At 37.9% G+C, this 70990-nt stretch overlaps 6 protein-coding genes across 9 annotated transcripts in view; 1 reads left to right on the top strand and 5 right to left on the bottom strand.

Moving 5' to 3' along the window:
• The first annotated feature begins 9529 nt into the window (after positions 1 to 9529).
• On the top strand, positions 9530 to 22331 carry LOC146678410 (proline-serine-threonine phosphatase-interacting protein 1-like). Of its 2 annotated transcripts, none has more exons than XM_085387531.1 (15): positions 9530 to 9810; positions 12012 to 12112; positions 12747 to 12821; positions 13595 to 13629; positions 13718 to 13824; positions 14292 to 14354; positions 14590 to 14682; positions 15057 to 15102; positions 15296 to 15375; positions 16067 to 16165; positions 16878 to 16974; positions 17189 to 17285; positions 18809 to 18897; positions 19554 to 19669; positions 19827 to 22331. In XM_085387531.1, the coding sequence occupies exons 2-15, from the start codon at positions 12078 to 12080 to the stop codon at positions 19956 to 19958; spliced, it is 1164 nt and encodes a 387-aa protein (XP_085243657.1). In that variant the 5' UTR covers positions 9530 to 9810; positions 12012 to 12077; the 3' UTR covers positions 19959 to 22331. The 2 variants fall into 2 exon arrangements, with proteins under 2 accessions (XP_085243657.1, XP_085243596.1); XM_085387470.1 differs by lacking the exon at positions 9530 to 9810 and adding an exon at positions 11311 to 11437.
• Positions 22332 to 22477: 146 nt separating this feature from the next.
• On the bottom strand, positions 22478 to 29583 carry LOC146678409 (tetraspanin-3-like). Of its 2 annotated transcripts, XM_085387604.1 has the most exons (7): positions 29393 to 29582; positions 27976 to 28167; positions 26918 to 26992; positions 26441 to 26542; positions 24342 to 24494; positions 24142 to 24225; positions 22478 to 23614 (listed from the first exon to the last, which is right to left on the bottom strand). In XM_085387604.1, the coding sequence occupies exons 1-7, from the start codon at positions 29453 to 29455 to the stop codon at positions 23522 to 23524; spliced, it is 762 nt and encodes a 253-aa protein (XP_085243730.1). In that variant the 5' UTR covers positions 29456 to 29582; the 3' UTR covers positions 22478 to 23521. The 2 variants fall into 2 exon arrangements, with proteins under 2 accessions (XP_085243730.1, XP_085243804.1); XM_085387678.1 differs by lacking the exon at positions 24142 to 24225 and having other exon boundaries at positions 29393 to 29583.
• A 6385-nt stretch (positions 29584 to 35968) lies between these two features.
• nmbb (neuromedin Bb) lies at positions 35969 to 36789 on the bottom strand. Its single transcript, XM_085410949.1, has 3 exons — positions 36533 to 36789; positions 36118 to 36305; positions 35969 to 36022 (listed from the first exon to the last, which is right to left on the bottom strand). Exons 1-3 carry the CDS (start codon positions 36687 to 36689, stop codon positions 35969 to 35971), a joined length of 399 nt encoding a protein of 132 aa, XP_085267075.1. The 5' UTR covers positions 36690 to 36789.
• Positions 36790 to 38740: 1951 nt separating this feature from the next.
• Positions 38741 to 43532, bottom strand: sec11a (SEC11 homolog A, signal peptidase complex subunit). Its single transcript, XM_085387347.1, has 6 exons — positions 43354 to 43532; positions 42810 to 42919; positions 41704 to 41853; positions 41255 to 41374; positions 39261 to 39318; positions 38741 to 39172 (listed from the first exon to the last, which is right to left on the bottom strand). Exons 1-6 carry the CDS (start codon positions 43402 to 43404, stop codon positions 39122 to 39124), a joined length of 540 nt encoding a protein of 179 aa, XP_085243473.1. The 5' UTR covers positions 43405 to 43532; the 3' UTR covers positions 38741 to 39121.
• Positions 43533 to 48162: 4630 nt separating this feature from the next.
• On the bottom strand, positions 48163 to 64552 carry alpk3b (alpha-kinase 3b). The gene is made up of 14 exons (XM_085387069.1): positions 64493 to 64552; positions 64154 to 64323; positions 62845 to 62966; positions 61418 to 61535; positions 60028 to 61282; positions 56485 to 58528; positions 52665 to 52812; positions 52425 to 52552; positions 52280 to 52315; positions 51917 to 52191; positions 51623 to 51711; positions 51296 to 51513; positions 50726 to 50774; positions 48163 to 50598 (listed from the first exon to the last, which is right to left on the bottom strand). The coding sequence occupies exons 1-14, from the start codon at positions 64493 to 64495 to the stop codon at positions 50283 to 50285; spliced, it is 4971 nt and encodes a 1656-aa protein (XP_085243195.1). The 5' UTR covers positions 64496 to 64552; the 3' UTR covers positions 48163 to 50282.
• A 4065-nt stretch (positions 64553 to 68617) lies between these two features.
• Positions 68618 to 70990, bottom strand: part of cry5 (cryptochrome circadian regulator 5) — a 4534-nt gene continuing 2161 nt past the window's right edge. The window contains exons 6-10 of one of the 2 annotated variants that reach the window (XM_085387171.1): positions 70911 to 70990; positions 70608 to 70748; positions 70286 to 70437; positions 69982 to 70193; positions 68618 to 69878 (exon numbers count right to left, since the gene is read on the bottom strand). The exon at positions 70911 to 70990 is cut by the window's right edge and continues 88 nt beyond it. In XM_085387171.1, the coding sequence (XP_085243297.1) occupies positions 69817 to 69878; positions 69982 to 70193; positions 70286 to 70437; positions 70608 to 70748; positions 70911 to 70990 (647 nt within the window). In that variant the 3' untranslated portion in view covers positions 68618 to 69816. The remainder of the gene's footprint in view (positions 69879 to 69981; positions 70194 to 70285; positions 70438 to 70607; positions 70749 to 70910) is intronic. The other variant, XM_085387242.1, reaches the window with a different exon arrangement.

The raw sequence follows: 70990 nt of genomic DNA, 5'->3' as shown, positions 1-70990 counted from the left end.
ACAAGGAATAGAGACCTTGGCAGCTACAGTCCCAAACAAAATGTGACAAATCCGGCTTTGCTTCTTAATGTCATGCCCAGCATAGTACACTAATGGCCAGCTGGTATTCTTGCTTTGGCTTTTAAAATATGAAAAAATATTGCAAATTTTAGTCTGCTTTCTTCTGGTGCTCTACATAATTGCTGTAAGTCCCAAACTTTTCAATTTTGAAAAATAACCCACAGAATTAAACACAGGAAGCCCTGAATGACTAATAGCTCTCAAGACATCTGTGTAAAGAAATGACCACTTCATCCTAGAAAATGAATGAGCAACACATCTGATCTCACCGCACTCCTCATCATTAGTATGAGCCGCAGAGACAGATGAGTAAAATCACCAAAGAGAGTTAAAATCAATATTGTTACTATCTTTCAGCATGAGACGACTGCTGGCATGACAGTATTTATTAGTACTATAACTAAAACCTATGTTGTTTATTAGCTCATCTGTACAATCAAAGGAAACAAAATTGTTCTAAATTTGAATTTTAATGAGTTTGCTGCATGAGGTGCTGATGATGAGATGATGGAGAGCTTTCATTTGCAAGACAGTGCGAAGTGCCTCTTGTCCTGTAATGTATGAAGTGACATAAATCAAGACAAGGCAGGAGAGAGCATTTGATAAAAACTAATTAGGCATTCAAGCTCTGGGTTAAAGGGGTCCTGGTGTTATTCAAACAAATTCATTAATCACAATGTGCATGTCAGTAGACAATATACAGACAGAGGCATAACAGCTTTAGCTAATTCGTTTGCTGATGTTAATAAAATATAGATGAATTAAAACTACAGGCTCATGATATATTAGTTTATATCTTGATAACAATACTAAGCACAGCTTTACATGCAGGCGTAAACAAGGTTTTGTCTACAGACATATAGACTACTATACATTTACAATTTACAACCACAATTCCAAAAAAGTTGGGATGCTGTGTAAAAAGACAGAAAGCAATGATTTCCAAATCTCATAAACCCGTATTATATTCACAATAGAAATTAAAAAGCATATCCAGTGAATTTTTTTTTATAATTTTAAAGAAAAATATTGACTAACTTTGGGTAACAGGGACATGTTTACCACATCTTCTTTAAGTCCATAAATATCTGGGAACTGACGAGACCAGTGACTGAAATTTTGGGAGACCTGGAGTTTTGTGGTGTGAGGTTTGTGATAGAGGATTTCAACTGCTAAGCAGTACTCGGTCTTCTTTGTCATTTTTCTTTTTATGATATTCAATTCAATTCAATTTTATTTATATAGCGCCAAATCACAACAAAAGTCGCCTCAAGGCGCTTCATAGATAGAGAGAAAAACCCAACAATCTTATGACCCCCTATGAGCAAGCACTTTGGCGACAGTGGGAAGGAAAGACTCCCTTTTAACAGGAAGAAACCTCCGGCAGAACCAGGCTCAGGGAGGGGCGGCCATCTGCTGCGACCGGTTGGGGTAAAAGAAGGAAGACAGGATAAAAGACATGCTGTGGAAGAGAGACAGAGATTAATAACAGACATGATTCAATGCAGAGAGGTCTATTAACACATAGTGAGTGAGAAAGGTGACTGGAAAGGAAAAACTCAATGCATCATGGGAATCCCCGGCAGCCTACGTCTATTGCAGCATAACTAAGGGAGGATTCAGGGTCACCTGGTCCAGCCCTAACTATATGCTTTAGCAAAAAGGAACGTTTTAAGCCTAATCTTAAAAGTAGAGATAGTATCTGTCTCCAGAATCCAAACTGGAAGCTGGTTCCACAGAAGAGGGGCCTGAAAACTGAAGGCTCTCCCTCCCATTCTACTTTTAAATACTCTAGGAACAACAAGTAGTTCTGCAGAGCGAGAGCGAAGTGCTCTAATAGGGTGATATGGTACTACAAGGTCATTAAGATAAGATGGGACCTGATTGTTTAAGACCTTGTATGTGAGGAGCAGGATTTTGAATTCAATTCTGGATTTAACAGGAAGCCAATGAAGGGAAGCCAAAACAGGAGAAATATGCCAAATGTTTTCAGTTGGTCAAAGATCTGGACTCAAGGTAGGTCAGTTCAGCAACCATGCTGCTATAATAGATGTAGTATGTTATTTAGCATTGCCTTGCTGAAATATGCAAAGGCTTCCCTGTAAAAAGTTGTCATGTGGATTGGATCTTATGTTGATCTAAAATATAACCATAAGCAGTGATGGTGCCCATCCAGATTTGCAAGCTGTCCATTCCATAGGCACTATTGCAGCCTCCTACCATCAGAATTGCAATCTTTTGACCTGAGTGCTGAAAGCAAGCTGGAGGATGCTGCATTCAGGAATTTATATTTCAGTTCGTCTGACCACAGAACAGTTTTCCACTTTCTCTAAGTTCTTTTTAAGTGTGCTTTGCATGATAGACCTTTAACCTGCATTTGTGGATGGCACAGCAAACAATGACTTCTGGAAAGTTACAGAGCCCATGCAATGATTTCTATGACAGAATCATCCCAAATTTTTATTCAATTCAATTCAATTCAATTTTATTTATATAGCGCCAAATCACAACAAAAGTCGCCTCAAGGCGCTTGTGTGACATATTACAGTGCCACCTGATGGGATGAAGATCATAGTTATAATCTTTAGGAATCTTCTGATGTTACACACTGTATGATGAGAAACTGAAATGTTTTACAGTTTTATACCTAATCATTTCACTGCTATGTTGCCAATTATCCTAAATGGTTTCAAACTGTGGCAGCACGGTGGCACGGTGGTTAGCACTGTTGCCGCACAGCAAGAAGGTCCTGAGTTCAATTCCAACACCAGGCCGGGGTCTTTCTGTGTGGAGTTTGCATGTTCTCCCCGTGTTTGCGTGGGTTCCCTCCGGGTACTCCGGCTTCCTCCCACCGTCCAAAGACATGCAGCTTGTGGGGATAGGTTAATTGGATAATCCAAATTGCCACTATGTGTGAATGTTCGAATGAATGTGAGTGCAAATGGTTGTCTGTCCCTGTGTGTTGGCCCTACAACAGACTGGCAACCTGTCCAGGGTGTACCCCGCCTCTCGCCCTATGACAGCTGGGATAGGCTCCAGCACCCCCCGCGACCCTGAAAAGGATAAGCGGAAGCGAATGGATGGATGGTTTCAAACTGTTCCTGTAGCTGTTTCTTTTCACTTCCTTTTCCACTGAATTCAAAATGGTCCAATATAAAAGTACATTTTCTCAGTCTAAACATTCAGATTGTTTACTGTTTCCTATTGTTGATAAAATATGGGTTTATGAGATTTGCTAATCTTTGCATTCTGTCTTTATTGACATTTTACACAGCTTCACAACTTTTTTGGAATTGGGTTTGTAGAAACCAGGTCACCAGATTGTTCTTAGGTCATGCGTTCGGAAGTGCGTGATGATTAACTAATGTTTGGCCAATAAAATGCTTGAACAGAAATGTTTTGTGTAAATGTATTTATACAGTCAATTTCCATGGTTACCAAAAACAGATGACTGTAGCCTCCATCCATTCAGGCCAGAATAAAGCCTTCTAGTTTCAATTGTGTTGTGAAAATTTGTGCAAAAGTGCATTAACTACACTATAATCAATAGCACAATGTGTCATGACAAGAATCAGGCAAAGTAAACATTAAATACATCACATCGGACAATTGACTTGATGTTGAATAAGATGTCCCCATTCCACCACGGATGTATCGAAGCCACTCAAGCTTGCGAAACATACTGAGGGAGGACAGAAAAAGGATGTTTAGGGTGCTCGGATCATGCCTGTGGCAAACCTCCGTCAGATATTGTTTGTGTTTAGTGCTTGGCCCCATGAAGAATTTATGAAGCTCTCTGGAACAGTGGTATCATCGGGACAGGGGAGAATCAGAGCATAGCAAAAACTCCATCTCTGCCTTTCCTGTGCAAAGCTCTTGGCATTTATGAGAGCCATCCATTAGCGTCAGCCAGAGGGCCCAAATCTTGCACATGTATGTGGTCAGTGTGGAACGTATATGTTGTGTATGTGCAGAGAGGAGGGACAAAAAAAGAGAATGGGGTTAACAAATATTACTATAAGTAAGACAAACAAAGGAAAGAGGAGGAGGTAGAAGAAGAACATGCTCAATTGACATATTTTATAGTTTTTTTCTATGACAACTCAGTTAGTCAAGCTGTAAGATGATTGGATAGAATGTTTATTGCATATTAAATTATACGCTCTGGTACGGGCATAGACTCTCGGGCAGCAAGGCCATTAGTACTGGTGGCTTGTTTGAAGCCTTAGGCAATTCCCAAATGCTCAACAGTGAAAGTGCATGTGTATTTTAAGAATCTGTGCAAATGATGTGGCAGGAAATTGAACAATTGCACAAAGATTTAAAAAAATTAAAAACAAAGAGACAAAACTAAGTCAAGCAGTAGAAAAATTAGCTTGGAGTGGAAGGAACAAAGCATGAAGACAATAGACGAAGAGTCTAGCACAGTAGAAGAAAAACACACACTCATTCGCTCACACAGATGATCTTCTTACACAGCCTTGGCTGTCTGTAGACTAACCACAATCCTGCTCCCTGCAGTGCTGACCGCAAAGCAGTCAACAGAGGCACACTGGGCCTTATCCTGCATGACACGCTGGTCGATAATCATGCACACCACCGCATAGCACAACACCACTGTAACTGCGATACCTGGGCCTGCCTGCCTGCTTGCATAAACAAACACGCCTGGATGGAGCCACACTCCATCACTATTTTGTTGTGAGAAAATAAAGATATATGTATTGAATATTTGATATTTTCCACCCACATGGCTATGTACAGTACATCTTTTGTAGGTTATTTTATTTGAAAAGGGACCATTTACAATATTAACATAAGTGTTGCCATTCAAGGCATTGTACCAGAGCTAGCTTAAGCTAAATTGCATCAGTAGTCCTATGCAGAAGATCATAAAAGAACACGCGAGAGAATGGTTTACAGAAAAACAACAACAACTCTGAGCCTCTTGAATTTGAGTGTATGGAAAATTAAACAGGACCCAATTTAAACTCCTACCTATCACATTAAAAATAACAAAACATTTATATCTGTCGTACAAAATCTACAGTTTAGAGGTACTTTTAAGATAAAAGTAGTGGTTTCACTGGTACCTCTGCTGAGGCCTTCCACCACCAGTGGTTTCTGTGTGGGTTTGTTTCAGTTCTAGTTTGTATGAATGTTTACATCTCAGCAAGATTACACACAAACCACCTGAAGGAATATCATGAATGGAGTAGGCAAAAGATGGAAAAATATGTGGCTCCATACCAGATTAAAACCTAAAACACGGACAAATCTCTCACCACCGCACCTAGAAAAACTGAATGAAAAGCACAAGAAATTTTCCTCAACTCAAGTCGGGGTATCTTTTACTTTGATAAGAATGAAATAAAAGATACTACAATAACTATAAAAAATGCTACAATCCCAAACAGTAAATGTAAAATGTCTCAATCTTAAAAAAGCAAAGAGAGAAACAGCAATAATTTGCTGATACGCCACCATTTAGATAAAGACCACAGAAGGATGAAGTTAGGGTTTAAGCATTTAATAATTAATTTTGAAATCTCTTTTCTGTGAGCAGCACAGGCTTCCCTATCTTCTCCATTTATGGTGGATGAGTAGAAGAGGAAACCTTGCTTTCACTGCTAAAACTGAATGGAAAACAAAAGGAATATGGATGGGCAGATGGCAAGAAATCCTTTATACTACAAACCTAAAATAAACCTCAACAGCCCCACCTGCTGTTCCATATGTGCACTGCCCATAATAATATAACAACATAACTTGTTGTCATTTTCATGTAACACTGGAGTACAAACAACAATTGAGGACTAAAATAATTTAATTTAATTAAAAATCAGGCTACTATTCAAAAATATTTTTGGAATAATTTTTGGATTCCATAATCACCGAGAGCAGAAATCTAACAAAAAAACTTCAGGTAGTCGAAAATGTATTGGCAGAAGAACCATAGCCATGAAACAAGTGTACGTAAAATGTTAGTGTTTTATTCTTCACAAGATGAAACTGATAGAGCACCCACAACTGAAATAAAAATGCCACAATTTTCATCCACTCTAAACTTAACACATAAATCACACAACCATTTCTTATGGCTTCCATCACCTCACAACATCAAGTCATTTTGCATTTATAAATGTTTGTGCTGCTAGCATATAGTTCTCTCATTTAAGTCCTCTGAGATCAGTTTGTTATGTTTGTGTGTGTGTTTGTGCGTATGTGTGTTTTAAAACACTTTTTGAACTGTAAATCACTTAGTGCCTTACAATTTTTTCAACAGGTTCTTCTTCTTTTTTTCTTTAATAAAATTAATACTGCTATAGGCTGCGTTGGTAAAGATCATTTCATTTCATATATTGAAGCTACAACTTTGAAAACCCTAACCACTAGAAGAGAATGAATGAATGAATGAGTGAGTGAATGAACGTTGGGAGTGAAACCCTAACACAATGCTGGCTATAAATGTCGACCTTCTGTTTTTTAAAGGGTTTTTTAAGGACCGTGTGTATTGTAAGATTAGACAAATTAGTAAAGCTGTGTTAGTTATGTGGCAAAAAGCAGCTGTACTGTAGATGAGACAAACAATAACATTATGCACAACTCTCTGAGTTACCCACATACCACATAACACACTGTCAAAATGCTATAGCTCAACTTAAGAAGATATAATAGCCTAAAAATGTAACTTGGATATTAGACTTGGGTGACAAAACACTTGCTAATTTCCATTCTTTCTGCTGATAATATCTCAGCTCTTATTGTCTAATCCACTTTTAGTAACCTGAAGATATTCATTAAAACATAGTTCTGGGATTTGCAGTCTTCTAGCAGTACATCCAACTACACTGCAGCTTTTCAGACATTTGTCATCATTTTACTAACAGACTGAATAAACAAAGACACACCTTCGCATAGAAATACTCAGTGTGAGACAGTAAAATAAATATTTAAGACGCCTTACTTAACAACAACCTGAAATTTTAAGAGATAACACAATATTTTGAGTTAGAATTGGCTGAAATAAATATATAGTTTATAAAAAATAAACTATAAGAAATAAAGTTCTTGCAATGAATTCCCCCTTCCCCCAGTGAAGCTAATTTAATTTATTTGAAATGTCCTGAATTAAAGAAGTAGGACAGCAACTGACAGCATCAGGATGAATGTACTCAGTCCATGTCAAAGAAAACAAACTTGATACCTTTAATCAGTTTGTCAAATAACAGGGTGCTTTTCACTTTATGGCCCTTTAAACCTTTCGAACAAATGCAAACAAAGGATAAGTGCAGGTATGCACACGTGCACACATGCAGCCCATTTTCTTCCACTAAAACGACACAGTCCTACATGCATGCAAACACACATAGCTACACTCTAAAAAACATTTTTTAGTCTCTTTGAACAGCAACAACAAAGCAAAGGTGGGACCTGGTCAAAACAGAGTGGCCACCTGTCTTCACCTCCATCAGACTTTGACTTGCCTTAATTAGGGCAGTGAAGCCAAGCATAATCTCTGTCCTATGTCAGTAGATGAAACCACTTAGCAAATTAGCAGCCTTCTCTTTCTAGATTCACAACACACACGTGGACAGATGTGGATGCATAGTATAAACACATACTGTAAAAGCAAAAGTACAGGAATGTGCGAGTACATACACCTGCATGCACAAACAAGCACCATGGGTTATTAAAAGGTCTGGAGAAACTATAGCACCAGGAACATGTAGAGGCTGGATGAAGAAAAAAAGTAAGAGGAATGGAGTGAGAAAGAAGAGGAGAGCATGAGGGAGGTGAGAGAAGAAGGGAGGACGATGACATCGGGAGTGGAGGTGGAAGAACTGAGGCGAGAGGAATGGAGAGGAAACAAAGGCAAACAAAAAGTAATAAAAAAACTGGGACTGGGAGGCAGGTGAGAGGGACATGATGTGTTGTAGCGGAAAAAATGGCCACTGGTAACACCACAGTCCAGTCTGCTGAAGGGACCATGTGGGGGGAAGAAAGGAGAGGAATAAGATGGAGGGGGAATTGCTTATGGCACGCAACCCTCATGCAAGGGTCAACACCAGTACACATCAGCTTAAATGGACAGCTACATCCAAACAAGTCCTCATGCACCTTTTCTTTTTTACTAATATGGTATCCATGTATAGAAATTCACTCAATCCACTGAAAAACAGATGTCAATGCTAATCAAATATTTATGCAAACAAACAAAAAAATGTATGTGCATTTATACATGTGTGCACTTGCTGCGTTCATCTCAGTGTCCAGGGAAGCACACCGGGGAATAAAGAACACATGAGGATCAAATTGATTAAAGCTGGAGTTCTTAGCAGTAATACTGAGGATTAGGACAGCTAATAAATGTTTCATTCAAAGCCAGACATAGATCAAACGTGAGAAAGGTCTCAGCTCACTCTCAGGGTTTGGTGTGACTCTGCTCCTTTCGCTCCTCTTCCTCCCACTTCTCATTCTCCTCTGCCTCCTTCAGCTGTTAGTTTTCAGCTGTATTATGACAGCCACTACAGATCATCTCACTAGCAACTACAGGCCCTGCCCTTGCGCCTACACATCATTAACCCTCCATCTGTCAGCTTCCTAACAGGTTCCCACTAATGTGGCCAAGGACTCATTTCATTCCATTCTTAGCCAACAGGCAGAAGAAATTAACTTTCAACTTTACTTTGTCCTGTTCAATCCAAACCTGCCTTTTTTCTCTGACTTTTACTCCTCTCTCATTTACCTTCTGATTCTGCTTCCTCTTTCATCTTTACATCATCCCCTTCCTCACATTACCTTTGCTTATCCTTTTCCATCTTTCTCTGCACTCCTCATCCACTTTTAACCTTTCTACTGAACAACTCTCACACCCTCCCCCGTTTTCGTTCACTATACCTGTTCTGTATCTGGTGAGATTTAGGGCTGGGGCCAATGGTCAGCCGGGGATTAACAAGATGGAGGATAGAGAATGTGTGAAAACCAGTTAAGTCACACACCACTCTGCCTGTGAGAGGCTAAAATGCACAGAGAGAAGCGCAGATGACTTACATATATGTCCAAATCCAAGCAACCAGGCAGAAGCAGTTTCTGACATCACTCTCAGCCTGTGCACACTGTTTGGACCACTATTAAGTGCGAAGACACACAAAATCAATATAAAATTATTGCAAGTCTTGTTGCAGAATTGATCTAGAAAATCAAAAAATCAAAATGTACTGAAATTTGATACAAAAAATTAATTTTGTGTAGAATGCGCGGTAGGATGTAATGGTTCATGGTAGCGCTGGTGACACTGGTCTTGGCAAATGGGCTGTGTGGCTATGTGTGTAACTCTATCTGTGGAGGGGGAATACAGCAGTGGTTGGGTAATGGAAAGGTCATTTAGCCAATCCCCCAGGTAGGGGGGCTGGTCTGACACGGCTCGTTTGTCACAGTTCAATAACTACCACTCCGGAGAGTGTGAGGGAGACAGAGAAAACATGTGAGAGAAGGGTAGGAAGTGTGTGTGTGTGTGTGTGTGTGTGTGTGTGTGTGTGTGTGTGTGTGTGTGTGTGTGTGTGTGTGTGTGTGTGTGTGTGTGTGGGCTTGTGTTCAGCCCCTGGAAGCACAGCTGATTCCCAGGGCTTGTCCCTCCATTTGAGGCTTCAAACGGGGTCACAACGAAGGCCAAGCATGATGGACTCAGACATCATGATGTGAAAACTTGTGAGCCTTGGCCTGGAAGAATTATTTTCGCTCTAACTGGTAAGTGTTTTGGCTTTCCAAGTGGGAAAACTGAATTATTATTCTCCTCTTGAACCCAGCAATGGCCACTCTACTGATAGCTAGCTTTAATCTAAAGCATTTGGTAAATAATCAGAATGAAAACCAAAACAGCATTTCCTGAATACAAATTTTCTGTGGTTGGGAACTGATGAAAAAAAAAGTTATTGTAAATACTGATGTAATTTCCTACTATTTTATGTCAATTTATTGGATGCTTTTTCGTTCGTTATCTATGTCAGCATTGGTATCTGATATTCCACCATTTCAAATCTGAAGGAGTACCAGAAATTACTTTGAGAAATGACAAACACTGATTAACTGTTACTCAGTGAGTTGATGGGATTTTAATGCAACCTATTTAAAAAAGAACACTAATTGGATAAATAAAAAAGAGTAATTATAGAACAAAATGCATATGCAATGCAAATAAAAAAACAATAAAATAAATAAAGCCCCATTATTCTGAGTTAGATGTACTGATTTGTACAGTCCCTTTAGCATGTTGTTCAGTGTGTGACAAAATGATTTTCCAGCTTTGTGAGAGAGTCAAAGATTTTCACACATCTCACTGAGCGACTGGTGAGAGACGCCACAGCCTGTCCTTCTTCTCACTTTGAAAATCAATATTAACCTTCTATGTGTTCATTCACGTGTCTCTGTGGCTTCCCTTAGAGATGCCCGAGGCACAGATTTGTATTCATCTCAACTGGGTCGAGAGATTTGGGATTTTATGTCAGACATCCCATACAGATTTAGGAACTGTTGATTCAGGTGGGTTTGATTCCCATAAAGTAGACTTCTTATATTTAGCCAGTATAATATTACAAGCCTTGATGTTTTACAAAGATTTTTGGCTCCCTCTTGTGGTAATCTCTGGAATGTACATGGCAACAATAGTTTCTGGAGCTCTAATGACAGAAGGTTAATATGCTGATGATGACATATTATTAAAAATAATATTATCTAATTTTGCAGCACTTCATAATGTCATCTTGCAAAACAACATGGTAAATGATTTAAGGAAGAAAAGAGAGAATCAAAGTAGTCTAACATCACCTTAAAGCACATTTAATTGTATAATATTAATGTCTTAAAATACTGATAAAAAATGTCACTGCAACATAATTAAAATAAGACAATTATGATTTACCACTAACGCTACTTGCAGCAAGTAAACCATCAACTTTTGGTTACAGTATGTGACACTTAAACATATTGCTTGTCTCTGTGTAAGTGTTGATTACATCAGCAATGCAACACATCACACATAACACATAACAATGCATAACAATACAAAGACATACTGACACCTTTACCTAGCAAGGCACATGTAACTGCTGTGCTCTGACACAACTGTTAGACCAAACATAAAGTGAAAGAGTTGCCGTTTCACAAATGGGCTGAGCTGTCTGTGGTCAGTGACATCACGGGACAAAAGCTCTTCCTCATTCAAAGTGACTCACTGACGTTTCAGCCATACAAGGTTGTTGGTAAGCTTTTAAATTTGGAGAAATGTCCTGTAAGTGAGGTCGGCACTAAGAGTTGTGCTTAGTTCAAGGAAGTAAAAAATACAATGGCTCCTTTGATGTTTAAGGATGCTTTCTGGGTAAGTATATTTTTGTGGTATTGTTGTCTACTTGCTTTGTTATAGTTTCTAAACTATAGTATGTATTAATTATGTTGAACAGACTGTTTTAGGAACCCGAGAAACACCACGAGAAACACCACGTTACAGTCAGCTATCGCTTGTTAAAACATTATATATTTTACACCCTAACTGTCATCTGTAAGTTACAATTTGCCAAATCAGGTAAACCACAAGTGATTATAGTTTATACTAGTATAGACACACAGCAGTATGGGGTGGGAGTGGGGGTGGGGGGGTTAAGGTAAGCTTTACAACTTAAAAAAAATACTTAATATGCACAATTATCAACATCATACATGTAAAGACACTGTAACGTGTTGAATCACCACTGCGTGCACTTGAAGCGATCTAGAGGGTTGGTTTACCAAGTGTATTAACTCTAAGGCTGCCATGCCACATACAGATATCTTTGCAGTACACAAGTGCTAGTTCTGCATTTTACCACAAAATGAGCCTAGAACATGTTGCAACACCTTTTTCAGAAATGCTGTTTATTGCAGCAGTTTTCGTTTTTTGTGTTTCGTCAATGCAGGGGTCTGACATCACTTGCCACGCTGGGTATGAAGCCGTGACCCAAAGGTTACGAGATGGAAGGCAAATGTGCAAAGATGTGGAAGAGCTATTGAAGATGAGGTTGGATCAGCTTGTATTTGTGCAATCAAAATAAACTTAAAATCATGGGTTCTGTGATTTTAATCATAGCTGCGCTTCTCTTTCCATGATCTTTACTTTACATGACTTCATACATGGAATCAACTTCCAGCTTGATCATAACATTAAGAAAAAAATAGCTATCTAGTTGTCATTTCACTCATTAAACACCACATGTGGCTAGTCATGTATGAAAGATAGCAGGCCCATGACTCATTTAGGTCACAAGATATGAGAATTTAGCTATTTCTTCTTTTAATTCTGTGTCTTGAAATATGAAAATATTCTGCATTAACACTCATTTGTGATTGTTGAAATATATTAATTGATAATGACAAGTAATTCAAGATAAACCTTAAGATGTCACCAAAATCATCTTTGTGATGTTATGGCCTGAATAGAATGACGTAACATAAAGTCAGTGATCCTTTAGGTAAAAGAGCAACAAGAGTTTAAGTAGCAACAAAATTTCAGGTAAAAATGTTGGTATATGCATGTCAAGGAAAATGTTGGACTGTTATAACAGACTTTATATAAGCTAATTCAGTTTTACAAATAAATACTAAAATATACATTCTGGGTTCTAATGATTTGTCTGCTTATTTATACTCCACAGGGCACTGGCAGAGGAAAAGTATGGAAAGGAACTGGTGACTATTGCTCGCAAAGCTGGAGGACACATAGAGATAAGGTGAAAAACTTGTTTTGAGGTCAGCATTATGTATTGTATAGACTGCCCAACTAGTACATAAATATAGCAATTTGGACAAAAACTTTTATTTGGAAGGGTTTTGGTAAGGGATGGACATGTTAAGGGTGACTGGCACTGACCAGGAAGACTACATATAAAACTACAGTCAGGCACATCATCGCCACATTCTTTAAGAGGAAACACATTTGTGCGTGATACAGAAAGTGAGACACAGAAAAAAAGAGACTGAAGTGTAAGTATGTGTGTGTGCGTGTGTGTGTGTGTGTGTGTGTGTGTGTGTGTGTGTGTGTGTGTGTGTGTGTGTGTGTGTGTGTGTGTGGTAAGCCCCTCGCTCAGTGTACAGTAGGTCATAACTTGTCAGTTTCCTGTTCCCTGCTATCTCAGACATCTGTACTGAACTCAATATATTCTAAGAGCCGCAAAAAGGAAACAATGAGCCTCCAATAAAAGAATCATCTAAGTGCAGTAAAACCAAATAAATCTTTTTCTTTTTTCTTTTCTTTTCTTCTTTAAACAAAAAACAAAACAAAACTAGGGCACAAAGTCTGCCTGTTAAGGTTTGGGTGTCCTCACGGTCTTGGCAGCTGGTTAAACAATAAAACACAGTGCAGAGTTCTAGCAATAAAATTGTACTCAGCTGCTATTTTGCTTAAAATTTTGCTTTAAAAATGTTAATCTGCCTCTTTGTGAAAGAAACACAAAGTGCAAGCATGGTGAATAATTTTGATTATGAATGTGTGTTGTTTTTCCAGCACTTTGAGGGCATCATTCGAACAACTAAAAACTCGTAAGTCCATGTGCTGTGTAAAGTTACACCCATATATGTGTCAAATGTCAAATGGTTCACAGTGCCATTTCGATGTTTTTTGTTGCAGAAATTGAGAACATTGGAAACTTTCACATCCAACTATCTGATATATTGAAAGAGGAGGTGAAAAAGATTGAGAGTTTCAGAGAACGTCAGAAAGAGCAGAGGAAGAAGGTATTTGGGAAATGTGTGTTGCTTAACAACTGACTTATTAAATAACCCCCCCCCCCCCCCCAAAAAAAAAATGGTTAAGGTGTGAATACTCTGAGGATAATATAATTCTTTATTACTTTTAGTATTGCACAAGTCATTAGAATAATATTGTAACTAATGGCTGTTTCCTGTTTGGAAAACACTGTGTTACGTAAGTGTTGACTTAATCCTGCAACCATTTAAATCACTTTACAGACACTGAGTGCAATGCTGTGATAGCAGCTGATAAGGGGAAACCTATAGTTTCAAAAATCAAACGATTCAAGACTTGAGTAAAGACTAATTCAGTCTTTATCAAAGTGACATCAAGACTTTTATCACATTAACAGTAAAAATCCAGGTCTTTTATTCATTAATGAACAATAACTGCAAGTATCAGGTTTGCATTGAAGCAACATATGCAAGTAATTTCAACCTTTTATCTTTAGTTTGAAAGCATCATGGAGAAGGTTCAAAAGAAAAAAGTTTCATTCTTCAAGAAGACCATGGAGGTAGGAGACACTTCCACTCCTATCATTTATCACTAACACATGGAACCAGCGTGATTTAGAAATAAACATGAAAACTTAACCACATAAAGGTTGTTTAATTTATGTTCAAGCAAGCACAAAAAATAGAAGTCAGATTTTTAAAAAAATAAAAAAATTTTGCATCACTTACAAAAAGTGTTCTTCCTGTTGCTTTGTCGGAAATAGAACTAATAACTTTTGTTTCTCTTTTTCTTAGTCTAAGAAGAACTATGAGGTGAAGTGCAAGGAGGCCGATGAGGCAGAGCAGGGGGCTGAGAAAACAAATGCTACGTCCAAAAACCCTGAAAAGGTCAAATAAGTGCATGAGCTACCTCGCTAAAAGACAAATGTTTTTATAAGCAACAAAATACAAACTTTTAGATTATTTGAGAAATTCACCACAAAATATGCAAATGCCCACTGTCAGTTCTATTTATGAACTACAAGTTTCCAGCTGTCAGCGGTGCAGTCTTTATGATGGGACTTTTCTGCAGTTGTGCAACAGTTTGCAAGGCGGAACTAAAGTGTGTTTGTGTGCTGGTGTGAGATGTTTTCTTTTCTTCTTCTATCTCTTTCAAGACCATTCCCTATACAACGTATTTATATATCAGTCTCTCTGACTGGTGTTAAAATGGTTACATAACTCACTGAACGTGGCTTCCTGTGCACCGATTTCATTCACAGGTACGTCACAAGATAAAGCAATGCAGGCAGGCGGCCAATGATGCTGGTATGCCTTCACATTTTATTTTTAACTTGCATGCATTTTTAGTATATTGCATTCATTGTCCACTACTTTTTTTGAGAATATTTCATGGAAAAATAAATTAGGAGAGTGGAAAACAGTGCGGCGGTCATTGTTGTGTTCTTTACCAGTGTTTCATTTGTTAACTGTAACTATTAACTATGCTCTATTCTCACAGAGAAGGTGTATTTTAACAACATTGTTCAACTAGAAGCTGTTCGCCAGGACTGGGAGGGGACACACAAAAGTACATGCGAGGTACTGCAGAATATTTTCTCGTTAACTGCTTTCTAATCATGTCTCTATTCAAAATAATGGCTTTTAACCACAGAAATAGCTTCACACCACAACCCCTATAACTGTGAAAACCTTCCTGGCAGCGACCATTTGCAGAAGTACATTTCATCTTGCGCTGAGAGAGCCACAAATGGAAAAACATACAACCATGCAGAAACACACTTAATCACACAAAAGTTCTGCTTTATTTTTTTCGAACGACAGCCTCTTTGTGTTGACTTTGCTGTCACTAGTGGACACACACACACACACACACACACACACACACACACACACACACACACACACACACACACACACACACACACACACACACACACGCACGGCACCTCTTGGTGGTGCCCCTGTAAGTAAGAAGAGAAAAAAGAAACTATAATGAGCTTTGTATATGTTAAGGCAATTCAACCCTATGTCACGGCAAATATCACGTTTTGCTGTGATACTGAGTTGCTCATTACCCAACAGGGTATCATTTCAAAATGCGTAACAAACACACAGGTTCACTGTGCCCATTTTGCCTCTCTGAAACGTGAAATGGGCACGCATGCAGAAGTTGCATTACTGCAACCCAGTATCATGGCAAATCTTGAAATAGTACATAGTACAATAATACATTGTTGGTAATAACACAGAATTCATTTGATAATTATAGGTGTTCCAACAGTTGGAGGGAAATCGCATCAGCATGCTCAGGTGTGCTCTCTGGGACCACTGCAATCATTTCTCCATGCAATGTGTCAAAGATGATGAGGTGAAGTAGTTTTCCCTTTATTTAATATTTAAACAGAATAAAAATGTCAAGAAGAATAAAAATGCAAATTTCTATTCTTAAATCAAGTATAAGTACATTGTCTTGCTGGATAAACCTAAAAAAAGTTTTCTTAAAAAACAAAATGAAACATGCAAGTTCGTAACAGTTACAAAAAACTGATTTTAAAATTTTATTCCCAAATGTTCTTTTAATGAGAATTTATCAACCAGAATTGTAATAATAGTGCAGTTTTCACTCTTTGTCGTTCTTCTGATCACATTTTAGTTCAATGAGGCTTTAATTTTCAAATCTTAAGTGTGCTTAAGTTGAATGTCAGACCACAGCTATGGCCTGCTACTGGATAAACTAATGGATTGTGACTTGAAGCATGTTAGTAGGCTCATGTAGCCTTGACTTCTTCTTGAAAGTTATTACAATCACTTGGCCGATAGTTTTATGGGCTCCGTACTTGCCACTTTCTTAACCATTCTAAATATAAATAACTGGCAGACAGAAAAAGTGTGTTTTCCAGGATTTAGGAATCTAAGATTTTGTAAGAGCTGGTGAGCAGCATTGGTTGATTGTATATAAACCCAAACCGGGATCTTTTCATAAACCTAATTAACTATCACTTATGCATAAACCTAAATGAAAAGTGAAAGTAATATAATAGTAATATAAAATGTACTGAATTCCTCCTTTTTAAAACCAGTCTTACGAGGAGGTGAGGAAATTTCTGGAACAGTGTGACATTACCAAAGACAACAACTCTTTCATAGAAATGAAAGGCACTGGATTGAAGCCACCAGGTGAGCTTTCACAATTTGTATTTACTGGAAAGATGGTTGTTTTGTTTCCTTTACTTATAAGTACAAAGTTGAAGTGAGAAAAGTTCCACTACAAAATAACAGGATATAAAGAGTGCAGCTCAGCTTCTTGACTTTTTCTTTCAATTGACAGACAGGCAAAAAGTATCACTTGGCCTCATTTCTCAAATGAGCAGGTTCACTTTTCTTCTTGCAGAGCCCATAGTGTTTGAAAGCTATTACAAGACGGGGACAGTCAGGGACAACAATGGCCAAGCTCATTCTGTAGGAGGAGAAGAAGATCCCTCAAAGAGGTGAGACAGAATTAAAATCTTCTTCTTCCAAGCAGTTCATATCCTGCGATGCAGGGTCCGATGTTTTGCATGTCTTCCTCCAATTCTCCCTATCCAGGGCGTCTTCTGGTGTAACATTCGCAGCCTTCATATCATTTTTGATTCGGTCCATCCATCACTTTTTTGGTCTTTCTCGTGGCCTGTTGCCACCTAGATCTAATTGCTGTGCTGTCTTGTCTTTGCGATGGAGTTCTTATCGCTACAGGCAACATGGCTGTACCATTGGAGCCGCGCCTCTCTTGTCCGTGATCGGTGTCACTCCCCATCGTTTCCTGACATCTATGTTCCTCGCTCGGTCTAGTCATGTGAGACTCAAAGGCCACCTCAGCATCTTCATCTCCATGGTGTAAAGGGCTTGTTCGTGCTTGGTCATCGCTGGCCAGCACTCTGACCCGTAGAGTGCCATTGGGCGCACGATCGTCTTATAAACTTTCACCTTAAGATAGATTGGCATTCTCTTGTCGGATAAGACTCCACTGATCTGACGCCACTTCATCCACACTGCGTTGACACGGAGTCTAGCGTCTGGTAGAGTTTTGCAGTCCGAGGTGACAAGGGACCCGAGGTACTTGAATTGGGCAACTTTAGTCAGTGGCTCACTGTCAATAGTGATGGTACTGTTAGTCTGGGGGCCGCATTCAAGGTATTCAGTCTTCTTGATGTTCAGGTGCATGCTGTTTTTGGAGAGCCGATCTTTCCACACTTGTGTTCGGGTTCGCAGGGCTAGGCAGAATTAAAATGGGAAAAAGAAATCCAGGTGAGGCCCCCACTTATATCACTGAGCTTCTGCAACCCTACTCTCCAAACCGGATCCTTAGATTCACTGATAGTGGTCTTCTAACCATTCCACGGACCCATCTGAAAACAAAGGGGGATCGCGCTTTTCAAACCTTGGCTCCAATATTGTGGAACAGTTTACCTCCCCCACTACGCAACATCAACCCTTTAGCTACTTTTAAAACAAAGCTCAAAACACATCTGTTTAGACAGGCATTTAGGTAATATTCATGTGTAGCAAACTGTGTTATTGGATGTGCTATTATACTGTGTTTTACTGTTTCAATTGATATGCTTTTATACCTTTTTTATACCATTTTTATTGTTTCATTTGATATGTTTTTATTCCAATGTGAGTTACTTTGAAATAACTTCCTGTTTTAAAAAGCGCTATATAAATACATTTAACTTACTTACTTATTAATTCCAGAGGAGACCTGCTTCAACAGTATTTATAACATACTATATACTATACTATAGTGTATATAATATACTATATAATATACTTTAGTTCATATAATGTATATAATATACTTTGTACTCTGCAAACTAAACACAAACCATGTCCTGAAAATATTCTCTTTGTTAATCATCATCTTTATCTTCATCGTTTGTTATTATTTTTTTAATGTTAGAAATTTGGACCTTTGCTCGGTGAATTCACAAAAGTAAACATTTGTATCTTAAATATCTTTCTTGATCTAAAGGTGTTCTGATCCCCTGCTTGGAAGGTCTCTGAACATTGGCATGGACAGTCCACTCAGCCCACGATCTACACTGTCATCCATTGGAGAATGTAAGTACTGCAACTGCTCACTCAGTTATATTGTTAAACTGTAGGAAAGACCTAAATCTTCAATATTTTGTTGGTTCTGCTATATTTTATGAATTACATATATAGAGAGTTGGTCTTTCTATTCATATATTGGAGGTTAGAGCAGTCAATTAATTTGAAACATTTCACTATATGAATCAGAGATAAAAATGATATTCTAATATTATATCAAGAAAGTACACTTTAAAAGTAAGAAAGAACTTTAAATTTGCTATAGTGGACTTGATGAGAGGCCAATCTCTTCTCCAATGAGTCATGTATGTGCCAAATGTGTAAAACTGTATAGACTGTTGGTTTTGAACAGTAACACATCACAGGCCCTGTTGGTCTCTTAATGTATTTGCATGCATACACACTGCAATTATAAAACATGGGGCTAGAAAAAGTATTATATGTAGTCATGGGTCAAACACATAGGTGTGTGAATTTGTTGGTTTTTGTGCTATTTAAAGTTGGACTCTGTGGGTGGATGTGGGTGGCTACCTTTGCCCTTAGTGTGAGAAGCTGCACTTTGAAAATCTTTGTCATGGAGCTTAAAAGACATAACAGATTAATAAATTTATTTATTTATTTTTACATTTTGTGTTTGCACTTTCTGACATTTAATTCTGCTTTAGTTCAGCTTTCAGATGACGGATATGCACCCCTTCCATGCATTCACCAAGAAGTGCCACTGTCCACGGGTCCACCTGATGAAATCTTCTATGTTGTGCTTTATCAATACACTGCAAAGGTGATTTGCATGATTATTTTAAAACCTACAGCAAGAAAGTGAACATTGAGCAAGATGATCGAGAAAGAAAAGAAGAAAATAGACAATATTAGCAGTACTGTATTTAAGCGATATTTGCCTGTAATTAAGATGTGCTTTCTTTACATCGACTGATCAGGAAGAAGATGAGCTATCTGTGAGCCGAGGAGAAGTAGTTCGAGTGCTGGACCAAGAACAAAATGGGTGGTGGACGGTGGAGAGGAATGGGTTTAGTGGACTGGTGCCAGGAAATTATCTAGGCAAAATTTAAACATGTACGCAAATACAGTAATTTTCTTTATATCTCAGGAGAAATTCAATTTATTTATAGTAATTTCATGAAAAAGAACCGTAAATCCAATTCTTACTTGCCTGCCCCTTTACCTTAAAAAAGTAGTTCACAAAATGTGGGTGGGCTATTTCACTGATAATATGCAACTTTATTTAAGTAAAATGCTATGTGCATCATTTTTTATCGTTAATATAATTAATCAAATTAAATACTGTGGGGGGTGGGGGGTTTATAGCTTATGATATAGAGCATGCAAAAAAAAAAGAACTTTGAGAACCACTGCCTTACAATGAGTTTTATCATAAAATGCAATAATTTATGTTATTGGTATCTGATTTTTGCCCCCAGAATGACTGGTTTTGGGGGACAAACACACTGTGATTGTGTAAACACAATTGTGCCCCCACAACATGCGTGGTATACACAGAACAACAGTTGCAAATGCAAGAAAGTAGACACAAAGAATGTCAACACATCAAAACAGATGTCTCATATGCTTAAAAACTTGCACGCTTGCAAAGACACACACCAAAGCGAACACATGCCACACACAATACAGCCTACAGACACACACATTTTTGCCAGGCTTTTTTTCCCAAGTGCTCTTACAATACTGGCTAACATGAAAAACTAACCAAAAACCTGAACTAAAAAAGATCATTTAGTAAGCAGTAGACTACCTAAGCAATTAATGCAAGTTAAAGGAAATGCATTCACCAGCTTATATCAGCCTCATTGTTTAAACTGGTTTGGATAATCAGTATAGCTATACTGTTTATCTCATCTTTAGTTCCTATACTTGTAATATATGACTAAAGAATGGTTAGCCATCTACTTTAGAAAACCAATGAAGAATTTTAAAATTCCCTTCATTCAGTCAAGTTACCATGTTTTCAACATGAATCTGTATGTTACTAATAGTAGCAAACTAGTACTGCACCAGTACATTCTAAGCACTGTAACATCACATACTTTTTTCATTAAAATTTGAACTTAAATGACTTGTGATGAGATGAATCATCTTATTCATCTCAAATGACAAGAAAACAGAATGAGTACCATGTGTAAACCACCAGTGACTGCTAAGTTTAACAGCATTAAGCAGCCACATATATACAGCGGAAATGTATATGCTTCTGGCTGTCAATCCTTCTTTGTTTAGAAATGCAGTTTGTGACTAAACTATGACATAGTCTTTTAAATCATCCATTTATTTGGTGCACATGTGAGCTGGTGAAAATAGAGGGCTGGATTTCTAGGAAAAGGAAGGTTTTCATAGAACTCTATGCTGTCCTTAACAACTGAGTACAAATTATGATTCACTACCTTGTAGAATCACCTTTAGCAGCAATAACATGAAGTAATCGTTTTTATACTTCATCCGTTTCTCACGCTGTTGTTGAAGACTCATCGTTACAACATTGCTTCGGTTCATTTAGGTTTGTGAGCATTTGCTCACACACAGGTCTCTTAAGGTCCAGCCACAGCATTTCAGTCATGTTGAGGTCTGGACTTTGCAACATATTTTCTATTTCAGCCATCCTGCTTATGTGTTTGGGATCATTATCCTATTGCATAGCCCAGTTTTGGCCAAGATTTTGCTGTCGGACAGATGGCCTCACTCTTGACTCTGGTGTTCTTTGAAATACAATGGCTGCAAAATGAGCCCAAATTATCAGCCCTCCGAAACCATGCTTAACAGTGGTATGGGGTGTTTGTGCTGATGCGCAGTTGGCTTCCAATAAATGTGCCCCTTTGCATTATGACTAGGCATCTCTCTTTGGTCTTGTTCTGGAGGTCTTTTGGTTTGCTCAAATACAACTTTGCAAACCTAAACTATTATTCCATCTTCTCCCTACAATTCTTCCAAACAAGCCATACTCGTTCAGGAATTGTACTGTCAGGAACTTAGATATAACACCCTAAATAAGGAATGTAGCTCTTGGCCTTTTGCAATTTTTCTAAGTATTGCATGGTCAGACTTTGGGTGAAATTGCTGGGGAATTTACTACTGGGAAGTAGATGTGGTCTTGTAGCGTTAACATAACAAAACTAAATGCTCCAAATTAGTAATCTGCCAAAACTTCTTCTTTTACAGAGGTGGTCACACTTGCTGATGATCAGTTGCATTTGATTAGCAGCACCAGGCTGATAATTACCCACTGTGTAATGTGTTTTTCACAGGACTGCATAAAATCCTGCAAAAACGTTCCTTTTCATATGACTGTAGTAATCATCATTTATATCTGCTGTACATAAAAGTTTTTCTGTAAACCTTCCACAGACCATCAGCTACAAAAGTAGCACATACAGATGAACAAACTACTAGAATAAACTATTTTTATGCTTGTCAAGTGACGGCACATTTAAACATGTTTAATATAATTCCATGCGCCTGATGATATAGCCATATGATATTGCTTGTTTAAGTACTTTGTGTCGGTTTGGGTTTTTTTGGTAGCATATTTACTGTCACGTGAAAAAAAAAATTAAAAGAATCCAGTTGAGGTGTATGAGTTTATTTGTCTCCTTTTATCGCTCATATTTTTCTGTGGAACTAGCTAAATATGGGATCAACTTAACAGCTTAAAAATATTAAAAGGGTACACACTTTCACTACAAGGTACAAAGAATGTGTATTTTTTTAAAACTCAGGTTTAAACTTAAAAAAATCAAACTAAACAAGTAAATGTGTGACTGTAACCGATTAAATCTACATATATAAATCTTTAGGTAACACTGATAATACTCCTACTGATGGCACTGGAGACCAAATAGTTAATTCACAATTTATATCTTAGCAATGCCTTGTTAGTGAAGCCTGATTTGGAAATTTACAATCGGAATATTTGTGAACATAAACAACTCTTTCACCAAACATCGCTTTGAGAATGAGATGCTGCTCCAACACCTAAAAAAACCAAACATTCATAATTCTTATTCTGCAAATCTTAAAAACTAGACTGCATTCATGGAACAGCTAAGATTAAAACGTCAGATCTGTACTATGCTAAAAAGATTTGTCTGGTCAAACCAAGGCCTTGGTAACAGAGTACATGTTATTTTTAACACAGCTTATACATTTGGACAACCACTAAATATCTCCAGAGTTCCAGCCATGGTGCAAAATAGCACGCCAAGAAAAAGCTTTCATACAACACGACCAGTCTTATTTTCACATTTAAGCTTCTCGTCATCCTTATTGGGCATATACACAAATTTTATGAAGCCACAATTTAAAGAAAAAAATTGCACATCAATAATCAGAAATCAATTAGCCATATACAACTTTGGCTTTTGTAAATATTTCAGTATTTGTAACAAAAGGATAAACATTTAAAAGTAACAGGAACTTGGAAAGCATGTCAATAAATAAATGGTTTTCCCTTGAAGCCCCCACCCAAAACGTCAGTGTTCGCTACTTTATCATGAATTGTGCAAGGTGTGCTTGAGCTTATATAACTATAGCTGATAACTAGTGTGAACATGTCCTGTGACGCTCCTGTTGATTTTCTTAGTGTTTTGTTGGCCGGCTGCATTCTTCATGCATAGCTGTTGGTTGTGACCAGCAGCTCATACGCTGGGTCGTGGCTCCTCCTGCACAGCACCACGCAAGCACAGAGCATGCCCAGCATCTGCAGGCAGACAGCACAGGGATCAAAACTGTGAAGTTAATTTTTTCCCTTCAGCAACCTCCATGTGAATTTCATTAAACAGCACAACTCAACAGTTTCAAATTTTAACAGGAATATTGGGACACACTATAGAACATACTCTGTAATGTATAAGAACTATACTTGTATTTATCACTATATGGACTCTGGCTGTAAAGTTGGATGTTATGCTGACAACAACCACAGCATAGATGCTTTGTTAAACATAGATGCTTTGTTAAACATAGAGTCTTTGACCACATTTACTTTGTCTCAATTAGGTCAGAGCTACTTTCAGTTCACTTGTTACCAAGACAACTGCAGTTTCAATAATACACCCTACTCACCTGAGTCTATTGCAAGACTCTTTAAATATAGTTCTGATTATAAGCTTTAGCTGAGAGATGATGCGGCATATAAATATGTAAAATCTCACTATAACTATCTGCAAGACAAAATATAGGTGTCAACATTTTAAGACCCTTGTGTTTGCAGCTTATATTCCTTACCTGTATAGATGCAAAAGTCAACGCAGCCCATATGACATACATCATAATCTCCTTTAATTTATTCACAACAAGAGCTTCACATCCCTAAAGACGAAAAATAAAAAAAGTTCTCCAGCTATAAACACACTTGTAACATGCTGGAAAATACTTACAGTCTCTGTAAAGGATTTAGTTACAGACGCCAAACTAGTGGTGTGTACCTCTTGGTAAAGATCTGCTGGTCGAGTGAGCGTGCCTGTACAGTTGCTGATGTTGGGCTGACAGCAACTGACGGGGACGCTGTTGTTCTTGGATTCTTTAAACCAGTGGGTGTTCTTCCAGTCAGAGTAGTTGTGAATGCCGCAGCAGTGAAGCTAGGACAAACGGTGGATGAAAATGTTTAATTACAATTTTAAAATTCATCATCATCTAATATATATATATATATATATATATATATATATATATATATATATATATTAGGGGTGCAACGATATTCGTATCGATATTGAACTGTTCGATACAGTGCTTTCGGTTCGGTACGCATATGTATCGAACAATACAACATTTGTAATTTATTTTATCAACTTTCCTTCTGACGATGCTGTCTGTGTTGAGCGCTCAGTGAATCTGCGTTCGACTACTCCGCCTAGGCTGCACTGTCGAGCGCAGATCCACTGAGCGCTCAACACAGACAGCATCGTCAGAAGGAAGAGCACAGGGCACCTCCCCCACCCTCATTCAGATCTGGCGTTTGGAATTATTTTGGTTTTCATGTGACGTATGACCCTGAAGGTAAGCGAGTCATGGACTAAAGTAAAACAGTATGTTGGATGTGCCATGCAATGCTCAATTACATGGGTGGGAACTAGTGTGTTAGCGCAGTTAGCTCGTTAACGTGTTGGCCGTCTAGCCCCACGCACGGGGCGATCGGCGGTAGCTCGTTAACGGAGATTTGCCGTGTTGTGGCGTTAAGGTCATTTCAACGAGATTAACCTGAAAGCACTAGTGGGAACACAACGAATATGACTGCACATTTACACCGACATCATCCTAGTGCAAAGACAAAAACAACAAGCATGCTACTAACTTTACCCGAGTCATTTAGACAGCTGTTAGCACGTGATTCTCCTTATGCTGCTGAGAATATAGCCCAGAAGAAGCGGATAGTATAGCTTTTATTTGGAAAGAGCCATTTCTCTGTAATAAACTCTCTTTTCCAAAGATGAGTGATTCCTCAATCAGATACAGGGCTTGCAATATCGCTAGCCCGACGTCCCGGAGCTAGCGAAAAGTCGGGCTACCAAATTCTATCTCTTCCCTGCCCGTCGGGCTATTGTAGGAAAAATATATGTCAATGCTTTTGCATTCTTTCAGAAATGTAGCTGGGTAATTATGTCATTGGCATCGGTGAGCCACTGTCAATATGTGACATATTGAAATCGCGTTTGAATTTGCGCTTGTTTTTTTGCTTTCACTTTGCAATCGTGCGAACTGTGTATAGAGAGCGACAGCACTGATCTGTGAGTGATGATAATTTGCGCACCAATTCCTCTGACATCGTCTTATTAATCGTTAGCTTACTATGCAAACATGACAAGTGAAATCTCCCGCAGCAAGCTTAAACATGTGAGAGGTTGATCGCGCAGAGAATCGCTGAGCTTATGTGAGTGCGTGTGTAAAAGCAGCAGGATTTATATTTGACTACGATGACCTGGATGACTGAGAACCTTCACAGACAGATATATATTTTAGTTCTGCTGAGCCAAATAAGACAGGTCAGGGTGAAGAAGTGACAGCCAAAGAAAAGCTTACCACAAAACGGAGAAGTTATGACAAATCAGACTATAAGGCAAAAAGAAAGTGCAGCTTTATGGTTTCATGGACAAAATAATTTCTGTGGCTGCGATATGACGAGCTAAATAACCAGGGCTGCACATAAATGGTCCGCAGGTGCGCATTCACTGTCAAAATAAAAAACACGCACAAGGGTTAGGGTTAAATTTAAAAACTGTACTTTTGAGTTAAAATATATATTTATAATTTTAATAAATGACAAATTAAAAAGGCATGAACATTTTTTTGTATCGAAAAAATATCGAACCGTGACACCAAAGTATCGAACCGAACCGAACCGTGAATTTTGTGTATCGTTGCACCCCTAATATATATATATATATATATATATATATATATATATATATACACACACACTACCAGGAAAGCATAAAAAGTAACGTAATTAAAAACTGCACGCACTCACTTTTTCCTCAGTTTTAGATGACAAAATCATTTGTCACAATAGAAGTTTTTTTCTCACCTGCCTCTGCACATAATCAATCGCCCGGCTAGGAGCATCAGTGTTGGTGCCGCTGTATTCATTGTAAACTTTTTGAATGGAGTGATTCACCTCATCTTCTACCTATAAAAACAAAGAAAAGAAAAGAAAAAAATAACACAACTGTCACTATTCACCACTCATTGCTCACTCAAAGTAATTTGCTGACTTAGTCTTATAACATTGTCAAAAAACTAATTATAGAAGCACTTTAATCCAAACAGATTAAGGATAAATGAGAGCGGCTAATTTAATTACATTTATTCTTCACAGCAGAAGGAGCTGTTTTACACACAGTAATAAACCATTTATTTGTAAATTACATAAAAACTTCCTTGTTCACAAGGGGTTGCCACAGTGGGTAATTTATCCTGAAACAGGAGACAAATTAAGATTTAGCAGCAGCATTACATTGTCGCCTTTAACAGAAGAGAACGTGACCAGCAAAACAGTGTTTACCTTTGCTCTGTATATGTAGCCGAGCACCACCACCACACACTCCGTTACAAATACCAGCAGGAGTATGGCAGCAAACTGAAAAACAGGGACAGAAAGCTGATGGTAAAATTGATCTAAAATTAAAGAAAATATTGAACATAAGACATTTCCTCTCTGTCTTAAAGCCTATATTAAAACTCTTAAATCAATAGGCAGTTGGCCACTGAATGCATTAGTAATTAATAATAATAATAATAATTGTCCCCATTTATAAAAAGTGTCTTTTCTAATGTAATTTCAATGCAATGTGAGGTTGTATCAATCAAAATTGCCAAAACAAGTGAAAATGTCAAATTATTGGCATTTTATTTTTAAAATCCCTCCCTGCATTTTTACCGCATTTTAAGTATTTTCTTCCACTACTGCAATTTAATTCAATAAACTCCCATTAAAACCCATATTGCATTATTATTGCTTTAGCAAAGCCATGTATGTACATTCCCAGCAAGAGTCGGTTGTCAGCATCCCCCAGTAGTAAATTAAAAAAGGGAGTTTCTTCACCAACTTTCAACAAAGCAAAAAGTTCTCAAAATGTGCAACAAACTGTTCTCACTAAAGACATAAACTTCTTTCAGCACTTGAGGCAAAAACACAACCATGCTATGAAGGTAATATAAAGGCTATGATATACTAGCAGCTGCTGATGTCTGACTGAAATGTAAACAAACGACTCCCCCAAGCGCAGCACTTGCAAGTTATGCTCAACACCACCATTAGTGATGGTCGAAAGGAAGGGCTTTAAAATGCTAGTTAAGAAGCTCAAAGCAATATACAGCATCCCAGGTAGAAATGAGGTTTTAGTGCCAATATTGTGAAAATGCCCTTCCTTTACTTACAATATTAATGGTGCTGCCTGAAAACTGCAAGCATGAAAAACACCATTCAGTATTTTTTACTTTATCATCAGAAATATAGCTATTGCAAATTTTCTTGATATATATCACCCACCTTCCTTGGCACTTCTTAACGTGTTTCCTACAGTTTCCTACCATAGGCATACAACCACTTTTTTCACTCACCGTTGCCAAGCCACAGGAGCTTTCACGTATTGTTGCGCAGCAGCCAATCAAACCGATGATGAAGAGAAGAGTTCCGACAGCTATGATTACAACAGCTGGAATCAACGTGTACACATCTTCAAAGAAGTGGTCATAGTCATCATATGTGATAAACACATAAGCTCCAATGTAGCATAAAATTCCAGCTGCAGCCTGCAGAGAGAAACAGGGAAAAATAACCTGCTTTTCCAATGCTTCAATATATGTGAGTGCAAATCATTTAATAATACATTTTCGGCCTAAAAGAATTTAACTGACACTTCTTGCAGTTGCACCACCTGACTTAAGCCATCTTTGCAACGTTTTTATTTGGTAGCAAAAGCATACACTTCTCCCCTATTATTAGTTTTTTGATTTCATAATTAAACTATAGTTTTTGTATGGTTGCACCACCCTGACATTTGAGAACATGCAAACCATTAAACAATTATTTTAATGAGCTGAACAGCTTTAAAATGATTGTTATATCAGATTTTGAATGTATAATAATTTAAACCCCAGCTTTAAAAGTGTTCTTAGTCTTCTCTTTTTTCACTACTTTTATTTAACCAAGAGAGTCCTGGACAAGATAGCAGCCTTACAAACTCAAAACATTTTTTCAAAATGCTACAAACACAACATTATATATAAGATCTACAACATGATATCCAATAGAGAAATATTCCTTATGCTGCTTTTATACTCACACACAAATATAGGCATGTTTACCAAAACGGAAAAATTGTAAATCATATATATTTTTTGAATAAACTCAAAATATAAATATTATTTATTTATCAAATTAAAAACCTACAAGTAATTCATTTAATAAATGGTTTTAAATAGAAATCATGAACTTGGACACAAAAACAAGACATTTCAATCACCCACATGTGCTATAACGACATCATAGCTTCACATGAATAATGGTAATTCAGGCTCGCAGACAAAGCACGCATAAGCAGTGTGGACTGGGCCTCACGTCTCTATATTATTCAGTCATCCTGCTTGATCGTATATTTTGAATTTTGCTCATCTATACATGCTTTAATTTAGCTCTGCTGTTCTTTTAATATACTAGCATGATGCAGCTCAAACTGCGCTGGAGGTTAACTCAGCTGCTGCTGCATAACGTCATAGCTATAAGTTGTGGGCGGCAGCTAAAGAACACGCTACAGCTACAGCTACTGCTAACCACTAAAATGGGTTTCCAGTTAAGGTCCGTGCATCTTACAGTAAACACTAACGTCAGAGTGAGTCTGTACACATAATTACCGCCATATAATGCATCTGTTTTATCGCCTAACTGCAGTGCATCTCTGGCGCAGTTTGCTAACAGTCTCCATCCTTGGCCTTACTGGGATGCTGCACATTGTTCAAGCATCTGCCGTTTCCTTACCCAAAATATTAGATTGAGGAAAACCAAGACGGTTTTAGATGACGTAATCCCACACTGGCCCATCGTATCGAGAGAGCTTAAATGGAAAGACTTAGTATATATGTATATTTAAAAAATAAAATACTGATGCACCTGCACCTTTGCTGTTAAAATAATAAAATGGCTTCGTCCTGCCCCACTGTGCAGATTCTTCTAGGTTTGACCAATAAAATAGCCGCAAGGAAGCGCTGCTCGGTCACGTGCTCTGGTGACGTCACCATTCAAAACAAACAAACTGGGGGTAATGCTGGGACGTTTGTCTACAACATTGTACTACATTTGAGCTAATGATCTGTGAGTCTGTAAATCTATCGTGCGGTGTTATTTGAAACAGCATCTATTTCATAAAGTTCTGACACAGCACCAGAGTTAAAGTGAGCTTGATCAGTCTTTTAGAAGTAACTCAAGAAGTTTGATATTTAGAATTTGCATGTGGGGTGTTTCTTTCTTCTCCCTACATGCTGCTCTCCACAGCTGCAAGTTTCCTTCATGCCAACTACCAGCTGTGCTACTCCTATTTTACTGCAGCTTTCCAATATTGTAGGCAGGAGGTTTCTGAGAAACATAAACTGGCATGAATAGACTAATGCATGTATGTATTTTTTAATTTTATTTAATGTCTTATTATCTTGATGACTGCACTCATTAAACAGTTTTTCCTTATCTATGTCCTTTGAGTTTGTTAACAAAGCTAGCAAAGTAAAATAGCTTCATGGTGTCAAGCTCAACCCTGTCTTTAAACCTTAAACCTTATCACTTAACTCATTAATGACTGAAAACTTTGGGAGTCTTTTTTTAAAGCATGTTAACACCGATATACAATGAAACTACCTAACATGAACTGAGACTGAATGCCTTGTTTTTTTATTTTGACCTATCAGATTATATTATAAAACTCAAGTGTGAACAGATTAACATTTGGTATTTTGCTGTTTGTAATCTCATAAATATACAGCTTAGACAATAGCAAACACACTGAAACTTCCTAAAATCAAAAACACTTAAGTGGGTGAAACTGAAATGGTCACAACTAGTATTTAAGCATCATTATAGACCAGAATTTGTCCTTTAAAACTCATGTTGAAAAGCTTGTGTCCAAACTGAACTTTTGCAAACGAAACTGAAATTGAAAATTAAGTTTATTTTATACAAATAAATACATTCCTCCAGGTGAGGAATTTTTATTAGATTATGATGATCTCGTTATAAATGCACCTGGCCTAGCACCTGTACCTAAAGAGGTTAGATAATGTCTACCATTGTGCTTTACATGTTATTACTGGTTGATGAAATTGTGTGTGCTGCTGTCCGCAGACTTCCCTTTGGTTGTTTTTTCATATATAAATCTCAGCTTGGGCTCTTTCCTTCTTATTTGTCTGTTTTTATGTGTAAAACCTGCTGCCAGTATGCCCTATCCTCTCATAATATTTTACAAGTGTTTATCTCTAGAGTCAGAATGGAATTAGAAAAAATGCTTTTAGATACCCTGCACTGTTTCCTTGAATAATCTACACAAGGACCTAAAATTGTCAGAACTGGTTATGATGTGGGAGTAGTAGTAGTAGTAGAGAATAGTTCTCTTGTGACTGTTTTTGATCCAAGTATTGTAACAATCTGCTGTTGCATATGATTCAGGTTCAACTGTGTTCACTCGCCTGTATCAAATGTCAGTTTTATATGTTTATTTACTTACATATAGACTCCCATAAAGACAAATATTGATTTACGTGTTTTTCGTTTTATTTTTTATACTTTCATCAGCACCTTCCTTTGAAGCTCTTAAAAATCCAACAGGGAAATTCCACACTGAGATGTCAGTGATGTGTAATGAGTGGTTTTATGCCAGAGGGTGGCAGTGTATCATTGCTAGTTTTACAAAGGCACACAAATTGTGAGACAGAGATTTATCAAGAATGAGCAGTTGGCAAGAACAGCCTACAACCATATAATAATCTGTTTTTCAACTCCATGAATTTTTTAGGTGTTCAGTATCAGGCTTGAATAAATAATAACAAGCACAGCGTGCCCACACAGTCCCCTGGCAAAAATAAACAAATGTAAGAAATACATGTCACCTATGAGGCTCGCATGTTTCTTAAGAGTGCAGGATGGATTACACAGGAGAAAATTAGATGCAACACTCTATCAGTAATGACCTAAAGTGGTGCCCAAAGCCATGGCTTTATTGCAAGAACACTGGATAAATTCGTCTCTGTGAGCTTTTGGTGTTCAAACTAACAACAATGGAATTTACAAATTTCACTAGCAGAGATTGCCTGTTTTGACACAACATATATTCACTATGTGAATTATGCATCAGGTTTGCCTGTGGCAATCACTTAATTCATGATTAAAATAGCACAATATAAAATATAAAAAGAAAAGAAAAGACAAAAAATGGAATACCAAATGTTCCAATGGCAGAGGCATACATAACTGTAACTTTGGGCCATATTCTTAAAACTAATTACCCCTCAGTAAAATCATGAAATTCTATATTTTTATCTATGTATGTGCAAATTTTATTTATGGGCAGCACGGTGGCACATTGGTTAGCACTCAGGACCTCACGGCAAGAAGGTCCTGTGTTCAATTCCGCCACCAGGCTAAGGTCTTTCTGCTTGGAGCTTGCGTGTTCCCCCGTGTTGGTGTGGGTTTTCTCTGGGTACTCCAGCTTCCTCCCACAGTCCAAAGACATACAGTTAGTGGGGTTAGATTAATTGGTAACTCTAAATTGCCCATAGGGGTGAATGTGAGTGCAAATGGTTGTCTGTCTCTATGTCTTAGCCCTGCGACAGACTGGCGACCTGTCCAGGGTGTACCCTGCCTCTCGCCCTAAAACAGCTAGGACCCTGTGACCCTGAAAATGATAAGTGGAAGAGAAGGGGAGGTACACATTTAAAAACAGGACCACACTGGGACTTGAAATTGACTTGAGATGCAGACTGAGTTGCTTAGTGAGGATGTTTTTTTGGACAAAGCTTTAATAACAGAATGATTTCATAGTTTTGCATTATTAGGTTCGGTTTAAGTAATTTCCTGTTTTATTCAGTAATGACTGGTCCTTGTGCATTTCTATTGTTTGCACTTCCTCTAGATGTTAATTTTCCCTCCTTGGTATTTCGATGTGGTCAAGTAGTCAAATTTGCTCCAGTGTGAAATGTCCAAGAAGTATGTATGTGGCAGTCATAACACAATCTGGTCAAAATCTCTAACTACTAAGGAAAGGTGCTTCCTTTAGCATAAGATATACTGGACCATTCTATATGAAAGAAAAAGAGATAAGGTCAGAACTCATAAATATAAAATAATCAACAAAAATAACAAGTGATGGACCACTCTTGTTCTTCTTCTTGTTTCAGTTGGTCCCTTTAGCATCGCCACAGCAGATCTGTCAACATATCGATATCCCTAGCATCCTCTTCTGTCACACCAATGCTCTTGATGTCCTTGTTTGCTACATCCATACACCTTATCTGTGTTCTTCCTCTTGTCTTCCTGCCTGGCAGCTGCATTTTCAACACTCTTTGCCAGTATATCCACCATACCTCCTCTGCACATCTCAAAAATGCTCAACTTGACCTGTTCCTGACAGTGTGTTTTCCATTTGATGCCATAAACTTGTGACACAGTTCACATTATCTCCAAGAAAGTTCTGGCCTACTCCTACTGATACATCTCTGAATCTTTCTGACACAAGCTTTTTCTGACACGTTGGCTCAGAGATCCTTCTCTATCACTCTCTAGTTCTATCCCATCTATAATCAGCATTCTTTCCTCAGTTAAATGAGCAATGGAACAAGTGCAAAGTAAACAGAGAATAGAGGAACAGTGTTTCTCACTTTCCTAGTAGTAAGTAAGCACATGCTCAGATTTTATTAAAACATCACCTTTCTCAAGAGTTAAACATGCAACATGTTTGGACTTTACTAATTATTTTACCACTACATCAAACTGCAACAGTCACTTGCCTCACATTTAAAATAAATAAATAAATAAGAAAAATACCAAAATTCTCATAAAAATCAAATGCTTGTACATTTTGCATATCTATGTGATGACTGCAAAGTTCCAGGACACATGTTCGCACTTTTAAACAAAATAAAAATGAAAAGAAAAGAAAAAGGAACGAGAATGTTTTTTTTTATCGATTTTCCTTTTGTCATTTTTAAAAGCATGTTTTAGTGCTTTTCATTCTCCTTTAAATTATTGTGCAGGCTTATTTTCCTGTAAAAATTGTGGCCAATTTTCTAGCCTACTAACCTAGTTGGACACAGCATCCTGCACCTGAACATTCCAGGATCTAAAAGCTGTTGTTTACTGGACAAAGACTTAATTATAAATGTGTGTGCTCCAGATTCTAATGTGAAATACAAAAATCAGAAGTTACAAACTTAAGGGTCAATTTTGATAACCCAGTTTCTAACAAAAATAGACAAAATGTTAACAGCCTACAGCAGTCTAGAATTTACCACTCAATAGAATATTGCACAGTTACAATTGTAGCCAGGTAACAACAGTTTGTTATTTGCAGTACTGTGATTTGTGGTTGAATTGTGCATGTCAGTGGGACTCCCACACTACTAAGAAGCAGACACATCTCCACATGTAACTTTAGCAAGGAAGGAGCTCTATCCAGAAGTAAAGTAAATCATTTTCAACTCCTCTTTATCTATAGTGACCCTTCCCTGGAGTTGATTGTAAATGAAAATGTATTAGAATTAATTATTCATTCATCTGTTTATTGGAATAGCATTTCAGCAGTTTCTGAAATACTCAGACCACCCTGTCCAGCATCAACAATCACGCTATATTCAAAATCACTTCGATTTCCTTGTGTTTGGCTAAACACTCGTTACTCTTTTTTTAATGAAGAGAAAGAGAATTGATTAACTGCAAAATAATTCAGTGTTGATTTGGTGTCATGAAAAGTAGGTTTTGAAAGCGTGAGCAAAAGTTTTGAGGATTATGATTTTCTGATCAGCACTAGACACGAAGTAGCCATCGTTGTATTTTTACTCAGTTGTATATAGTATTTGTATTTGTATTCTATTTTTATCTTATTGTATATTTATTTTATTTTATTCTACTGTATATAGTATTTTATTTTATTCTATTCTGTACAGTTGTGTACTGTATTTATTCTTATTGTATTCTAATTTTTGCCTCATAACTTTTGCACTGTCCACTTCCTGCTGTGACAAAACAAATTTCCCACGTGTGGGACTAATAAAGGTTATCTTATCTTATCTTATTGAGACAGAGAATCATTTGGTTGTAGGCATTTTCATGAATTACATGTTTATCTGAGTTTGGCACTAGTTCTTTTTTCGTGTAACAAACTCAGTGAGCCAAGTGCCCAACAAAAGAAAATTATGGATTTTTCTTTTTCAAGAAAGCTTCCCACTTTGCACAGGGCTCAAAATAGTTATAATATCTGGTTCTTACCCATCTTCAAATGTACATATTCAGCAGAAACTGGCAATAACTATCATGGATACAGAATTATGTTTTTTATGTTATGTTTTTGCATGACTATAATTTTAAAAGTTTTGAACAAATGGTGTATCATAGGTAATAGGGTTCATATCGTACTGATATCAAGATAACAGTTCTTGACCCTCTCAAAAACACTGCCGGAAAGGTGTATTAGAGCTTATAAAGACTTCCTCTACTCACACCTCTCACCACGTTGGATTTGATGCACAATCCACACCTTGAAATGACACAAAGCAGACAAGGCATTGTGGGAGAGAAATTGAAATAGCCTATCCATTTCAAATACAACAGAATAGCTCAAGGCAAAGAAGTTGCATGGGCCATCTCACTGCGCTCGACCAATATTGATCGAGAGAACAGATCATCCCTTTATGCAAAGGACAAAAAAAGTACAAAGATTATATTGATTTCATGTCGAAATATTCAGGAAACTAAGAAGTGTGATTTATGTAAGCTTCCTACATTTATATTTATATAAGTGTTATTTTTATAAGGGAAAAAAAGGTTGACGCAAATGTTAATGAAAGGTGTATAAATAAGACCTTTATCCATATCTGTAATACTGTGTTTTAGGCCACAAGTGTTACCAAAGTATGAATTCAACTCATCTCAATGAAAGGTGCCCAGACATTATAGCATTATCAACCTGCATCTTTTCTGTGTTGCTCATTCTTGTGCAAGTGGACACCAGCGGTGTATATATAATAAAATCAGTGTTTAGGCTCACTAATGAATTGTTTGGGAGGGGCTTTTGCAATCAGAAAGAACAAATCGATCTATAATTTATCACACATCAAAGTCAAAGCAGTGCAAATCATTATTTTATTTAATACAAATAACTAAACAAATGACAAGAACATGTAAAATAGATCCATCAAAATAATTGGAAAAAAAGATGTATTGCAAATGAGCAAGCCAGTTACAGTAAATTACAATCATGATGAGCATGAGACTGTACACGATTCTTATTTATTTTAACTCATAAGCCCAGGTGACCTTCGATCCATGTTAATGCGTGCCAGGTTTGTATCCTTTACATCACTTTCTGGTTCGGATGTAGTTCTCTAAAATCTTCATCAACAAGTCCGCCTCCTGAAAGAGAGAGCATGACATTGCGAGTTAGTATATTATAACACAGAAACAGCCTTTTGACATCTTATATCAAAAACGTGGGAAAGTTTTCTCGCCTGATTTTTCGAACGACTTTCTTGTGTATCCATCTGCGCTTGCAGCGCCACCCGCAGAAACTCTTGGAAAAGCTCCCCGAGCGCACTCTGCTCTGCAGGAAGGGTGACTTCCAGCGCATCGGCACCTTGGTCCTCATTTGAAGGCAGCATAGGAGTATCCACGACACTCTTCTTGCCCATGAAATGTCCTTCCAAATCGAAGAAACACCCATTAATTATTGCTTAAACTAAGCAAAAATTGGAAGACATAAGACATAATAACTTTTCAAAAAAACATAACACAATAAAAATGTTTTTTAAAAAAAGAAAAGAAAAAGAAGGAAACATGCTATCTATTAAAATACATACAAAGATGAGATGGAACCCAACATAAATACGACCCATGTGTCTACAGTGTAACTTCAGATATTCTTACCTGTAGCCCAAAGATTGCCTCTTGGATGCACTTTGATTTTTGCAACTTTATTTCTGAGCTCAGTCAGGTCGAAACTCACTGCAGCGGTGAAAGAAAATAAAACAAGATATGTAAACAAGCCACACTGGCAGACATTATTCAGTGTAAACCCTCTCATTTCAGCGTGTCAACTAGTGAAGTGTCCTCCAGCGCGCAAATTTCCAAGTGTCTCCTGTTGGTTGTAGATTGCTCCGATGTATCCAGCTTTTATAGGCTCTCCCGACCGGGGTGGGCTCTTTGTATGATGCGTATATTTTTCAGTCAGCTTGCTGCATAAATTGAAATGAAGACAGTTGAGTCATTCTCAAGGTTTTGTTGGTCTGCGCGTCGGGCTGTGCGTATTTCACGCGCCACGCGGTTATTCTTACTCAGAGCAGACAGGAACCTTTGCTGAAAAACACTCCTCTGACCAAGCTATGAACAGCAACATACCGGTACACATATGTGTGTTTATTAACTGAAATAAAATTCTGTATTTGGAATTGTTTTCAGAAGTTCCGGAAAATGGAAAAGGTATATGCGTGGATGCATATGGCATTTCTTTTAAGAGAATTCAATCAAATGCGTCATCATGACCTTTCAGTTTATTTTTAATCTGTATGATTCTATATAGCATCGCAGTAGACTATATTTTAATTATTAGTATAAAAGTGTCATAGGTGAGCAAAAACTAATGATTTTTTAAATGTTGTGCACTGTTGGTGCAAATTGCTGGTTAGAGCCACAAAATTACACAGGGGGTAGCTAATGCTTTCCTCTCCAGCATAATCACACATATAATCATTTCCTGCTAAGGTCCCTACACCCCTTCTCTCTCCCATGGCCATGCCTAGCCCCTTACAATGAGCAACATGACATTTGGCCAGTTGCAACATGCCACTGTGATCACCGTCAGTTCTCCGTGGACAAGAGAACCTGCTGATTCTCACTGCTAATTTAGAGCTGAAAAGACAGATGGCCTCTCTGTCACTTCAGGGTGCTAAAGTTACAAGTATAGTGAAAGAGCTGCAGTTTTAAATCTTGCTCTTTTATAACCTTTCACATTAGCACACAATCTTGTGATTTCATAAATTGTGCACAGCTGAATGTCAGTTTAATTAGGAAACCACCTCACCATCAAGACAAACCTATGTTCACAGATTAAATGGTAAGAGACAGCCACGGCTGCCTTACGATATGTGGACATCAGCATCTAAGGGTCAAAATAATAGATTTAGACACGAAAGTCTACAATTAACTTCATGGATTGACTAATGCTTGGGGTTACTTGGATTTGCTTTGTTCATTGAAGGCCAAACCAAAATTAATTAACAAAGCTTGGTTCAAAAATCAGGGTTTGAGAAAATACTTCTTTAACACTTCATAACTCATATGAAAGTTTAGTGTCTGAAATCAAGACTGCATCATATTTATGAAATATTGGTTTATAAATATACATGGCTTCAAATGGAAGTGGCAATCCACACCTAACAAGGTCGTCTCTCAGGTCAAAGGAAAACTGCAAATGCAATCAATTTCAATCCGAGTTCAGGTGCCTTAACACAATTTCAAGTGGATCGATAGTAAAATTATAGTTTACACCTCCCACTATATGATTACATATTAAAGCTGGATATCCAAGATTTGATTGCAAGTGTGTTGATGTCATCAACAACCATTTCTGCAGTCATTAAAGCTCAGCCCATAGAAATAAAACACTGGACCCCACTCCACTGACCTTTAAATAGAAATTTACCAAACAAGCCATTACACCATTTAATTTGCAACAAAATGTGCGAGCAGCAAATTATCTCTGGCACAGCCCCAGTTTCTCTCTCTCACACACACACAAGAATCAGATGGTGAATTTATGGGGGGTGGGGACACACAAACAAACCCCAAAACCAGAAAGAACTAATTATTTACCATCAAAACTCTTAACTTTCTTTACCAATTCCACATGAAGAAATACATGAATTCTATAGCATTACTAACAATGCTTGAAAACTTTAATGACAACCAGCAACAGAAATACAAAAACTCATTTTTCAAATATTTGAAGAACTCCAAACAAATAGCAAATAAACTGTATAATTTCTTTTTTACGAGAAGGTATAAGATGTTTGACACTGATTTCAACAGGCAGAGGAAAAAAGAAATCACAGAGACACAGAGTAAAATAATTCATAGTGGATGGTAACCAGATTTCATATTTAATTTTCATTCATATTCAGTTGTCATAAAATACTTCACATATTGGTCACATAAGACAATGAATTTAACAGGAAAGAAACGACTGAATTAGTCATTAAGAACGCCGTTTCACTTTCCAAAGATTACAAATAAAGAGCGACTACATGCTAGTTTTAGCCTAATTCCCTCACAAAAATATTTTTAAAGCTTGGATATTTCAAATGTAAACACCCTATCCACATTTCTACAAAATGTTCAAACAAATGGTACAAAAAGCCAGTTGGGTTTGACAAAGTCTAACTTAATTCTGTTCTGAAAGGCATGACTGAGGTTTCCTGGACGTAGTTTATCCTTCTCAAGTGCTGAAGCTTGGGCACCTCACTCCCGATGGACCAACACAAATAGACCCAGCAAGAAGAGCACAGCGTACTGCAGAATTATAGCAGAGGAAGAAGAAATCAGAACACATTCTACATTTTTAAGCCTAAAAACCAGAGATTGTTTGCAGCCAACATACTTTAAACTTGGGGTAATCATTCATGAGGATGGTGACAATTCCGATGTATGGCACAAACCTGGAAATGATTAAAAAGAAAATGCTGTTAAATGTTATTGACACATACTGTAACACAATGTAATCCACATAAACAAAACGTCTAAAACTTCCTTCAATGAATTTTAGAATGAGCAAGTATGAATGTTACACTGGATTTAAAATGCTGTTTTAAGCACTTACATTTACTTGTTGTAGCTATTAAGTGCATAAGCTTCAAAGTCAACAGAATAAACTTCTATATTCAAGCGAGTGGCCTGTTATTCAGTATCGAGACCAACCTAACATTAAAGCTTCCTTAGATGCATTTGTTTTTTAAACCTACATGGACTGTTTTCCTGCTTGTACTGTTCTGGACCACTCGCTATGTAGTATGTGTGTGTAAACTATTCATATTGTTCTTCTGGCTAGATTTAGATAAGGAAATGTGTTAATTAGCTGTCACACAACAGTTTCCTTTTGGATCTTGGCTTTAACCTGGTTCACAAACAACACCTAAAACTTTTCATTCGTTTCCATGTCCAGCAAGAAGTTTTTCAATATTCCAGGATAAGCAGAAAAAAATGTAGCTTCACAATGGGACTTCACCAACCAATAGTGGCTGTTATATTAGTTACATATATTTATAAATATACAGTCCAAGTGTGGAACACCCAATCATCGCAATATAACACAAAGTTGGTGAAAAGCAAACGATACTGATGTCATATGAAGCATAAACCCTTGTGAATTCATTTATCCTGCTTTGATCCAAATGAAAGTGACAACAGTTGCACTCGAGAGCCAATAACAAAGCAGGCCACAAAAACATTTAAAGGTTATGGCCACAGTACATTGCTTTCTCCTTATGGTGTTTTTATGCTCGCCGTGCACCCCCATCATGGGTAGTCACATGCCGATTTTGATCTCACATCACAATGCCTGTGGCACTTTTGCCAAACATGCACCTCGATTTTGTAACCTGGCACATTGTGCCACAGCCGCTGCAGCAGGATTTAGACAACAAGTCTATCACAGTGTTGATTTCCACTGCTACTTTAATTGATATTCCACTACAGAAGCTCAGAGATGCACAGATATACAGAGGGAGATGTTGATTTTGTTGATAAAATGCTGTGCAAGTGTTTCCTTCCAGTTTTGACTTCCTCTCTTCCTATATCAGCGCTTATGTGGCGCTATTGTCTGAGGGGCAACACCTATCATTCAGGGTAATACTGCAACAGCTTCCCGTGCCTTAATGGCAGGCATAAATAAAAGCAACTGTGTGACAATATCGCAGCAGCAAGCAAAGCAACCACTGCGAAGAGTATATCTTAATACCTTATCCATCGAGGCTGATTTCTTTCTAGTTCTGATTTTTTGCTTGTGTCCTTCTCACTACTGGTAGCATAAGATGGTACACGCAGCACCTTTGGGCTGTACAGGTAAACCATCTCTTAGCACATCCATATACATACCATGCAGGAGCAAAAACCTTACAAGAAGGTTTACTGTGTCTTCAACTACAGTCGCAAGCATTATGTAACTTCAATCGAATTCTCTAAGAATATGGCTTCCCAGGCTATCGCTGAGCCTCCAGAACTGGTCATGCTAGATGATGTTGCAGAGAGTATAACATCACCACAACTCTGGACTCTTTCACATCTACACATGTTTATTTTGAACCTGCTCTCACCTGTGACAAGACTAGAGCATCAGTCGACATAGCGTTTTCAGTGGGAGAAATGTGAAATGAAAAGTCATTGTGCAATGTATTGTTTCTAAAGTTGGGGAACCTGCAGTCAACTGAGGCTGAAAAAGTCACTTGGATGAGTGACGAAAAGTTTCTCCCACTGAAAACGCTACGTCCAGATGAACAGAATCAACCTTTTGGGATACATTTTATTGGAGTTATCTGTATCAAATATGTTTTAGGACATCTGTCCTCCTATGCATTTTTTCCCAACCAAAATACTTACCCCCTAGCTCGTCCCACCACATCTTTTTTCTCCAGCCAGTGTTGACCCTGCTTGTACAGCCCTCTGTCATCAACTGCGTTGTTGTCCCCTTTGGTCAAGAACTTAATGTCTCCATTTTCCCTGTGAACAAAGTATCAGCATGATTTTCAGACCGCAGCGTCACTAAATACCCATTTCAATACTGTGTAAGGATGAGGATTCATGTGTGTAATATAACAGAGGCTTCCTAGAACATTAAATACAAAACTGGTGACAAATCAAAGGAAATCCAACAAAGTGCAGCAAGGTGTTAGATCACAACATGCTACATTAATAGCTTAACTTTCTGCTGCTCTTGAGTGCCCCATCCTTTTCACCACATCAGTCAAAATATAATAAAATTCCGGTTTAACAGATGGGAATGGGAATCCAACCTAACAAAACAACACTCATAAAATACACATTCATACTTTTCATGAATCTTTAGTACTCTGTGTACTATTGGGATCTCTCTGCCTTCTATCCTGAAGACAACAATCTCTCCAACTCTGATTGGATCCTCTACCCGGTTGGTCAGAAACAAGAGGTCTCCTCTGTGGAAAGCTGGCTCCATACTTCCACTGAAATACAAAAGATGCCCACATTAGTAAAGCTGGCAACATTTAATTTTTTTAAGTTTGGAATAAGCATTAATGCCTACTTTAAAAATGACAGTTTTATGCTGCATAGCTTATATAAGGTTAAAAATAAATCAAGACACTAGCTAAGAAATTTTTAATTGGGTTATAAAACAAGTTTACCTATGCCAATATGAATCTTACTTACACAGGGTCATAAAGTAATCTGAATCACAGTCATTACCAGCTTTGGCAAATAATGGCGTACATAAAGTGGTAAACATGCCCCTCGCTCAGTCTTGAAACCTGTTGCTGCTATCAGATGTAAGTAAACAGTTAAAATTCTAACTTTCAGCATCTTGATTTTCACTTAAATATACGCTTTACATGATTTGCAAATCATCACATCCTGTTTGAAATTAACAGTTTACACAGCTTCACAACAATGAAACAGTTCATTTAATTCATAAAGAGTATGTTGTCAACCCCCAAAACTATACAAAACGCCATATAAGAAAGAGCTAATAAAAGTATACAGGAAAACTGAGCTTTGCATCCTAATAGGATAAGGCAGTGTTGAGTGTACAGTAAAGCATGGAGAGAGTGAGGGGGGAATGACACATGGTGCATCTGAACTCAGTCTGCTGCACATTCTTGGACAACCATGTGAGCTCAAACGCATTAAAATGTAAAGAAGAAATGTGCCTTTTGAAGGATGTGTACAACTCTCCTAATATGTACTTCAAAAATCATAACGTTACCCACTTCTAAGGTATAAAGCTTAATATCCTTGGAGAATATCATTGTTTTTTTTATCTGCAAGAAAGTCCAATCACCACCATATGGAACATGGTTCTTTACTACACAGAGGAATTTCCTCCAGTTTACACAAACATAAATTATCAGCAGATATTAAAAAGGGACAAGATTTAAAGTAACAACAAAAACACCGAACTCACCTGAGAACAACAACAATAGGACTCTCACTGCCAGTGACAACCATGAGTCCCTTCCAGATCATCAGCGCAGAGGAAACAATCATACCAAAATTCAGCACCTGATAGTAGAGCTGCAAACAAAACGAGGGAAAAAAACGAGTTATTTCAAAATACAAGTCTGCATGCTTAACAAGTATAAACTAGCCCAACTTACTGAACACGGCAACATTGCTGTGCGTTTGTGAATTCAGTGGTGATTCATTTTTAGCACATTCGGCATTTGACTTTTGCTAGCGGTGCTATGACAGTAATGTTAAACCAGGAAACCAGCTAGCTACACCAAAGTCATCTATTTTTATTTTATTTTTTACACGTGGTTAAAATAGGCCCTTCGTAATGCATTAGAGAGGACGAGCTTTAAAATATAAATGCGCATGAAACAAAACACTTTTGATGGCGCAGAGAGGTTGCAACGGTAAAAACGGGGTCGGCGGCTAGTCATCATTAGCTATGAGCTCACTTGCCATACAAAGAGGTGGCCGTGAACTAACGGTCTGGTACCTACCTGCCGCTTATTCATGCGACGAACATCGTCGAGAAAGTCTAACGATAACATCTTTGCAAAACTAGGGTGTAGAAAAAGTCCTAAATCACATTAAAACGTTTACAGTGACGACCATATGGATGCACGGTCGGGCAGTAAAACTTGCATCCGAAACTTCCGGGTGCGCTCCACCGGAAGTCCCGCCCGCGCAACAGTGCTGTGTTGAGGTGTCAGTTCAGGATACGAGACGCGAGCAGAGGGGGGTTTCCAAAAAAGAACACCACACTGTCTGCAAGCGTGCAGCTGGCTGCTGTGTTTTCTGTTGGAGTTTACTGTAGAATTTAAGATATGTCCTGAAAATGAAAACAATGAACATGGACACTATATTGAAAAAAGGACAAAAAAGGACACATCCATTTTTCATTCTCTTTTTTAATTCAAAATGAAATATATACATAACAAATATATACATAGATATATATTATTTTAAATTAGTTAAAAAATAAAAGTCTAGGAAATATATAAATATATTTGCACACTTTGTCCAAATAGAAAATTCTAAAGTAAGGCTCACTTTTGGGGGGAATGGGTGTTGGTTAACTGTGTGGCAGAGCTTTGGTGCTTTTTCACAAACAGCTCACATTTTGACAGATTTCACCTTGCGTTAACCAAAGGAATTTTAAACATCTTCTGTGGGAGAAAAAAAAAACAATAATCAGAACACATCACACTTTATAAACCATGTCTGTGAAGGTTCTCAGTCATCCAGTTCTCGTAGTCTAAGGAGCTTGGAAAGAAAAGCGCTTGGACTTCTTTAAGTTGCTTGAAGACGTTTCACCTCTCATCTGAGAAGCTTCTTCAGTTCATTTTTTAAACCACTTCCTTATGTTGCACACACACATCCACATACCCACATTTCTTAATTATTGAATTCAATATTGCTATGGGGTTGTATTTCTAGTGTTTGACACGGGCCCCTTAGGCCCAGCATCAGGTTGGATGAGTTTGGTGTGGGAGAATGTGACTGGCCCGCTCAGAGCCCCAACCTCAAACCCTGAAAGCTTTTGTGATAAACTAGAAGGGAAATTGCAAGTCAGGTGTTCTTGTCCAACATCAGTGTGTGACCTCACAAAAGCTCTCCTTAGATAGGAAGACATTCCCACAAACACACTTCAAAATCTTGCAGAAAGGCGTCCCAAGAGACTGGAAGCTGTTGTAGGTGCAAAAAAGGGTAAAAGTTTAGAAAGGGCTCTCAGAAAAGCTCCTTTAGTAGGTGTAATATGTAGGTGGCTCAATACTTTGGCTGATATAGTGTATGGCAGTACTGAATGTTAATAATCATTTTCAGTGTCCTGCCTTAGAAGATTTGTGCAGGTTAATTATTTCTTTGGAATAAGATTGATTTTCAATATTCACTGGCGTGTGTTCTCTGCTTCCTCTTTCACCAAATCCTGGCTTATTTCTAGACCCCAATTGCTCTGCTTACATTATCAGTTATGTACTAACTTTGGCTGATATTTGGTTTGTGGACAGGTAGTCCTCATTGAGTTTATAGGATCTTTTTTAGTAGCAATTTCCTGTTACTCATTTGATTTGAAAACCAGCACAATTGGCTCATCAGTGCAAAATCACTACAGAGTTGTGATGTCCTAACCTTCCAGATTGCATCAGAGTCCCTGAGTCATTACTTTCACATTACTGAGTGCAGCTTTAAATGTTCACAGTGCAAACAGCAGCCATCCTGTTTCCACTTGTGATCCAGATGAAGTAAAGCTTGTAAACTGTGATGTACTTATTGTGACTGGGATAGTGTCATTATCTAAACAGCCAACCATAAAATAATCACTTAAACTAATAATTTATTACATTAATTGCTGCCTTAAAGGTGGCTAAAGTTTATTCTGCAAATTAAATAGCAAATGTAATTGCATTGACTTTCCACTGCAACTTTAAATAATGCGTCTCCTAATTAAAAGTGCAATAATGTAACAAAAATGACCAGTAATTATTAACCATTTTCTTCTATCATAGACTACATCTAATTTCCTAGAGGAAGTGCGTTTGACTGAGCAAGTGATAACATAATTAGTGGACACACACGTGAAACCTACAAACATTGCTTGGTTGTTGACTTAGTCTGATAACATGATCAGTAGAATATATGTCACGTGTGTTTGAGCCACAATTAAAAAGCCATTTAATTGTGTTTTTGTTCCCAATTTGTTCCAAAGTCCATTTTAAATTCTGCTTTTTTCCAAATAGGGTTATGTATATTTGGATATGTGTTTGAGTAACACTATTGGATTTATGTGACACATTGTCATCTGATATGTATGCATATTATTGACAGGGCTGATCTCATGCAACTGTGGGGGCCTAAATCTACAATAAAAGGTAAGCTTTAAAAAAAAAAAAAAAGCAAATATAGTATGGTTTGTGCTTATTATGCACAACCTCCAAATGCAGGAAATGCAGCTGTCCAGTTCGCACACACCACAGAATTTAGTTATTCATTAATGTCTGTTTGGCTTCACAATTGGTAACCTCTACAGTAACTGCTTTTGTTTATTCCTTAAAGACCAATGCGACTTAAATTCTGTTTGAATTTATATTTTCGTAAAAGCACAAATTATCAAAACAGACTATTGGACTGAATTTGTTTGTCATGTCTTTACGCTCTGTTACAATAGTTAAATTGTAGTCTTGTAACTACTAAAGGTTAACATTATGATGCAGAGAATGCTGTTGTTCCTGTGTGTTGTTTATTGGTGTTAAAGCAGTCTTCCTCCTTTGAATAAAGGACAGCTTTAATAAGGTGATGGGTTGTTCTTTCCAAGTCATACTAAATATAGCAGGGGTGCTGATTGGTATTGTGAAAATTACATTTAGCTGATTTACTGAAGCCGTTTACCTGCATTCTACAATGAACACGAATATCCCTACAAAACTTTTACATGATATCCCAGGGATGTTGTAGACATACCCTTTGACTCCCTGTTGTCAAAACAGGTTGCTGTCTCCTCTATGTATCATCACTGCTTTCTTGTCTCCAACATACAGTATGTAGACAACATTGATTTTATTTAGATTTAGCCTTTAAGCTCTCCTGTGAGAGAAAATAACCCGAGATATGTATCAGAACTGTTTTGTTTCATAGTCAGAAAAAGCTTCCTGTGATATGGTAGAATAACTCACCACTGGCAGTCAACTTAGCGATGCCACTGAGACCACTGGCAGCCTGCGACTTTTGGAGAACTGGAGATAAAACTTTTTTCAAATGCCAGCTAGTCTGTGGCATTTAGGAATGTGTGATCCTTTTCATATAATCTACCTAAATGGTCACACCCATGATGAACCAGCAATGGTAATTGAGGTCAGTCAGCCACAACAATGTGAGTCAAATAGTCAGCTCTGTAAGAGAGCACGGTCTCTCTGTTTCTGCTTATATCCTGTTTTTCTGTTTTAAACCTATTTTGAACCTTGCACAGCCTGTAAAGAGCATTTTTATTCTTTCACAGGTTTCTGCCAGTGTTCTCTGCTGAAAGTATCGAATGCAAATAAGCTCCTTTGTGATCATCATGTTTTATATATTGCCACATAATAAGCCAGAGTGTGAAAATCAACGCTGCAAATGTGTTTAATGTGCTAAGGATCTGGGTGCTGAGTGTGAGATCTTGACATTAACTCAACATTACGTCCTATTAAGTGAAATGGAACTTCCTTTGGCTTAAATGTGCCAGTAAAATTTCTACAGTTTGTGACTAATAATTCCCTCATTTACTGTGTCATGTCATGAGTATTAATGCTTAGTTCACGGCTAGTGATCGAGCTCCTTATTGCATTTTATCAGAGCTACTCAGTGCACCATGAAGAGCAGTGTCAGTGCAGCTTTTCTCTGTAATTTTCTCACCTCACCCATACTTTTTTTTATTAATGTCTTGTAAGAAACAGTTGGATCATATCATTAGTGCACATCATTTTCTGACGCTGAACAAAGGTACAGAGGTATAGAGCATTGTCAGAATGAAGATGATGTTAATTAAATTCTTAAGCAACATTAATTTTAAATACATTTTTTTCATTCGGTGGCAGTTTTGTGGTAGAAATATGATTATTTAAAATATTTAAAAAATGCTAACTCTCTCAAGTAGCATAAAAATGTACTCAGTAGTTTTAAGCCCAAACAAATGTGACATTAACACTAAGAGACACTTCTCATTTTGGCCCACTACAGCATAATATTCACCTAAAAATTAGTCAAGTTTAAAAGAGACATACTTTAGATGTCCAGTTAAAACAGACAGAGTTTAATGTCAGTGTGAAAGTGTTTTTTCTCTCTCTTAGTTTTTGTCAAGAGCACAGTGATTGAACTAACAGTAGGTGGCAGGAGTGTTGTGTCTTCCTCATCTTGTTACCACGCCTCAGTCACACTTCATCCATGGTAAATTAATAAAGTAATGAATGAAGCAGACCGTCTTCAGTGTCATGTGAACATGATAGCTATTTATTAATCTGTATAGCTCATGGGCCAGTCGGTTCGTTTTTTTTTTCTATTTGACATTAAATAAAGATTTGCTCTTATTGTTAAGATTGTTTGTTTTTCCCCAGCTTGCTGGAAAGTCTTTTATTGCTATTATCCATGCTTATGTATAGTTACCTGTTTTTATGAGGCTATCAAAGACCTTTTTTGTTCATTTCCATGATATAAAGATATATCAGCTGTAAATTACCTATGAATTAGTTACATACTGTAGTTGAATAAGCTTCAAGGAAGTATATTTTACTTGTGTCAAGTGAAAATATATTTCAAAGCTGCACTTAATTGCAAGCTATTATATTGTTTATTAAAATTGTAATGAAAGGTTTCTTTTACAGGCAAATTTGTAATGCAGTACATTCATGGTAGCGTGTAGGAAGTATGAAATGTACAACATAAAGCATCAGGTATTCACACCAATGTCTGTCATCTCTCCCCTCTGGTGACAACCTCTAACCCTCTTGTGCTACTAGACAACATAAGAGGTGACACTAAGTAACACTTTTTTGCATGAATTTAGCTTTCCAGCACTGTTCACACTTATGAGCGAGGCCACCACTTACATCAGCAATGACTCACAAAATCAAATATGATTAGTGTGATGAAGTTAGCCTTTCACGTAGTAAACACACACTGCTTGTGTGATCCTATCAAAGATATTACAGAATGTAATTGCATTTGCCCCTCAGCGGTAGTGTTATTAAACATGCAATGGCCAAATTTGAACACTATCCTGTTTCACAGGAGCCACAGCATTTGATTAGAACACAAAATCATAGACATTACAACACATTTAATGTCAGCACACACTCTTTTCACATTAATGCACATTTTTGCCACCAAGTGTTGTTTATGTTGGATTTTGTACCATCAGTTAGATGATTTACTCATTCCAAGATGTGCTGTATACTGATGCTCCACTAATGTGACTTGAAAGACAAGACAAATATATTATTGTATACATTTTCTGCTGTAGGTAGGAAAAATAAAGCTAAAGCATTTAGAATTTTAAAAACTGTCTTAAGCTGTTCTCATGCTGTAATTAGAAACTTCATGCTTTGATGAGATTTCAAAGAGTCTGCATTAATAACAAGGGTCACTGAGATACAATCTTACTAATCTTTCTAAGTAAAATACATATATGATAATGAGTGAAAGCTGATGTCTGAGACAGAGTGGGATGGCTTTTATTAGTCAGCCCACTCCATAATAGGCACATTTGTAAGAGAGACACTCCAAATTTAAAAGGTACATTTTGGACTAAGACAGAGTCTCAGAACATACAAGATCATATCTTTTATTGTGCAGCCAGTTGCATTCAAATGTGCAATTTCTAAAAATGCAGTGCAAATTACAGTAGCAAGTAAACATGTCAGGTTATAATATAAAAGCACAGCACCGTTAGCCACTGTACAACAGTGTCACGTGAACAGCTGCATTTGGCTTGATATTCCTGAAAGAGAAAACTGGCTGGTTACTCTCAGCCTTTAAAACCTGCATTGCGTGATTGGCTTAATGCATATCCTGTTTCAAATATCTTTTATTAGAAGCAAGTATCACAGTTGTTACAAATTAATAGAACTTATGCCCCCTTTTTCTCTAAACAAAACAAGACAAAACAGACAAAACAGACAAAAAAAAAAAAAAAAAAACACCCACTAGGAGCCCCGGTCCCCCGACTGCCAAAAATTTATATTTTCCCAAGATATGCAAGTAAAGGGTGCCAAATTAGTTCAAAATCTTTCACATTGCCATTCATGGTATATCTTATTTTTTCAAGGTGAAGAGTATTTGTAAGCTCTGCAAGCCACATCTTTAACACAGGAACCTCTTTGCCTTTCCAAAGCTGCAGGATCAGTTTCTTTGCGATGATCAATGCATATGAAATAAACCTTTTTTGAGAATGTTGTAAAAGGTAAGTGTGACCTCCCTGTGTTAGATCAGGTCGATCGGCTTAATGCATATCCTGCTTCCATTTTTCTTCTTGACTTCATTTATGTGACCACAAAAGAGTAAAGTTGAGAATTACACATAGACAACATAGAACACAATTCCACTTCAGTCCAAAGTGTCTGACATTCATATAGGATGAATACACTGACCTGTGAGAGGCATCCACAATCAGTAACCTATGGTATTTGATGAATAGAACAAAAGCTTAATGCATTTCTTTACAGAACAGCTTTAGCCCTAGGATTTGCTACACTAGATAAATGCCTAAGTCCACATTAAATAGCAAGGAATGATGGCTGTTAATAGTAAAAAGTTATATCATTAATAAACATCTTTTCCTGTCTCTGTAAGATTTATACTTTCTAATAAGGTACCAGCAGGCTTCTATCATTCCACAAGCTCTTCCTGGGCTTGCTGTGAATATATCCAACATCTCACGTCTCATTAAGAGATATTTATTCTATGCCATTTTCATTGTTTTGGGAGCATCAGCAGCTTTCTGTTTTGTTGCCATCTTGCTTCCTTCTTGCTCAGTCTTCCTCGACAGTCTAGGGCTACCAGCAGCTTTCCTCCCAGTCTGTGGGCTGGAGGAGCCTGCAGCCATCTTGCGCTGAAGCAAGGGACTCCTGGAGCTCTTTGGCTTTGCTGGTGTCAGCAAAGAGTCCATAACTTTTAGTGACCGCAGGCCAAGTAGACCACAAAAGTAGTTACACTTGTGCTGAGAGACAAACTGTTCAAAAACTTTGGGATTCGCTTCGATAGATAAACCTTGATGCCTGTAGCAATGCAAAACAGAGAGCAAAGCTAAATGTAACAGACATGATTCCTATAAATGTAAATTACCTGTAAAATGAGGTGTTCGCAGTATAATTTGCAGAAACGAACAATTCAAATAATACTGACCCTGTTGATTTGACTGAAATTCCAACACCGGTGATCTTAGTGTCAACACCTGCAAAATGACACCCCAAAATTACTTGTTCATGTAACATAGTCATATTGAAAGATGTACAATTTAAATACCCTCTGCAGTTTTAGAAATGTGAAAGACAACATGCACATTTTCCAAACCTCACAACCTAAAATATATCAAAATAAAATAAATGTCCGTATTGGGCCTGAAAGTATCTGGAATACTGTTGCTACTCTTTCAATTTAAATGTTAAAACTGAAATATCCTTTCATTATTGCAAGCACAATTTTAGCCTATGAGGTCATGTATGTAAGCAATATTTTCTTCAACCAGTTTGAGCTTCATTTGCTCACTGGACCTTTATTATACTGGAGAATTTAACACAAACTTGTTAAATGTGAATCTTGTGATGTGGGGTAAGGTGGGACATAAGTAGACAAGGTGGCCTCTGGTAATTTTCTGTGCCAAACCACAAGACATATTCCAAATTATAGCAAGTACAGGAAAAACACAAACGTATTACTTATTAAATATTACTCTGGCTTCATGTGTGACCATACCTTCAAGTCGAGTGAACAGCAGATTTCCATTGGTCCACTGAAAGATCCAATGCTGCAGGGTACAGCACTTCTGCTCCACCTCAGAGCCAGTCCTCATGTCTATTCTGCCAGTATAGTCCAGGTCAGAGAATTTCTGATACACTCCTGTGAGATCTGTCTCCACTGTGGCGTATGGTACAGCGTTCGCTGGTCGGTACATCAAATAGACTGGAATCACCCTGTTTAACAAAGATTGTCAGGGTGTAGGAGATGCTTAATGGTCCCTGTTGTATAGATAGATATACAAAATTATTATAACTTTTTCAAGAAAAAATAAAGTGTACTCACTCAAGAGAGGGACCAAAGTTTTCTATAACTCTTGTCTCTGCAGCAAAGATTTTACAGTATTCCCGAGCCAAGTTCTGAATTTGACATTCCTGTATGTAGAACATTGGAGAATAGCCAATAAACATCAGCTCCACCTACACCATTTATTCAGTCTTTACTGGATTAGTGCCATAGTAATCCTATTAAGGTGGCAGAATTGACACCTGATCCACTTTAATACGGGAATTGCTGTTTATCGAATGACATATTTATGAAGGCATGAATAAATTATGACATTAGCCCGTTCTTATATACCTGCTTCATGATGTCCAGGTTTGTATCTATAAGACAGCTGTCCTCTTTGCCTCCATAAGCGATGGGGTTGCATACTTTAATGATACATGTGTTACCAGACTCAAACACAGGCTCCAGACCGTAGATGACTTTTGCCCTCCAGACTTTATGAGAACAGCCATCTCCAATATGAGATTCCTTCATCATTATGCGACCAAAGAATTTGTTGCCCCAGACACCAGAATCAGCCACTCCCTTGCTGAATATTAGGGGTGTCATTTCGATTTCCTCCCCAACTGCATTCACAAGTTTTTAATGGTGATAGTTAGAAAAGAAAAGCACAGGAAAAAAAATGTTATCTTAAGATGTGAAATGTCATCTTACCCCCAAGGTCCTCGCGTATGGACAGTCCAGTCAAGACTGCAAAATAATAAGAGAGAATACAGAAAAGTAATCATGTTGCAGACAGGAAATGAAAGGAAAAAATTAAGTATCTAGTATTCCAAAGTTATTTTAAAACAGTACATACTATCTGCACTGAGCAGAATGTCTGTGGAGTCTGTCCCATAGTCATTTGTGATTGAGCATCCGTAAACACCGGCATCTTTGGAAGACGCCTGAACAATGGCAAGATTGACCTGGGCTTCATCCCCTGCTCTTGAAGACATACAATTAAGAAATAATATAAAAATGTTTAAGAAGACCTAAACTTACAGTACATATTGAAAGAATGTAACATATTTCCAAAAAGATCACTCTGAGAACTTACTTTCTTTTAACCTGAGTAATCTCCACCTCATTTTTGTACCATTTAATAGTCGAGTCACTGAGAACGTTGAAAAACTGGCACCACAGTTTCAAGTGTCCAGAGGCATCTGCAAAAGTTTCAGCCCTAATCTTACGGATAACTTGAGGAGCTGGAGAGAAATAAAATTAAACAAACAGACACATTTTTCCACAAGTGCCCAGTTTTATAAGTTTTCCTATACAAATTAAATAGCAAAGGTCTGTTATACAGTGGGGCAAAAAAGTATTTAGTCAGCCACCGATTGTGCAAGTCCCCCCACTTAAAATGATGACAGAGGTCAGTAATTTGCACCAGAGGTACACTTCAACTGTGAGAGACAGAATGTGAAAAAAAATCCATGAATTCACATGGTAGGATTTGTAAAGAATTTATTCATAAATTAGGGTGGAAAATAAGTATTTGGTCACCTCAAACAAGGAAAATCTCTGGCTCTCACAGACCTGTAATGTCTTCTGTAAGAGGCTTTTCTGTCCCCCACTCGTTACCTGTATGAATGGCACCTGTTTGAACTCATCATCTGTATAAAAGACACCTGTCCACAGCCTCAAACAGTCAGACTCCAAACTCCGCCATGGCCAAGACCAAAGAGCTTTCGAAGGACACCAGGAAAAGTATTGTAGACCTGCACCAGACTGGGAAGAGTGAATCTACAATAGGCAAGCAGCTTGGTGTGAAAAAATCAGCTGTGGGAGCAATCATCAGAAAATGGAAGACATACAAGACCACTGATAATCTCCCTCGATCTGGGGCTCCACGCAAGATCTCATCCCGTGGGGTCAAAATGATCATGAGAACGGTGAGCAAAGATCCCAGAACCACACGGGGGGACCTGGTGAATGACCTGCAGAGAGCTGGGACCAAAGTAACAAAGGTCACCATCAGTAACACACTACAACGGCAGGGAATCAAATCCCGCAGTGCCAGACGTGTTCCGCTGCTGAAGCCAGTGCATGTCCAGGCCCGTCTGAAGTTTGCCAGAGAGCACATGGATGATACAGCAGAGGATTGGGAGAATGTCATGTGGTCAGATGAAACCAAAGTAGAACTTTTTGGTATAAACTCAACTCGTCGTGTTTGGAGGAAGACGAATACTGAGTTGCATCCCAAGAACACCATACCTACTGTGAAGCATGGGGGTGGAAACATCATGCTATGGGGCTGTTTTTCTGCCAAGGGGACAGGACGACTGATCCAGAGGTGTGGACTCGAGTCACATGACTTGGACTCGAGTCAGACTCGAGTCATTAATTTTATGACTTTAGACTTGACTTGAAAAAATGTTCTAAGACTTGTGACTTGACTTGGACTTTTACACCAATGACCTGGGACTTGAATTGGACTTGAACCGGTTTACTTGAAAAGACTTGATATTTCACCCCAAATATAAAACTTAACATGCATATTATATAGAGATTGAAAATGTGATGTCATTCAGGGGTAAAACCGCAAAGGATTCTGGGAACTCGTGGCAAGAGGTACTAGCGCACGCAGGCTTTCAATTGAAATCAGTCACACAGCGATAAAAAGAAACACAAAAATGTCAAGAAGCTGTTGTATTATTAACTGCAATAGCCGGTCGCATGACAGCCACGGGAAGCCGACGGGTAAAGAGATCGGTTGTTATCGGATTACGTCATTGAGGAGAAATTGTTCGAGCCATGTTTCCGAAGTAACAAAGACGCGACGGATGGCCTGGATTTCAGCCATTCAAAGATCAAATATAACGTCCCAGAACACTCCAGCTCACAGGTTAGTCTGCTCCAAGCATTTACACGAAGGTCAGTGTTTTTTAGTAGTTAATACGTCATTTTCATAACATAATTGGTGATATAGGTTACAAGCAAGTCTGGCGCTGAACAGAAATTGTCGCGCTATGCTCCTTTATTTATTGTGCATAAATAGTGAATTGTCCTGACACAATATTGCGTTTCGCCTCTGTTATTATGGTACATTGACAAAAACATATACTTTTATTCACAGGATAAAACAGGTTTTTGTATCACTAATTGCCCAGTGCGATTACAGCATACAGTATTATTGTCACTGCTACATTTCTGTGATGGGTACCAGAAATTATTTCCACTACTGATTAATTACCGTTGAGCTCAAAGGTCCTATTAATAAACGGTTAAGGAATGTGTATTTATGACGACGATTTGTGAGACTGGTAAACTTATGATAGGTACGATGGTCTTTCGTTCTACACGGTGCGTTTCAAGGTCCTGCACCCATCCGTCGGTAAACTGTACCTGGGCTTGTTGCAGTGACCTGAAGTTACTAAACTTCATGAGTGTGTGCACTCACTCCAAGAACCGTATAATTATAAATATGCATATAAATATGCTACGATGAGATAGCTGACTTCATCTAACTAGCAAATGTTGTCCAGGCTACGTTGGTGATACAGTTTTTTTTAATATGTATGATATTTTTGTCATGCGATTTTAAAGCTGGTCCTACAACCGCATCCAAGAATAACATGCAGCTTATCTCAGAACTGTCGGTGAAAATTATTCTTGGAGCTAGGTTTAATTGAGCTGCATTTTATAGAGGTGCAATTTCACAATTTGTGTATATTTTCTAAGTTCACTATTTTGTCATGTGTTGAGAAAAACACAGATTTTAAAATTACATGGTCTAATATTTACATTTAGCATATAACTGCAACATGCTTTTTTCCGGGGGTTTTTAAAGACTCGAAAGGACTTGAAATTCAAAGTTTAAGACTTGTGACTTGACTCGGACTTTTACACCAGTGACTTGAGACTCGACTCGGACTTGCCTGACATTACTTGAGACTTCACTTGAGACTTGAGGATAAAGACTTGAGACTTACTTGAGACTTGCAAAACAATGACTTGGTCCCACCTCTGGACTGATCCGTGTTAAGGACAGAATGAATGGGGCCATGTATCGTGAGATTTTGAGCCAAAACCTCCTTCCATCAGTGAGAACTTTGAAGATGAAACGAGGCTGGGTCTTGCAACATGACAATGATCCAAAACACACCGCCCGGGCAACAAAGGAGTGGCTCCGTAAGAAGCATTTGAAAGTCCTGGAGTGGCCTAGCCAGTCTCCAGACCTCAACCCCATAGAAAATCTGTGGCGGGAGTTGAAAGTCCGTGTTGCTCGGCGACAGCCCCAAAACATCACTGCTCTCGAGAAGATCTGCATGGAGGAATGGGCCAAAATACCAGTTACTGTGTGTGCAAACCTGGTAAAGACCTATAGTAAACGTTTGACCTCTGTTATTGCCAACAAAGGTTATGTTACAAAGTATTGAGTTGTATTTTTGTTATTGACCAAATACTTATTTTCCACCCTGATTTACGAATAAATTCTTTACAAATCCTACCATGTGGATTCATGGATTTTTTTTTCACATTCTGTCTCTCACAGTTGAAGTGTACCTCTGGTGCAAATTACTGACCTCTGTCATCATTTTAGGTGGGGGAACTTGCACAATCGGTGGCTGACTAAATACTTTTTTGCCCCACTGTAGGTACTATAAGAACCAGCCTGTATACAGAAAATGAATTCATGAAAAGGAGAAACTTCTGGTTTTGTTAGATTCTAATGAGGAGGTTGTGAATCACGTCTCTCTGATGACCTGCAGCATGGATTGCTGCCTTTCACGGTGTCTTGTCTGATATGGCCAGAAAAGATGCAATAGTGGCTTTTCAAAAGTAGTAAAATACAAAAGTACTAAAACATTTCCTTTGTCTCACATGAGTGAATTCTGATAAAGCATGAGACCTTCAGGCCTTTTTTTTCTTTTTACCTTTGAATGGGTTACGCTTGTCCTTCTCTTCAGGTTTCCTTTCAGTTTGAATCTCCTCAGCAGGCAGCTGGCTGGGTGTTTCTGATGCCATCTTCTTTCTGCTCAAGATGGGTGAACGCCTTTCTAGTAGAGAGGTTTGTTCACCTGTGGGCTGAAGTGCAGATGACCGTCGCAACACGCTTGGAGATACAGAGAGGGCCACAGCAGTTGTGGAAAGCTTGCTGCTCTGCGTAGATGCTTCCCTTTTCAGAGTCTGGTTATCAGTTGCTGATGTGACCTCTGTGGTATCGTCAGGTTTGGCCTTGGGTGTTAGGATTTTGCGGCGAGCCCCAGAGGCCAGCTCTTGTGGAGTAGCAGAAGGGATGGGAGAAACACAGGTTCTTTTCTTCAATGATGGGCTAGGTTCTGCAGTTTGATTGGCTGTGGAGTCTGACGGTAAACCTTCCTTAACCTCCTTGAGAATAAGTGGAAGATTATTCCCTTGAGTGTTAGACCCAGTTTCAGAGGGAAACCTTTCATTACTTTGCAAAGAACTTGTATTTGTGTACTGCTCTTCCATTTTGCACTGATCAGAAACTGTTGTCAAATCCCTTTCATTTGTGCTGCTGAGCTTAATTTCTGGAGTTAACTTTTGCGTGAATTGCACGTCTTTGCCTTGAACATGTTCATCTTTGGTACGCTCCGAATTTACTATATTTGCCTCTTGAATACTTTGCTTCTTATTTGTCACTGTAAGTGGAGACTCAGGTTCCTGACTGGCAGTTCCACATAGATTTGAAAGTGTACTGATCAGTTTGACTTCAGAAGTTAAAGAGGGAAAATTTAGTTTGGGTGTTGTTTGTTGAGAAACAACAACAGAACAATTTTCTGGCTGAACTAGAATTGAAGGTTGGATTTCCTTGCCAATATCCATGGCACCTCCATTATACTTTTCAACACTTCCGTGAAGTCCTGCCATGACTTTATTTGTTCCACTGTCTATAGCAGAGATGGGTGGCATCAAAAGAGCCTGAAGAGGCTGTGATGTTGCACTTTGAGTCTTAGATTGCTCGTAGTCTGTTTTATGAAGTTGATGATAAACCTCCATAAGTGTTGCCTTTATGGTTGTGGGGGGTGACTCGTCAACGCCTTTCTTATTTTCTCTTTTAGGCATGAACTTTTTCACCTCCAGCTTTCTGTTATCTTGTACTAATTCCTGGCGTGCCCTTGCTGTTACACTCTGATTTTGTAGTAAGTTAGAATGGGGTGGTATGTCAGATACTGGATTAGCCAATGCTGATTCAAGAGCTTTTATTTGTGATCTTAAAAGTTCAGCAATAGAAATTATTTTTGTTTCAGGTTTTGAAATTTCTTGAAAACCTTTGATGTGTTCTACTGAGGTTGTGTTCTCTGCGCTTTTTGTTAAGCGCGAGGGAGAGGTGTCATTTATATCTTCCATCAAATGTTTTAAGTCTAAACTAGATTTCTTCACCACTTTTGATATGTGCTCTTTCTGCCCAGTTTCATTGCAAGGTGCATCCACAATGATTCCTCCAGTGTATTTGTTCCTTGCATCTTTGCTCTCTTCTGTTTTAGTTTGTTCAGTCACATTTACAGCAGCAGTTTCAGTTTCCATCTTAACTATCTTCTCATTTGGATTGTCACTCTCTACCAACAACTTAGTGAGCTCTGCCTTCTCATCATGTTGTATTTCTGTCCCTTCAACAGCTTTTATAGTTGTGTTAACTTGACTCTCCAGGATACTGAGCGAAATATTACACCCTAAAGCGTTCTCGCCACTGACAGGGCTTTTGAGGGGTGACTTCTGCACTTTTGTGGAAAGAACTTCATTTGATGCCTTGGAATGATCCCATGCGTCCTGTGTCATTGTGTCAATGGCTGTTTTAAAACCACTATGCAAAAGAGGGGTCTGGATGTCATCTGCCACGGTCGGCCTTTCTATTGCAGTCTTTTGTTGTCGCGAGCTGACCATACACTGGTCTGGTGGTAGCTCAAGGCTGACAGGTGCATCATTCCTGTTCATCTTTGTGGGATCTTGTGTAACCTTGGGACATAATACAAGCACAGATTTTCCAAGCTGTAAATACATATTCCCTTATCCCTGGCTATGCTGGTCATGGATAAACACATGCAATTTTTATCAATAGCAACTGTGTAACCAGCAACAAACAGGGAAAGGAATGAGAAGACCTTAGGACAAAGAGAAATTTATGAACTGGAGAAAAGTTTAAGTGTGTTAATCTGCTCCATTGCCAACGCCAAACAAGAGTTGAGTTTTAGTCGATTCTTGAATTGATAAATAGGTTAAGAAATATTGCTCATCATTCAGTAGACAACTTGCCAATATACTGGAAAACCTCAAAGAAGTGTGATTTCAATTAAGCATAATTAATAAAGGAAAACATAAATATGGTATAAAAGCACGTTTGTGGAGAGGCAGTTATTAAAGTCTGCTAGTGAACTGAACCATGGATGACATAAGCCTTAATATGACCCAATATAGTCTAGGATATTAAGCAATACTGTGCCTCAAAAAGCAGCCTTTAGTCTACACAATCAAGAGAATTACTCTATATTTCTGCTTCTTTCTCTTATCCTCTTTGCAAGTCTGGTATGGGAAGGCCTGTTTAAAATGAAGGTTGCTATCCTGCACGCAAGACTGGCCTCAAAGGAATGCAAATTATTTTAAGTGCCGCTCCAGCCATTCAGTGTTTTGTCTCAGTCATAGGTGCCGTCAGTATTCAGCTATGCAGTAGAGGTTGATGTGATTGCGTAAGCAGTATAAAGACTGACAATCAGTGATAACTTTGTTTCCCAGCCAGTCATTTATTTATTTTTTAATGCAGTGAATTAAAATGACAAATTTTGTTCCTATCACAATTACTTTCATTCAATTGCAAGGAATGATAAAACTTTTAAAGGATGACACTTTTTTGTTTTCTAGAAAAGGATCTAAAGAATGGGATGTGATAACTGATCCAACTCTGCATCATTTTAAGCTGCAGCTGGCAGTGAAATATTGACAGGAAACAGCTAACCAAAATCCATTTGCCAGGATAGTCGGCTTACCGAATAACATATTACATCTCAGCTATTTGATCTGTGCAAAAACATTTTACAAATCTTGCTTTACCCATTCACAGTCTTTCTGCTAAGTTAGACTAACTGAGAGAAGCTTTAATTTACAGACATGAGAGTTGTGTCGATCCCTCAATAAACCAAAGTGTAGGCTTCTTCAAAGTCATTACTTTAACTTTCTGGTAGTCTGCTTATTTCTTGTAATAATGTTTCAAAGAATAATAAAATTGTTTATATTTAAAAATGTAGAAAATCTCACTTTCAGACCTTTAAACTTAAAACAAAATCAGACCCACTACGTCAGTATATCTACTGCAACTGTCAACATGTGCGTCATTTAATTCTTGTGACCCAGTGGGGGATACTTGTAAAAGCTGTAAATAGATTTTGGATGCCTGTGTTAGTGATGGGACTGATTTTGGCAGCACAAAGCACTCATGAGCTCATGTGAAAAGGTTCCCTCACCTCACTTGGCGTGGGTAGTTGAGACGCAGGCCCCTTTTTTTGGCTGTGGCTTGTTTCCTTCTCAGACAGCTGGTGTCCAGCCGGTTTACATGGATGCTGAAATAAAGCAGTCCTGCTGTCACAAGGTGTATCCACTGACTCACTGTGTTCGTAGACTAGAGATCCATCAACTGAAGGCTTTGTCTTTACATCACCATCCATGATTGTTGCGTGAATGTCCTCTTTTAATTTGGTTAGGAGTGTTGATCTAACACTTGACAGTGGCTGTGTTGAGGAAATGTAAGGTATTTGCTGTTGTCTTTTCAAACTTTCTTCTGTACCATTACATCCAATTTTCGGCTCATGTTTTGCAGCATTTTCACCTTCGGTTTTTGACCCAGGGTGGCGTGAAGAAGCAAAAGCAACAGGGGACAGTGGCACAGTGAGTTGCTCTTTCTTTGAAGCCACTGTTACCTCTGTACATATCTTTTCACCCTGTGACGGCCTTTGAGGAAACACTGCCACCTCTGATGCAGATTTCTGATCTTCTTTTATCATGTTTGTCACTTCTGAATGTGTAATTGATGAACTAGAAATAATCTCTACTTCCATAATCTCATCTGAATTCCTCTGGATCTGGACTGACTCTTTACAGGTCAGAGCTGCAGAGACCGAGGGCTCATCTTTCAGCCTTCTCTCCTCAGACACTCTCTCTGCTAGACCATTTGCTTTTCCAGCTTTTGCACTGTTGGAAATTTTAATCTTTTTCTTGATAAAGGGAGCTTTCGTTTGGTGTGTCGTAAAAATCTTCTGGGGAGCGTCATATAAACATTTCTCAGCCTTACTGCCAGTATTATTAACAGGCTCTCCTTTAGATAAACTAGACATTGTGCCATTAGGGATTGGGACTGGCTTTTCTTTAACCTCCTCCCCAGGGGCCCCTTGTAACCTGGGCTTTGTCTCTAGAACAACAGCTTGATGGTTCTCCTCGTTACCATCATCCTCCATTGAGCTTGGTGTGCTAAGAAAAGCCTCCATTGTCGAGCGGCGTTTCCTCTGTGTACGATCGGGACTCATGGTTCGTGGTGGCTCCTGGTTTTCTTTGCCTTCTGCTTCCCTGCGTCTGCTCTCAGCCTTCTGTTTGACCTTGGCAAAGTAACGCTGGTGGATTTTGAACTCATTCATCTCACCCACCTCCAGAACACCAGAGCAAGAAACAATACCTTTACTGTTGATGGCTGAGGCCTGGTATATAGCTGCATCCTCCACAGTGCACCTGGAAATTAATCAATATCACATCAAGCAGCAGTTGTTGGAAAGGAAAAACATTTTAGATGGCAAAGCTATTATTTGAATTTTCTTTATATCTCCTTTGTGGATTTCATCAAACAGCATTTTCAAGTATACATACTTGTAAATATGCAGGGAATGATTTTGTCCATTGTGGAATATTTCATATTTAGGAAGTCCACAGTATCTATCCAACTGCATGTCGTCTTTATACCACGTAACCTGAGGGGCCGGGTATCCTAGAAAACAAAACAAACAAACAAAACTGCAATCATTTGTAAATAGATACTGGAATACCATAGGTCAACAATATAATTTAAACTGAGACATTTTAATATTTCATAACATGTATTAGCTTATTTTGATTTTGATGGCAGAAATATGTCTCAGAAAGTTGGGACAGGGTCATGTTTACTACTGTGTAGCATCTTGTTTCACAATACGCAAAATGTTTTCAATTAATGAAAAGTCTGGACTGCAGGCAGACCAATTCAGCACCTGGAGTCTTCTACTACAAGGCCATGCTGTGTTAGATACAGTGTGCAGTTTAGTACTGTCTTGCTGAGATAAACTGAAAAAGATACAGTCTGAAGGCTGTATATACCTTTCAGCATGCTGACTTCCCAGATGTGCAAGCTGCCAATTGTTGATTTTTGGAAGTGTTTCTGAGATCATACACCTGGATCATGCAAAGCTGCTTCATGGCCTAAAGATCACAGGAATCCAATATTGATGTTCAGCCTAGCCCCTTGTGTAAAGATATTTTTCAGATTCTCAGAATCCTTTGATAATATTATGTATTGCAGATAATGACATTTTTACAGAACTAACAATTTTATGTTGATGAGAATCAGTCTGAAATTGTGCTACAATTTGTGGATACTGTTTTTTGCAGATTGGTGAAGCTCTGCCCAATCTTTGCTGCCAACAAACTGCCTCTCTACTGTTCAACTTTTTATACCCAGTCATGTTTTTGACCACTTGCGAGTTAACCTAATTAGTTTCTTCTCTTTTGTTGCCCCTGTTCCAACTTTTCAAAGATGTTTCTCTGCCATCAAAATCAAAACGAGTCATTCAACCACCCATCCATTTTTTTTTTTTTGCTTTTCCGTGTCAGGGTCACGGTGGGGCTGGAGCCCATCCTAGCCACCAGAGGGAGAGAGGTGGGGTATACTCTGGACAGGTCGCCAGCCTCACACAGGGATAGCAGAAAAACTAATACACATCAAGATTTTTCATTAAACTGTAAAATGTCACAATTTAAACAATTAATGTGTTTTCTATTTTTAATGTGAATAAAACATGGGTTTATGCAATTTGGAAATCATTGCATTTTCTTTTTAACTTAAATTTGACAGTTTCCCAACTTTGTCGGTGTTCAAAAGGTTTATCTTTGTATTATTCTTGTCTTTGACCTTCTTTAAAAAAAAAAATGCAGCATAAGCACAAAAACGTACAGTGCATTGTTTTTTTTTAGATTATTATTTTTGTTTCTTTGTGCTATATTTCAGTTCAGTTGCTCAGATGTATGGAGTAGGCAATGCTTACCTCTAACCACACAGGAAAACTTCACGTTTGAATTTTCGGACACAGCTTTTGACTTCAGGGTAGCTTCAAAGGACGGCTGTGTTTCTTCAGTTAAATGAGCAATCACACTGCAGAGTGTGCTCCTTACAAGAAAATGGAGTTGGTCAGTCATGGTACTTATTTGGATTCATATGTCTTTTATCATTTAAAAAACCTTGTTTATTGGAGTTTTTTATCTGTATATATTGGGCTTGATTGTTTGTTAGTTTTTTCATATCATTTAAAAGAAAGTCCCAAGTCAAAATATATGTAAAATGATGAATGTAAGAACTGAAATCAAAGGCCAAAACAGTTGTGAGTTTTGGAGGCAAATACAATTAACTTGTTTTTTTTTTTTGGTTTTTTTTGGTTTTTTAATAAAATGTTTCTTTGATCTTTCACTACAGTATTCAGTATAAAAAGCTTTACATTTAGCCCATATTTACATTCATTGCATGAAAAATTTGATCGTCCAAAGATATGAATGAAATATGAATATATGAATGAAATGATAAAGGCTTGAGTATTAGATCAGTGTACAGTCAGGTGAGATCATTACGCTTCACTGAATATTACTCATGATTAATAAACAAGGCACTAAATGTTATACAGTTGGTACTATTATTGTTTTGAAGCAAACACTAAACAAGATATTGTGAATATATATACATTTAGCAAAACAATACAGATGGAGAACAGAAAATTAGATTCAGTAATGATTCAGTAACTAAAATCAGGAACACAAATCACTGGTAATTCTTGATTTTAGCTTTGGTAATACACTAGATATGATAAGTAAAGGACATAATCAGTGGTCTCTGCAAAGTTCAGCTGAGGCTGACAGAGTGAAAGTTCCCCTAAAGCAACGATGCAAGATAACTGGCAGATAATGTTACTCGGTTTGTCCTGCGTCAGTAGTTTAAAGAAGAACAGCAGTTTAATCAAATATTACACAAGATTAATTAAAAAGGGGACCTGAAGAGCAACACCTACTTGTGCTATAAACAAATCTTCCCATGCAGACGCTGTCGTGTATCCTTGATGTGAAAAGGGGCCAATGGTGCATAGCTGAGATTGTGCTCTTAATAAGCAGTTTATTTAAACTCTGCCGTCCATGGCAACAACAAACAAAAAAACACCATGCAACACATGCTCATCCCAGGTTAGGTAAAACCCTGAATTATAGATATATTATAGAATAAATACATGCTGGGATCATACATACTGCATGTTCCCAGCAGAGATGGTTCAAGTGGAAGGACAGCACCCTGAGTTAGTCTGGATTCTGTACCTGTTTTCTGGCCTCACATTAGAGAGGTAGCTGCAGCCACCAAGGCGGCCACTTCCATTGACATCTTCCCCATTGGAAGACCGCCAATTCCCATTAGACGAGCGTCTTGTTGTCCTCCATGAAGTCATTTTCCACCAGATATTGTTTTGTTGCCAAGAGAAGAGTTTAAACTTTAAAACAATAAAGTTGTAAAACATTAAAAACAAATGTTGTATATTAAAAACACAATTATTCAGCACAAGAGATGCTAGGTTAAGATATACTTTACATCTTCTGCATGTGCTTATCCAGTAGCTACATAAACAACATTCAGCAGTCTATTTTACACAGTTAACTCACCATACACAAGTTTCATTCCTTCCTTTGACAGACACCCCACAGCAATGGCTTAAGGCACTGCAATTTCCAATCAAACATGAGCATGCGTAGGTTCCTGGACTATTTATAGTTGGCCTGCAAATAGGCACAAGAGCACATCACACTTTCCAAAACTCATCTTTATAGCTGTTTTATAAAGAGGGGGGAAAAAACTCTAATGGATTCACCAAATATATATCTTAAGTAGAGAAATAAATGTAAAAAAAATCAAGAAGATGCTTTAAAAACAAAAACAAAAGAAAAATAAAACAAAACATTTTCCATGTCCAGATCTGTTAGTTCACCAGATACCAGGAAAAGAATTTAAAGAAACATGGTTAAGTCTTTTTTTCTCATTCTGTTATTAGTGAATTACAGTTTCGCAAAGACAAAAAAGATTTTCTCTTTGGGTATCCTCTGTCCAACTTTTTAGCTGTGTTTACAGGCTGTGGTAAAGAATCATTTGAGCCTGTCAGTCAAAAGGATGACGCCTTTAGTTTTGAGTGCATTAACATGAGCAGCACATTCTTACGGTCACGTAGTTTCCTATTTAAAAAGTGTGGCGTTAGGAAACTCTCGAGTATAAGTAGAACATAGCAAAAACAGCTTGAAGTCATCATGCAACAGCATTTAGCCCAGTATTTCCCAGAATCACCTCTTGTAAAACCATTTATATATATATGTTTATTCAAGACAGTGAAGTTTGCTAAGTTCTCAGACATGTATTGTTCAGTGGCTGACAATTGCATTGTGTCCCCAGAGGAAAAGCAGTAGGAATAGAACAGCCTTATATAGGCAGATCCCACTGACTCCCAAAGAGATATGGGCTCTAATCTTCATACAAGGATGCACAGACACATCTACACACACTTTGCTGCACACACACAAACAGAGAGAGAGAGAGGGAGAAAGAGAGAGAGAGAGAGAGCGAGCATTTATGAACAAGTTCATTTAATTTTTATTTATTTAGTCAGACTAATGTGGTTTTATTCTCCAGGGATTCAAGACTGATTCAAATACTTGGCTCAGTCTGAAAACAAAATGCTGGGACAATCTCAATATTAAGCAGAAATTAAATTAACTTGCAAGGCTGATAACTGGATGCATAAGTGACATTAACAAATGTTTTATTTGTCACCTATATAGACTTCTTCCATGATAAACACACTCCAAACCCCCAAACTTGTCTTTGAACTGACTGGCACTGATACTACTACAATGAGTTACAGCTTCCCGAGTGTGTTCGTCCAAGTTCAAAGGTATCAAACTGCATTATCTCTCGGGTTACTACGTATTCTCATCATATTACACATGCCTGCATGACTTCCTTACATCTATTTACATTTTCTGTTCCATCCATTCGTCATATTCTTTTGTAGCTCCCTGCCAGGGCCGTGACGCAGTGATTTGATTTAACAACCTAGATTAAATTAAGAATTTAATTTTAAAAGAACATTTTTAAATGGAATATGTTAAGACTCTTGGAAGCAATGGAAATTGAACACACAGTTGGGCAATTCATTATGGATTCCATTAGTTATAGCATACCACGCACACACACACACTGGTGACTGACATGTATAGGCTGCAGGATCTTGTATTTGGCTGTACGTCAGTCAGCTGTAGAGAGGCTGGAAAACACAGTTGCGTGTTGTGGATATTCTCCAGTGGGGTGTATACAGAGTGATGAAAGCACATCAGGGCGGTGAAACAGAACAGAAACCAGAAGACTCTGTCATGTGACTGTGTTTGAACATGTATCCCCTTAAGCATGTAGGAAACCTGCTGATGGAAGAGGAATTTCCAATATATAATAACTGGAAATAAAAAAAAGAAACATATATTTATGCTTCTGGTCAAGTGGAGAAAAATCTTAAGTACACCAGTTTATCTGCCTGCAAAATTACCATCCATATAAAAAATAAAGACCTGGTTAGATACCAGCTAAAACATCAATAACCATTCCAAGGTTTTCTCAGAAGTTTGTTTTCCTTACTATTTGGAACATCCCAGGAATGTTATGCCCTGTCCCATGTTAAGGTCTTAATCTCTCTCCAAATCTCAGTGCACGTGAGGTCTGTAGTGGAGTGCATAATTTTAGCATTGCATGTCTATTGCCTCATGTTTTGCCATTTATAGCTCTACACAAAATCCTGTAGTGGCTTAGTGGTGCAGATTTATAGGGGGGCTACTAATGATGCTCTCTGAGATCACTACCTCTGGCTTTGTTTATACCATTATCTCTTTTGCAAAGATAATTGTGCTTCTATCAGAAAATAAAAGGGGGGTCCTGTGGGGCAAATGTAAATTGTTATAATCAGTCATTAGAACCTGTGTGGTAATGGACATCCCACGACAACAGGACCATTGTCATTCAGGATGTGTACAGAGGGGTGTGTGCGTGTGTGTCCCCGATGGTGACAAACATAGAGCAAAAAAACTGAAGCAGATTGGACACCCATCAGCTCTTCAGTTTCACTGTGGCATTTATTTACCACCTCTATGGACTTCTAATAAATAGTGACCTTTCAGCACGTGTTCATGAACCTTTTACTCGCAGCTTCCTCTTGTCCTTCAATGTTTCTCCAATTATAATGTCATTGGTACAACAAAAGAGATAATTAGATTTTTCTTTAAAAAAAAAAAAATTAGCTTCACTATTCTTCCTCAGCTTAGTCTTACTTGGCCACCAAAGAACGTTACCCTTTGGTCTTTAACAAATAGTTATGACTGTTTATGTACTTTTTTTGCAATTTAAGAGTTATAACATTTGTTTATGAATAGATGGTCTGCAGTTTGTCATGTAAAACCATATTGGTACCTTTGTATTGATCAACAGAAATGTATGTCTGTTATTTGTCTGCTTTGAAGCCTATAAACAGACGGGCATGTTCACTGGTGTTGTGGTAATCCTCATAAAATGGTGATGTAAACTTACACTGACCCACTTGACCCACCGTGCAGTAGCTTGTATTGAGAGCTTTGCTAATCAAGTGTTAGATTGAACTCATATTATTTTGTAATGTAACCTAAAGAAGAACCGTTTTTGAACCTTGGAGAGCCCCTGTCCTATTATTATGGCCATAAAAATTTGTTGCATAAAGTGGGGATTAACTCTTTTATGTTGCTGCCTGTGGAGCAGCCTCCTGAGATAAATCACTACTATTTCAGCTACATGAAACACCAGCTGCATGGGAACACACTGTTCTAATTCAGCTGGGATGTTACAGTTCCCAGATCCAAGATGGTTTGAGTGGTGAGGTGACGACGTGGACCCATGGGGAGAGGGGTACACCCACGGACAAACAGGAGGAGCCAGCTATTCTTGGAATTTTGATTGAAAATTAATTATTCTTTTTGGGATTAAGGCTAAACATTTTCATAATATCAGAAAATGTTGGAATGCATGCAGGTACATTGTTGAATAGGTGATTTCGGTTCACCCAGGCTTGCTGAGCTCTGCTATGAAAGTTTACCGGAAGAGTGACCCAATGCCAAGTGTACCCCAAAACACCCTTGTACATTAATGCACAGTCAGAGAACAGATTGTTTTGATGTTTGACAGGTCTCTGTGGAAACTGAGCTTGGCTTTGTATGGCCGCCTGGCCTGCTACTGAGCCTGTGACATCATCCTCTGGTTATTCACACCAGTGTCAACTCCAAGGAAGCAGAAACAGGAGAAGACTTGAGCTCCAAGAACAGCTGTGTGCCCCAAACACACTCACTTACATCTTTGCCTTTATGTCGCACAGCCCTGTTCATACTGACTTTCACCAATTGTGCACTGACACAATTAGTAATTGATTAACAGGCCTTATGTAATACTGCATCTCAAGCATAATCCTGATAAGAAAAAAAACTGATGCTCATTGCTACATTTAGAAAAAAAAAGGAAAGCAAAGTTTTAGGAATGAGGAAGCTGGAAAAATGAATTCCTTATAGAAAGCAGACAAATGACATTGTAGCTAGAATTAAATTAAATAAAATTAAATTTGATTGTTTTTATTTTTAATATTCATTGAGATTAATTGAGATTCAATATTATTCACCAAAAATATTAACAGATCACTTCTACTTTCTGTTTCTTTTCTGCAAAGAGTTAACATATAAAAGGTCAGATGTTCTGTGCTGACCACAGATACTCTAAAAATTTATTTATTTATTTCTCATTTTTATGACAGTTAAATTAACTCCATTACAAATGTTCCAAAACACATAACAGATTAAATCTTTAAATAACTTTTAAGAATATACTTGGGGGAATATTCTCTGTATACATGTACTTGAGTTGAGTTTTTCTTCAGGTATTGCAGCGCCATCTAGTGGGAATAACAGTACATAGACCTAGCAGTTTTAGGACCCACACATTTTATTAGTTAAGACACAATATTAATTTTCCATTTTGACATTTTATTAAAGAGCAACAATTTTGAATGATATGGAAATGACATAAAACTTTGCAAGCTGATAAAATGAGCTGAAAAGATCATTTCACCTAAACAGTTGTCTTAGTTTTGAGTATATGAGACAGCTGTACGATTGGACACAATCCTCTGTGTAGTCACGTCCAAGTTCTAAGTGTAAGATTTTTTTATTTTAATGGCAGCAGATAGAAGACAGAAGTGTATGCTTACTATTAATATAACAAGAATCTTATTTGACAGTGATACAATCTGACTCATAAACAAATCATGTGTAAATTGTGTCAGTTTGTTTGCAAATGTCAACAAACTGACACAATACAATTGATGTCTGATGTCAATCAAACTGAGATGTTGGATTATCTTATCCAAGATTTAAAACTTTAAATTTTCCACTTTTCTTGATTTTCTATTTTTTTTAGAACCATTCTTTCATTGTCTATAATTAATGTACTATTTTCTGATGTGCTCCTTGAATTGTATGGTGGGCGAACTGACCGAACCATTAAAGTTAATGCATATCTACCATATTTACTGTCTGCATTAATTTTGTTTTTTAACTTAAGTCTATTTTTACACCCTTCTAACATGGAGACATTCAGACCTGCTTATTTTTTCCCCCTATGTAACATAATAACAATTTGACACAAGGTTATTAACCTTTAAAAAACATGACCTAATCTCTGTGCAGTCTCTCACCTGACCTTTTTTTAAATCCAAGAGGGACTTTTAAACACTGACATAAATACAACATAAAAAGTAACAATAATAATGATATAAAAAAATAACCAATGAAAATCCCAATAAAAACACAATATAGAAAACTGTGGACTGAGATAAAACTAAAGTACTGGAAAGATACCAAAACGTGAACATGATTTCTAATTACTTTACTTTTGCTTTCTTCTTGATAATTTCAATGATGGATGGAGCCTTCCGCTTTACACCTTGGAGCAAAACAAAGAAATAAAAACAAAAGAAGAAACAGAATTTAGTTGAAGCATGACTAATATAAAAGGACATAATGCTCCTGTATGTTTCTTGCAGTACCTTTGCTTTTGCTAGGTGACTCTGGGGATCTCTTGGCATAAGCAAGTTTCATCCTCTGAATATTTTTCTTGCTGATCACTTCGTGCTGTACAATGGGATGTGGGTAGTCTTTACCCACAATACATCCTGCTGCCTGCTGGATACTGCGTGGAGCTTTCCAAGGTTCATAGATATATTCTGCTGGGAACTTCTTCAGAAGAGGGAGGTACTTCCTGTAAACATAGGAGAAATGCTAAATCATTATAAACGATACATGTAATGAATGTGAATTGTTTAGGTAATACGTTTGGCTGATAGATCTTACCTGATGTAGTCTCCATTTTTGTCTGTCTTCTTCCCGAAGGCCACTGGAGAGTAAACCCTAAAATACTGGTGGAAGAAGGTGCTCGCTGATAGCCACTGCCAATTTCCAGCATTCAAAGCCCAGTCGCCATCTAATAAAAGCTGCTCAAACACCTTCATGAGCAGTGAGAAAATGTTACAGGTACCATACTGATTTAGCATATGTACTGCTGGACTCATGATAGAAAAAAAAAAACACAAGTGTTGTGTATAGCTAATAATAATTACTAGCAGTAGTATTGTAATATTTGTGATATTAGCAGCTGCAGCCTTTGCGAGCTGACCTTCTGCCCTTCTTCCCAGCTGATCCAGAGGTCTCCCCTAGTAAGGAAACAAGCAACAGCATGTCTGGCCAGGTGGTGGATCCAGCCCTCTTGCCTGAGCTGAGTCATGATAGCATCAATGAAGGGGTAACCAGTCCGAGCCTTTAAGGAGAGTGTGAAATAACAATGAATCATCTATGACACAGAAAATTAGATTACTCCACATTTAACAACAATTGCATAAGTACATCAACATGAAAACTCCTCTTCTCGCACCATCAATTTTCTCTAGAGACACTTCATTCAAGGACTCAATCTCAATACCTCTCTCCAAGCAGCTAGATAATCAGGGTTTGTGTCCCAGTCCACCTGAGTACACACGCTGTTACCCTCCATCTTGTTAA

This window comes from Rhamphochromis longiceps, linkage group LG1, assembly GCF_057381845.1.
Source record: "Rhamphochromis longiceps isolate RC_006_pf linkage group LG1, R_longiceps_female_GT1.1, whole genome shotgun sequence".
Lineage (NCBI taxonomy): Eukaryota > Metazoa > Chordata > Actinopteri > Cichliformes > Cichlidae > Rhamphochromis > Rhamphochromis longiceps.
The sequence above is the reverse complement of the archived record's forward strand: the minus strand, read 5'-3'. Positions and strand labels throughout refer to the sequence as shown.

Coding starts and splice junctions, on each gene's coding strand:
- LOC146678410 (XM_085387470.1), top strand. CDS start 11,405: ATGGCTCCTTTGATGTTTAAGGATGCTTTCTGG. Junction 11,438..12,011: donor TGTTTAAGGATGCTTTCTGG/GTAAGTATATTT, acceptor TCGTCAATGCAG/GGGTCTGACATCACTTGCCA. Junction 16,975..17,188: donor CACTGGATTGAAGCCACCAG/GTGAGCTTTCAC, acceptor TTCTTCTTGCAG/AGCCCATAGTGTTTGAAAGC.
- sec11a (XM_085387347.1), bottom strand. CDS start 43,404: ATGTTATCGTTAGACTTTCTCGACGATGTTCGTCGCATGAATAAGCGG. Junction 41,375..41,703: donor GTACTAAAGATTCATGAAAA/GTATGAATGTGT, acceptor CTTTGTTCACAG/GGAAAATGGAGACATTAAGT. Junction 39,319..41,254: donor GTGGTGGGACGAGCTAGGGG/GTAAGTATTTTG, acceptor AATCATTTCCAG/GTTTGTGCCATACATCGGAA.
- LOC146678409 (XM_085387604.1), bottom strand. CDS start 29,455: ATGGGCCAGTGTGGGATTACGTCATCTAAAACCGTCTTGGTTTTCCTC. Junction 26,993..27,975: donor GCTCCTGTGGCTTGGCAACG/GTGAGTGAAAAA, acceptor CCTGTTTTTCAG/TTTGCTGCCATACTCCTGCT. Junction 23,615..24,141: donor TGACTTTTGCATCTATACAG/GTAAGGAATATA, acceptor GTCTGCCTGCAG/ATGCTGGGCATGCTCTGTGC.
- alpk3b (XM_085387069.1), bottom strand. Junction 51,712..51,916: donor ACCTGGACATCATGAAGCAG/GTATATAAGAAC, acceptor TTCTACATACAG/GAATGTCAAATTCAGAACTT. Junction 50,599..50,725: donor ATTTCAGTCAAATCAACAGG/GTCAGTATTATT, acceptor GCATTGCTACAG/GCATCAAGGTTTATCTATCG.
- nmbb (XM_085410949.1), bottom strand. CDS start 36,689: ATGAGAGGGTTTACACTGAATAATGTCTGCCAGTGTGGCTTGTTTACA. Junction 36,306..36,532: donor AGGCAATCTTTGGGCTACAG/GTAAGAATATCT, acceptor TCGATTTGGAAG/GACATTTCATGGGCAAGAAG. Junction 36,023..36,117: donor AAAGTCGTTCGAAAAATCAG/GCGAGAAAACTT, acceptor TCTCTCTTTCAG/GAGGCGGACTTGTTGATGAA.